The sequence below is a fragment of the Entelurus aequoreus genome, linkage group LG28 (assembly GCF_033978785.1).
Source record: "Entelurus aequoreus isolate RoL-2023_Sb linkage group LG28, RoL_Eaeq_v1.1, whole genome shotgun sequence".
Taxonomy (NCBI): domain Eukaryota; kingdom Metazoa; phylum Chordata; class Actinopteri; order Syngnathiformes; family Syngnathidae; genus Entelurus; species Entelurus aequoreus.
In genome coordinates, this window is record NC_084758.1 from 13681123 (window position 1) to 13753211 (window position 72089).

The 72089-nt window shown below is 40.0% G+C and overlaps 1 protein-coding gene and 1 long non-coding RNA gene across 3 annotated transcripts in view; one reads left to right on the top strand and one right to left on the bottom strand.

The window, feature by feature from the left end:
• Window positions 1-21114: 21114 nt before the first annotated feature.
• On the top strand, window positions 21115-33086 carry LOC133645021 (uncharacterized). The gene is made up of 4 exons (XR_009824871.1): window positions 21115-21234; window positions 21488-21569; window positions 27990-28121; window positions 33034-33086. It is a non-coding gene; the product is annotated as an uncharacterized LOC133645021 (long non-coding RNA).
• Window positions 33087-67121: 34035 nt separating this feature from the next.
• The window catches only part of tlx2 (T cell leukemia homeobox 2), a 71641-nt gene continuing 66673 nt past the window's right edge, over window positions 67122-72089 (bottom strand). Inside the window, exons 4-5 of one of the 2 annotated variants that reach the window (XM_062039806.1) lie at window positions 67827-68007; window positions 67122-67646 (exon numbers count right to left, since the gene is read on the bottom strand). In XM_062039806.1, the coding sequence (XP_061895790.1) occupies window positions 67635-67646; window positions 67827-68007 (193 nt within the window). In that variant the 3' untranslated portion in view covers window positions 67122-67634. Of the gene's footprint in view, window positions 67647-67790; window positions 68008-72089 lie in introns of those variants that run through there. The other variant, XM_062039805.1, reaches the window with a different exon arrangement.

Sequence of the window (72089 nt, forward strand, 5' to 3'; positions counted from 1 at the left end):
ATGTGTACATATTGCATAGGGCCCTGACATCTAAAAAGTACAACTCTGTTCATTGTTATGTTCATGTATTTGTTATGTTTTTCATGTGTACGCACACATCAACACACATACAGTATGAGATGAGATCAATGAGATAAGGTAAGAACAGAATAGAAACTGCTGTGGAACTAGTTACAATGCAATATGCCATGGAAATACAATGTTATAAATAAATGATAAATGGGTTATACTTGTATAGCGCTTTTCTACCTTCAAGGTACTCAAAGCGCTTTGACAGTATTTCCACATTCACCCATTCACACACACATTCACACACTGATGGCGGGAGCTGCCATGCAAGGCGCTAACCAGCAGCCATCAGAGGCAAAGGGTGAAGTGTCTTGCCCAAGGACACAACGGACGTGACTAGGAAGGTAGAAGGTGGGGATTGAACCCCAGTAACCAGCAACACTCCGATTGCTGGCACAGCCACTCTACCAACTTCGCCAAGTCGTTAACACTTTTGTACAAATAAGTACAGTTGCACTTGTTTTTGAAAATGTGTTTATTCTGTAAAGGAATGAGTTAAATGTTTAAAATTGTTTAAACTATTAAAATGACTGGTTAATAGTGCTATTATGAAGTGCAATGTCAGTACAATTTTCTTTCCTGCTATTTCAAATGCACTTGTTTTAATAAATAAATACAGCGGTTTAAAAGCATACACAATCTGTGTAAAAATATTAGTCTGTGGTCAAAAGGACTTGAAAGGACTCGAAACTCAAAATGCAGGACTTGTGACTTGACTTGAGACTTTCCAGTCTTGACTTTGGACTTGACTCGGGACTTGCCTGTCTTGACTCGGGACTTGACTCGAGACTTGAGGGCAAAGACTTGAGACTTACTTGTGACTTGCAAAGCAATGACTTGGTCCCACCTCTGGAAGTAATCAACTTAAAGGCCTACTGAAAGCCACTACTACCGACCACGCAGTCTGATAGTTTATATATTAATGATGAAATCTTAACATTGCAACACATGCCAATACGGCCGGGTTAACTTATAAAGTGACATTTTAAAATTCCCGGGAAATATCCGGCTGAAACATCGCGGTATGATGACGTATGCGCGTGACGAAGTCCGAGTAACGGAAGTTATGGTACCCCGTAGAATCCTATACAAAAAGCTCTGTTTTCATTTCATAATTCCACAGTATTCTGGACATCTTTTGCAATTTTTTTAATGAACAATGAAGGCTGCAAAGAAGACAGTTGTAGGTGGGATCAGTGTATTAGCAGCGGACTACAGCAACACAACCAGGAGGACTTTGTTGGAGCGCTAGCCGCGCTACCCGCGCTACCCGCGCTAGCCGCCGACTTCACCTTGACTTCCTACGTCTCCGGGCCGCCAAACGCATCGGGTGAAGTCCTTCGTCCTTCTGCAGATCGCTGGAACGCAGGTGAGCACAGGTGTTGATGAGCAAATGAGGGCTGGCTGGCGTAGGTGGAGAGCTAATGTTTTTAGCATAGCTCTGTGCAGTCCGGTTGCTAAGTTAGCTTCAATGGCGTCGTTAGCACAGCATTGTTAACCTTCGCCAGCCTGGAAAGCATTAACCGTTGAAAGATATATATATATCTTCATATATCCATATTTTGTGTTACTTATTAATTTTCATAGTCATATTACATATAGCTAATGTTCCATATTGTACTCTTTGCTTTTCTTTTCATCCCATGACAAAGTGCTCGCACTTGGGCCGGCCTTGAAGTAGAAGGCAGAGAGGAGGAATTCCTCCTTCCTGTGCTTCCCAGGCCGACTCAAGATAAGAGACAATGAGCATGTGTTTGAGGTGAGACAAGTGAGGGCGGGGGGAGATACTGAAGAGGAGAGGGCTTTCCGGGAAGTTTTCAGATCAACTTGGGCTACGCATTTGTATGTGTTGTTCGAGGCTGGTCTCTATTCTCAAATATTTGACAATAAATTATAAAATACCTATTCTATGCTTGGTGGTACCTTTTGAGTTCAGTTGATATGTCATTAAGGAACTTGGGACTGACCAGCGTTTTACATCCCACTTGGAGGAACATCTGGTCAAACGCAACAATTTGGGGGCTTCGTCCGAGATGACACGCTGACAATTGGACCTTCTCTTGCAATCTTCTGGACAGACTCACATGGCCAAAACATAATTCAAGGTAAGCAGAACCTTTCTTTTTAGATAAAATCTGCATTAGGAGTCTGCCCAGAAGTCTGTAAGTTAAACACTGCTTCGTACCCCAGACACAGAATGGTGATTTTGATAGATTGATTGCATTTTTGCCGAGCCTGCCATTGCATTAAAATTGTAAATAAGTGGTCAACTCACGTCATTGTGTCTCGATTACCGTGACGGGCAGTTTCATTGACGAGTGAACTAATAGTTGGGTGTGGCTCACCCTGGGTAGTTGGTCGCCGCCTAAAAGAGTAACGGGTTGGATGCCCATCATATGGTACAGTAAATACTCCCCGGTTGTGAGATCCCTGTTGACATTTTTATGTGCACACAAACTAAGGATGGGTTGGAGGCCATTTGTAAAATACGATAAATACTCCCCGGTTGCGAGATCCCTACGGCATTAACGTGTGCGTTAAAATTAAGAATCGTACGGGAGGAGGCCCTTCTGTACCATATGATAAATTCCACGGCTGGAGGCCATTTGTAATAAATACAATAAAGATTCCCCGGTTGCGAGGTCCGGGCGACACTTTAGTGTGCGCTAAAATTAAGGAAAAATAGACACAATGGCCAAGGAGTGTGACAGAAAAGAATGTGATGGCGGCTGGGGAAAATGTGATGAATCATTACTGTTTAATAATCAATTGAATGCACTGTTGTCGACAATGGAATTAGCAGGTAGAGTTTAAAAAGAAAAAAAAAAAAAAAGAAAAGAGAACGTTCCTTGAAAGGGTTAAGAGGGAGTTTACAATACTCGAAAAGTTGTGAACTCAAACGTCTGGTAAAATAAAAAATAAAATAAAAAAGTAACTGGAAGTTTTATGGTAAAGTGAAACGCAGAGAGAGTGCTTACGTGTGTGTGTGCGTAGGGCTGTAGGCACTTGCTTGTGTGTGCGTGAGTGCTTACACGTGCATGTGTGTGTGTGCGCTGGTGAAAATGGTCAAGAAAAAAAAAAAAAAGAGCAGGGTTGGTGCTGGAGAATTTAAGAGTTTAGCGTATGATAAAAGTAAACGGGGATTACGTGGAAAAACGAAATGCAGCAAAAGAAACGATGATTAATGACAGAATGAACTGATTGGTTTTTTGTCTGCCACGCATGCGCAAGACAATTCAAACGACCCGCCCAGACTTTGACTAGGACACCGCCCCCTACTCCAGTGACAAGAGAAGGAGGTATTAACACGCCCCCTCTAAGATTAATCCTGCCTCCGAAAATTAACCCCTTGTACACGTCTGACCATTTTCTCCGGCAGACATTTTTGACACATGACATTAACACTTTGGACATACTCCAATATAAGTTTCTTGCCGATGCATACATGCAAGCCATTGTTGACCTTGCTTTCCCACCTGTACCTCCGGGAGGGAACCTTTGGCCAAACACTTTGGACAAAGTTAACCCTGATATACACGGTGCCAAAAACAATATATGGCAGGACATTTTATTCATCCCATGCAAAATAGGGCTAATGACAGAGCAACAAGGAAACGACTACTTAAATTACAGATCGCTGAAGATAAAAGGTTAAAAGAACCAAAAGGTCAAAGATCAGCTAAGGTATATTCGGCAGTGGGTGACCTTGCTTTTGAGTTCCAACAGGTGAAGGAAAGAATCCTCAACAGACGTGCGACCAGACGGTTGGACTCGGGTGGTGGACAACACGGTGCTTCAAAACCAGTCCGGGGTGGAAACTGTTTCGGCTGTGACCAGCCTGGTCACTGGAGTCGTGACTGTCCGAACATTTCCGAACAGGAAATGTTCCGTAGTGCCAACAAACGAACACAAAAGCGTGGCAAAGGACGCCCACCGCAGGAGCCCCAGCAGGAGATACAGACTGGCCCCCTGCTGGACATGAGTGTCAACGGACAATGTTATGAGTTCGTGATTGACACTGGCGCCACCCATTCGATTCTGAATGCAGAGGTACCAAAGAAACTGTGTGCTTCCTCTTTAAAGGTTGAAGGCTTCGCTGGGGTCACAAGAAGGTTACCTGTCACCAAACCACTTCCGGTTCAGATTGCGGGACACACACTAAAGCACCCCTTCGTGTTTGACCTGCACACACCCTGCCAGATTGCTGGACCTCCTTTACAGACTGTACCCTGACATTCAAATCGCACAGAAGGAACATTCCTGGTGTTACCTGACGGCTCAACCACCAAGCTGCGACACCACTACCAAGGCTCCTACCACAGCCTGAAACAACAGGAATGGCTGACATCCAACTGCTCTAACAGTGAAAACCCTGACTGGCTGAGATGCTTCCGTGTGTTCTGCCACCCGACTCGCCATATGTTATGATCACCAGTTAGACACTCATACCAGGAGACCTTTAACTCCTCTGTATATTTATTTTTGTTGGAACTCAAGGTGTGGTTGCTCATGTTGACCTATCTTTGAAACAACTAGCATGGTATAAGATGGACACAATTGTGTCCCACATTGTTCCCTTGCTCTCTGTCTCGCCTACAAAACCAAAGAACTTAGGTCCAATGATAAGACACGGCGTAGCTGCCAAACATTACACCGACACCCAAATACCACATTTTCAATTGTTTAGGTTTAGCACATAGTTGTGTTAAACACATAACTATGGGCTGCACTTTAGACACCTGTAGGCTACGAGGAGCTAGCAGCTACACAACAGCTGAGCTAAAACGACACATTACACATTTAAGAATATCAAATAATTATAGTTGCTCATTACATACACAAAGTTGCCATGGCAGAAGTCTGATAGAAAGTATTCAGTAACAAACGTGTCCGCATCATTCGACTTTCTACAACATGAGCTTGACTTAATCAATTATTGGGGCCACCAGGTGTGGTAAAATTTCAAAATACTATTGCTAAAGCATCCACCATAAGGGTAGTATTTTTCTTGTATTTGTGACAATATAAATATGAGCATATGTTGTTACTTTCACCATATTGAATAAGTTACATAAAAGTTAGGGTTTAGTTGAGTTTGAGTTATTTGTGATATTGCTAAGGGGTCCCCTACCCTAACAACACCCCCAGTGGACCACAGAGGCTAAAGAGACTATCATTGACCTCAAACATGACTTGTCCTCCGCTACTTGGCTATTAGTTGACCTTTTTCTTAGATGTTTCTGAAAGTGATAGTATGACTAACACAGTCCTTTTTTCAGAAACAGAAGGGGGTGAGTGAGGGTGGATACAGACTCCTTGGAACAAAATCGACAATCATCCGACTCTGACACATTCCATAGTTTTAACATTTTTCCCGTGGGTAAGAAGTTATAACTAATTTTAATTTGAAAATAACGATTTTACACATCGATAGTACTTTAGTAAATCACATTTAGAATATGGAGGAGGTGAGGGTGAACCAGGTATAGTCTTTGATTTCACTGATATGATCAATACGGTACAAGGGAAAAGGTACGTACTGACTTGTGTTGACAATTACAGTGGTTGGCCGGAAGCAACAACAGCCTCAAAAGAGGATGCAACCAGTAATTAAATGACTTGTGAATGACCTAGTACCCCGACATGGTTTCCCCAAAAAGGATTAGGTCAGACAACGGCAACCATTTAAAAAAAAAAAAAAAAAAACCTCACTTAGCCTTGGTCGAAAAGGCTTTCGGACTAGAACACAGGTTTGGGGTACCATCCTGAGTCCCAAGGTAAGGTTGAAAGGATGGACCAGAACATTAAAAACTAATTGGCTAAAATCTGTGCACAGACCAAATTTAATTGGATTGACATGTTGCAATTAGCGTTAATGATCATTCGAAGGTCCGTGAATAAAACTGTTTTACCGCCCTTTGAGTTTTTTCACCCTATGAGCTGCATACAGGTCAGCCCAGGACCAGCAGCCGCCATGGAAGGAGGACTCAGCGTAAAACCAAAATGGTATTTTACACAAAAAATGCAGAATTTGTGTGCCAGTTCTTCTGTACAGATACGAGGATGACAGCCCGCCACTCCAGATTCCCTTCCGGCCGCTGAGAGGGTCAAGATCTAGGTCATCAAACGCAAGTGGACGGAGCCCAGGTGGACTGGTCCCTTCAAGGTCGTGGAACGGACGTCTCACGCCCTTCGACTAGCTGGTAAAGGGGACACCTGGTACCACCTCTCCCTCTGCACTCCTGCTGAAGAACCTGACAGATCACCAGCGGATGTCATTGCTGACATAGCCACATCATCTGCCCCACTCGACCCCCTAGCAGTGCCTTTTGAGCCTGAGGCAGCTGAAGAAGAACGGGAGCATAAAACGACTCATTTTTAGTGTGTGTGTTAACGAAGTAACACACATAAGGGGTGACCATGCTAGTAACCTCTCCCCCTCTAGGTCATAGAAGAGCGAGGCTTTAATTACACACACATAATCCTACAGCCCAGAAGACGACGCTGAGAGAGAGATTTTCTACCTATATTACTCTTTTTAACTTCTATATTGTATATCCTTATTTGAGACCAGCCTTTATACTCGAAGTTATCCAATTTCTCTTGCTTGTTTTCAGCATAACTATCTGTGTCGTTATATTAAGTGAAAAGTTTGATGTTTATCCCCGTTTCGTTACCTGAATTACTCTGATTTTGATAGACGAAAAGCAGGATGTTACGCCCAGAAGTATTTCCTGACGGATTGGTGTTTAGGCTTGTTCTACTGTTCTTGTGCCTCAGTCCTTCCTTCCCGACGACAGTGACTGACAAGTGTCTTAGAACATACGGCGGACTTGAAATAGACTGGGTTAGGGGGGATAGCAAGACTTATTTTTTGACCTGTGCAGTGTGATTAATTACGGGGGACACAATAGCTATTACCGTGGTAATAACCTCTATATTTGTGACGACTCAACCCTGAACCATTGGTGTCGGATGCAGACAACATACGCTGGTAAGTGGTGCCCATCGTCCCTTTTATATTGTTTTGGGGGTTGACCTGACTGATACAGACTCTAAAGGAATTATTAAAATTAATGTCCTTGAGAGGGCGTTAACTACCTCTACACCCTCTGTAGCACCTAAAGTACCACCCCACCTTGGTGGTGTTTCAAAGGCTCTCACATCTGTGCGTGCTAATGACATCACCACCGAAGGCCTGGTAACTTTGACCTTAGGAGCGGGTACAGGTAAACCTGTGGCTCAGGTGGATGCCAAAACCTGGGTGACTGTGTTGCTTGTTCCGCTGGACGTCCCTTTCCCCACACTTACCCCGCCCCTTTTAAGTTGACTGACATAAATGGCTCAAACTGTCTTATTTCCTTGTTCTCTGAACCCACGCCACCAGGGTGCGATTTGTTGGCTAGTGTGTACCCTCCTGTTGACAATTCCACCCGACTTCTTCCATTTGTGGCCCAAAAGCTGAATTACACGTGTTTTCAATTCAAAGGACCCTCTTCGTCCCCCAACAAATTGGGTGACATTAACCCTTCCTGGTGCACCACACTGATAGATGGCTCAAGGATAGGCCCTTGGGCACGAGCTGACTTATTCTGGTATTGTGGGGAGCACAGATTGTACATTAGAATCCCAACCTTATCCGTAGGGCTTTGTGCTATGGTTAGACTGGTGACCCCACTCACCCTAGTGGGTACCAAATTAACTCCCCTTGTAACTCCTGTCTCAGCGGCCTCTCTAACTTCTCGCCGACGCCACCATGTTTTATCTCGGAGGAGTGTAAAGGGCTCCTTTGATCTGATGAGGAACCCTGATGGTGTTTACTTTGATGCAATAGGCCAACCAAGAGGGGTTCCCTCACAGCACAAATTGTGGTGTGAATCCTGTGCAGGTTTCGAGAACCTTCCTATCATTGGTGCTATTTTCCCTGTGACTGCTACTAAAAATGTAGAACGCATTAACTATGTTTTTTATAATCAGTGAAGACTGACCAACCTGACTCGTGACGCCGTTGAGGGACTTGCTGAACAACTTGCCCCGACCTCCCTCATGGCCATCCAGAACCGCATAGCCCTTGACCGCATCCTAGCCAAGGAAGAAGGTGTGTGTGTGCAATGTTTGGTGACCAATGCTGTACCTTCATTCCTAACAATGCTGCCCCCGATGGCTCGGTCCAGAGCGCCTTAGAAGGCCTCAGAGCCTAAGAACTTACTGAAGTTTCCGGTGTCTCTGACCCCTTTAAAGATTGGCTTCATAACACCTTTGGCAGGTGGTCTGACCTAATTAAGTCGGCCCTGGTCTCCATTGGAGTTTTCTTGGCCGTCATAACCTCATGCGGATGCTTTATTGCCCCTTGTGCTAGGTCTCTATGCACCCGCATCATTGTTAGAGCTGTCAAAGGTCAACCCCACCCTGGTTCTGGGCTTGCTATGTCACTGAAGGGGGTCAAGCATAGTGGTGACTTTCAGGGACCGTTAGTTTCCTTCCCTGACAATGACGACATTGACGTTGACTCCCTCCTTCTCTCTCCCATGTAACTATGGTTTGATTGTTTATCGATAGCTTGCTCGAAAACCAAAACAGCACCTACTTTAATGTAGGGAGTGCTTTAGAGGTGTTGCTCTCGTAGGAGAGATCTTTTGGATAAGATCTGAAGGGGGAATTGAAAGATATATATATATATTCATATATCCATATTTTGTGTTGCTTATTAATTTTCATAGTCATATTACATATAGCTAATGTTCCATATTGTACTCTTTGCTTTTCTTTTCATCCCATGACAAAGTGCTCGCACTTGGGCCGGCCTTGAAGTAGAAGGCAGAGAGGAGGAATTCCTCCTTCCTGTGCTTCCCAGGCCGACTCAAGATAAGAGACAATGAGCATGTGTTTGAGGTGAGACAAGTGAGGGCGGGGGGAGATACTGAAGAGGAGAGGGCTTTCCGGGAAGTTGCCAGATCAACTTGGGCTACGCATTTGGATGTGTTGTTCGAGGCTGGTCTCTATTCTCAAATATTTGACAATAAAATTAGAAAATACCTATTCTGTGATTGGTGTATATTCGAGATCAGTTTATGTGTCATCTAAGTAACTTGGGACTGACCAGCGTTTTACATCCCACTTGGAGGAACATCTGGTCAAACGCAACACAGCCTACCTGTATTGCTGTCACAGAGACGTGGCTCACTGCACATTCCTCAACAGACTGTGTCCAAATACAGGGATACACTTTCCACAGTCGTCCCCGAGCCTTGTGTTACAGTAGCAATGATTTCAAATTAGCTGATATTAGAGATTTACAACATGGCGGAGTAGGTTTATGTTGTAGATAATTCGGACTGTGAGATTCTGCAGGTGCCCGATTTAAATCTGGAGTGTTTGGTGTGCCTGTTTACCAAAGAAAACATTTTGATGGCAGTCATTTATCGTCCGCCATCTTACCCAAATTTACTTTTTAAATCCAATCTGGTGAGGTTACTTGATTGGGTCACTCCACTCAGTAACACAATTGTTATAATGGGAGATTTTAATGAAGACATTCTCAAACATTCATCAATTTCTAAATTAATGGGCCAAAATGGATTTTCGCAGCATGTAACACAAGCGACTACAGAGAATGGGACATTAATTGACCACGTTTATGTCAAAACAACGCAGTATGCTGTGGATTGTGCAGTGCTGTCCACTTATTTCAGTGACCACGAAGCCATCCTGTGTGCTTTTCGTGGTCAAGATGAAGGTGATGCGTTTAATTTGGAGTTGTTGTTTGCAGAGCAGTTTGCTGAAGAAGAGGGTCCCTAAGCATCGTCTCAACCCCCAAGATGGATTAGCTTGCTGGAATAAGACATTTTTAACATGCATGTGAAAAAGTGCAATATATTTATCTGTACAGTAATCTATTTATTATATATATATTTATTATATATATATTATATAGTATTTTTATATATTTATTTATTTATATATGCACCTTATTGCTTTTTTTTCTTATATATATATTTATTATAGAGTATTTTTATATATTTATTTATTTATATATGCACCTTAGTGCTTTTTTTTATCCTGCACTCCTGATAGGCGTCCTCCTCCCTTAGCCAGGCTTGCACCTGACCGCAGCGTTTAGATTGGTGTTTGCATGTTTTGCTTCTTCTGGTGTCATCGCTGATTTTTTCATGTTCTGTTCATGCTGTTTCATGCAGTACCTCTGCTTTTCTCATGCTGCATGCCTTACAAAGTATGTTTGTTTTGTTTATTCATAGCCACAGTTAGCGACTTTTGTTTGTCTATAGTTGAGGCTAAGTGTTAATTTTTTTGTCTCCGCCTTGTGCGCGCCTTTTCTTTGCACCCTTACCTTCACGCCATCTCCCGTCACTTTCCTTTGCATGCCGGAATAACATACCTCAACCCCAGTCCTCGCTATGTCCCTGGTTTTTCTTTTGGTCCTTCTGGTGTCGTCTATTTTTTTCCTGCTCTCTTCATGCTGTTTCATGCAATACCTCTGCTCTTCTCATGCTGCATGCCTTACAAAGTGTTTTTTTTTTTTGGTTTATTCATAGCCACAGTTTGCGACTTTGGTTTCATGTCTATAGTTGACGCTAAGTGTTAGTTTTATTTGTCTCCGCCTTGTGCGCGCCTTTTCTTTGCACCCTTACCTTCACGCCATCTCCCGCCACTTTTCTTTGCATGCCGGAACAAAGTACTTTTTGATTGATTAATTGATTGAGACTTTTATTAGTCTGTTGCACAGTGAAGTACATATTCTGTACAATTCACCACTAAATGGTAACACCCCAATAAGTACGTGCTTTGTTCCGTGTTCAACGTTTGCATGCCTGGGGGACAATGGATCAGCGTTCACGTCGCGTCCCCTGTCAGTACCCACGTTCACCTGGGGAAACCAATGATCCCACCTGTACATCTTTATATTCTCTCAGGGACTGTTTGCACGTCTTGTTTGTATGGGGTTTAAATGTACAGATACCAGGATACAGAGAAGGTAGGTAATGTGCAGGTAATGATATGACTGGGTGATGGCAGGAAGCACCAGCGTAGCGTGACATACACGGGGCATGTGCAGGAGCCAGCTGTGAAGCAGATGTCAGGTGAGTGGATATCTCAGCTGGAGCCAGTTATCCAGTTATCTAATCACCTGTGTCTTTATTAGCAGCGTTGGTGACCACAGAAGCTGAGAAGCAAGGAAAGACTTTGTGAGGAAAAAAGAATAAGAAATACTTTCTGAAGGAGAAAAGACATTGTGAGAAATAAACGATTGTAAACCTGGAAAAGCCGGCTGGCTGTCAGTCTGTCGGTCCTGAAACAACCCCACGCCACAAGACGTGTCACATACTACCATTACAACTACTACAATAATAACTGCCCCTGCTACTACTACTACTATTTCTACTACACATATTAATAATAACTTAATACTACAATAGCTGCTGTTACTACCACTACTACTACTAATAATAATACACAATAGCTGCTGCTGCTGCTACTACTAATACTACTACAATTACTATCACTACCAATGCTACAATTGCTGATTTTAATACTACAATTACTACTATTAAAATTGCAAATGTTACTAACAATACTTATTAGACTACAATAGCTGCTGCTGCTACTACTAATATTACATCTACGACTACTACTACTTATACCTTTGCGGTTGTTAATTATACTACAATTGCTACTACTAATGCTGCTGTTACTATTACTAAAAATACTACAAAAACTGCTGCTACTTCTATTACAATTACTGCTTATAATACTAAAATTAGTACACCTAGTCACAATGCTACACTTACTACTACAAATGCTACTGTTACTAATACTACAAATAATGCAATTACTACTACACATGCTGCTGTTACTTATATTAAAATACAATACCTGCTACTGCTACTAATACTACTATTACAATACGTGTTAATAATAATACTACAATTACTACGCCTACCAGTCACAATGCTACACTTACTACTACTACAAATGCTACTGTTACTAATACTACAATTACTACTACTACAAATGCTGTTACTAATACAATTACTACTACTACAAATGCTGTTACTAATATTACAAATACATTTACTTTTGCTACTACTACTATTACAATTACTGCCAATAGTAATTACTACGACTACTAACAGCCATACTACAACTACTAATCATAATACTACAGTTACTACTACTACTACTAGTAATTATACAATTACTACTACTAATAGTAATACTATAACTACTACTAATACTACAATTGTTACTAACACCTAAACTACTAGTTTTACTACTGGTATTACAGCTATAACTACTACCAGTACCAATATCGTAGAGAAACTAAACAAAAACCCTCTATGTAGGTCTCACTCAGGACTACCACTGGAAAAAAGTATTGGGACACCTAGGACTAGCACCTGCCAAAATGCGGACCCGACCAATGCTGCTTGCAGCTTTAATTTTGATTATTGTTTCTCAGCTGATTGTAAATGTTGCAGTTTATAAATAAAGGTTTATAAAAAATAAATAAAAAGTAGCCTCTGCGCATAGCATAGATCCAACAAATCTATGACTAAATTAATCGCCAACTATTTTTATAATCGATTAGTTGTTGCAGCCCTAATATATATATATATATATATATATATATATATATATATATATTGTGATGTGCGGTCACAAACCAACCTCCCAGAGACAGTTCTGTTTAAAGTTCAAACGCCGCAGCTTTGTTTTATTCAGTCGGTTTTCTGAATAAAGGTTAACTTAACGTTCTCCCGATTGGGGCTTCCATTGAAACAAACAAATTGTCACTTTTTCCACGTCTTGATCATGTCTCCTAAATTGCCTGGAACATATAGCAGAGAAAAAACTGATCAGTGCAAAGTTCAATAAACCACAGCATTCAATGAATCAAACATCTTACACATTTAGCAGACTAATTTACAAACTATATTTCAGTGGAGCAACACACTTACCGCCCGATGGAAGCAGACCTTTCCCAGCCACACAATGAGTCAAACACTGAGGTGCTATTTAACTCAAACACAGTGATTGCCAACCTGACACAGCTGCCTTGGGGCAGGTGGCCACACACCAGCCTGATTGAGGATACAATTAGGGATGTACTTCCCTTCAATGACCACACTTAAAGAGTGGCGGAGTTTGACCCCCTGGTGCATGCTTTCACTGTGATGGCTGGCCCTCTGCCCAGTCTCACCTGTTCGGAGGTATTGTGATGCTCCACATATCCCCCCCTAAGCTCCTTGTTGGTACGAGGAGCTTCCTGTTCCTCATCTTCGTAGCGGCGGGACATCGCGTCGGCGGATATCCTTTCCAGGGCGGTGCTCGACGGTGAATTTATAATTTTGCAGTTCCAGGAACCAGCGTGTCACCCGAGCGTTGCTGTCCTTATTGGTGGCCATCCATTTGAGGGGGGCGTGGTCGGTCACCAGAGTGAAGCGTCTTCCCCATAGGTAATACCTGAGATGGTGGATGGCCCACTTCACAGCAAGACACTCCTTCTCCACGATAGAGTAATTTTTCTCGTGCTTTAGCAGTTTTCGGCTAATGAAGGTTACGGGGTGTTCATCGGCGCCAACCAATTGGGCTAGGACTGCCCCGATCCCCGTGCCAGAGGCATCTGTGTGGAGGACGAATGGCTTCGTGAAGTCAGGTGCAACAAGGATGGGTTCCGCACACAGAGCCTGCTTTAACTTCTCGAAGGCCCCTTCTGTTGTTTCGGTGGTCCAAGATACTCGGTGGGTTGACCGTTGGCGAGTGAGGTCATTGAGGGGGGCTGCTATTGTGGCAAAGTCTTTGATAAACTTCTGGTAGTAGCCGATCAGACCTAAGAAGGACTGCACCTGTCTTTTAGTGATGGGGCGGGGCCAATTCCGTATCTTCTCCACCTTCTGGGCTTGGGTCGCACACACCCGCGGCCTATTGTATACCCGAGGTAGTCGGTTTCGGTCCATCCTACCCGGCACTTCTTGGCGTTCGCTGTTAGACCAGCCTGACGAAGGGCCCTGAGGACAGCCTCCAGGTGTTCCAGATGGTGGGCCCAGGTGGCGCTGTGGACCACGATGTGATCAAGGTAGGCGGCTGCATAGGCTTGGTGAGGACGAAGGATTCGGTCCATCATGCGCTGGAAGGTCGCAGGGGCCCCGTGGATGCCGAAGGGGAGGACAGTGTACTGGAACAAGCCATCTGGAGTTGAGAAGGCCGTCTTGGGTTTGGCTCTCTGGGTCAGGGGTACCTGCCAATAACCTTTTGTCAAGTCCATGGTGCTGACGAAGCGGGCAGGTCCAAGGCGGTCAATCAGCTCATCGGCTCTAGGCATGGGATATGCATCGAAGGTGGATATTTCGTTTAATTTTCGGAAGTCATTGCAAAACCTCAAGGAGCCATCTGGTTTAGGGACGATGACGATTGGACTGGACCAAGGGCTGTAGGATTTTTCACTGACACCTTGGTCAAGCATCTTTTTTACCTCTTATTTTATCGCTTCCCTCCGTGCTTCTGGGACCCTGTATGGTCGTTGCCTGACCACCTTCCCAGGCGGGGTCTCTATGTCATGTTCTATGACATGGGTGCGCCCGAGCTTCTCTGCAAAAATGTCCCGGTAGCGGCCCAAGAGCTCTTGGACTTGTGTTGGGCCAAGGTCCACCCCTACATTGACGGCGGGTTTCTGGGAAGAGAGGTTCGTTAGAAGGGCAGGGCTAGGCAAAGGTGCAGCAGTGTGCCATCTTTTCAAAACATTTACATGGTACAGCTGCAAACCTTTCCTCCGGCCGGGTTGCTGCACACGGTAGTTTACGGCCCCCACTCACTCAACGATCTCGTACGGGCCGTGCCATTTAGCCAAGAATTTGCACTCAGCTGTCGGGACCAACACTAAGACAAGGTCACCCACCTTAAACTCACGGAGATGGGCGCCCTTGTTGTATGTTCGTGCCTGGGCAGCTTGAGCCTTCTCCATATGATCCCGGACCAGTGGCCATACCCTTTCGGCTCTCTCCTGTAGGTGTTCCACATGGTCTAACGTTCCGGTGGGGGGAGGGCTGACTTTCCCAGGTTTGCTTGGCGAGGTCTAGCAGACCCCGTGGATACCGCCCGTAGAGCAGATCAAAAGGGGAAAAACCTGTAGAGGCTTGTGGCACTTCACAAATAGCAAACAGTACATAAGGAATTAACCGGTCCCAGTCTTTCCCGTCAACTTCAACCAGTTTCCTTAACATTGTCTTCAAGGTTGAATTAAAGCGTTCCACTAGTCCGTTAGTTTGTGGGTGATAGACGGAGGTTCTGATCTGTTTTATCTTAAGCCATTTATACAACGCGGTCATTACACGGGCCATAAAACAGGTACCCTGGTCTGTCAAAACCTCGTCTGCTATTCCAACCCGGCTAAAAAGCATGAGTAGCTCATGGGCAACATTCTTGGCGGTAGAAACACGCAAGGGAATGGCCTCGGGGTATCGGGTTGCATAATCGACAATGACAAGGATATAGCGGTGTCCACGAGACGATTTTGGCAATGGCCCCACAATGTCCATAGCTATCAGTGAAAATGGCATCTCAATAATAGGAAGGGGTATGAGGGGATTCCGGAGAAAGGGCCGCGGTGCCGCTTTTTGACATTCCGGACATGTGCGACAAAAGTCCTCGACGGCTCATTTCACCCCAGGCCAATAAAAACGTGCGACCACTCAGTCGTAAGTCTTCTGGGCTCCCAGATGAGCCCCTAATTGGTGGGAGTGAGCGAGGTACAACACCCGGGTGACGTAACTTTTTGGCACTAATAGTTGTTCGACAACTCCCCCCCCCCCCCCCCCTTAGTTTTTTCACTTCGGTACAACAGACCCGCTTTTACCAAAAAATGAGGATAAGACACCCCACTCACCCCAGAGACCAGTTGACCGTCTATGGTGGCGATGCTTTGGCGGGCCATTTCCAGGTTCGGGTCAGCCCATTGGGCTGTGGCGTACTCTCCTTGAGGTGGATTCCCCCTCGACCGGCATGAGCAGGAACTCAGAGAAGGGGTCTTCACTGGCTGGAGGGGTCTCTCCCCCACTGGCGTCTCTTTCAGATGCTCCACTTCCTGGTGAGGTTCCTCTTGGTGCTCGGAAGGTGGGGAATGCGGTCCGCGGGGTCGAGGCTGCGGGGCGCCGGTCCCGGCGTCTTGTTTGTCGGGGAGGATGTGGGCGGCGGCGGCCTGGGTTCCAATACCGCTGGAAGAGGACACAATCTGTGCCTATCAGCAGAGGGACAGGTAGGTTGGGGACCACCCCAGCAGCCACAACGGCATTTCCACAGGGGGTCTGGACCCGGATATGGGTCAAACCAACCTCCCAGAGACAGTTCCGGGTAATGGCGGACATCGCCATGGACGCAGGTGACCGGGACGGTGTCTGAGCCGACAGGACCAGCATGGTCAGCCCTCACCAAGGTGACGACGCTGCCAGAATCAATCAGGGCATTGGCGTCGGTACCTCCCACCCGCACCGGCAGGGAGGCATGGGGTCGGCCGGTGTCCCCGGTGTGCAAGCAAGGTCGGTGAGCACCCGAGCTGGCGGAAGAGGGCATTGAGACGTCTCGGTCCCGCTCCGGACAGGCCCAGGAGATGTGGCCTTCTCGCCCGCAGACATAGCACCTTCTGGGGGGCCGGGCCAACCTTTCCGGTGGGTTACTATCCCTTAGGGCATTACGTGGAGGAGATTGCCAGCGCTCACGACTCATCCTTTCAGCAGGGGTGGGGCGGCTTGGCTCAGCTCTGGTGGTTCGGAGCATCTCGTTGCTAACTTGGTAGTTCTCCAACAGAGCTACCAGAGAATCCAGGGAGGTGGGGCTCACCTGCGCAGCATACTTTCTGGCATCAGGCGGAAAAGCTTGAATACACCGATCAATCACCAATCTTTGGATCCAGGGTGTCTCCCCGCCACTAGTCAGCCATCCCTGGGTAAGACGTAGCAGCTCTGCGAGCTGGGCCCTGGGCGGCTGGCTGGCACAGTAGGCCCAGGCGTGGTATCGCTGAGCTCTAGCTGGTAGGCTGTACCCATGGCTTGCTAATATGGCGGCCTTGAGCTTGGGGTAGTCTCGTGCATCCTCTGTTGGCAGGTCGCGGCAGGCGTGCTGGGCCTCCCCAATGAGGAACGGGGCAATTATTCCTGCCCACTCACCAGGTGGCCATCGCTCCCTGGTAGCAGTGCGCTCAAAGAGCTCCAAATAGGCTTCAACGTCGTCATCGGGGCTTTGTTTGGTGAGGACTCCCCCCGGGGCTCGAACCACTGCTTCGTCTTTGTCGACCTTCTTGAGCAGTTCCTTCATCGCATTCTGCAACTCGGCCTGGCTTTGCAGGATTGCCCTTATTGCTTGCTCCATAATGTGGTTGGGGAGGGTCTTCTATACCTGCATTCTCCACCAATTTGTGATGTGCGGTCACAAACCAACCTCCCAGAGACAGTTCTGTTTAAAGTTCAAACGCTGCAGCGTTGTTTTATTCAGTCGGTTTTCTGAATAAAGGTTAACTTAATGTTCTCCCGATTGGGGCTTCCATTGAAACAAACAAATTGTCACTTTTTCCATGTCTTGATCATGTCTCCTGGAACATATAGCAGAGAAAACTATGATCAGTGCAAAGTTCAATAAACCACAGCATTCAATGAATCAAATATCTTACACATTTAGCAGACTAATTTACAAACTATATTTCAGTGGCGCAACACACTTACCGGCCAATGGAAGCAGACCTTTCCCAGCCACACAATGAGTCAAACACTGAGGTGCTATTTAACTCAAACACAGTGATTGCCAACCTGACACAGCTGCCTTGGGGCAGGTGGCCACACATCAGCCTGATTGAGGATAAAATTAGGGATGTACTTCCCTTCAATGACCACACCTAAAGAGTGGCGTAGTTTGACCCCCTGGTGCATGCTTTCACTGTGATGGCTGGCCCTCTGCCCAGTCTCACCTGTTCGGAGGTATTGTGATGCTCCACAATATATGTATATATATATATATATATGTGTGTACAGTATATATAATTAACAATTATTTTTTTTTTTACATAAGCCCCAAAATTGTTTTTTTATTTTACATTAAAAACTGGCAGCTGAGTAACCAGATTTTTACAGTAAAAGCAGTGGGTTTTTACAGCATATAAAAAATCGAATAAATGGAATGGAATGGAGAAACAATACCACTGTTTTAGCTGTAAAATTCAAGCAACAGAGCTGCCAGTTTTTGTTTTTTACCCTAAAATCTTGTTTCAATATATATATATATATATATATATATATATATATATATATATATATATATATATATATATATATATATATATATATATATATATATATATATATATATATATATATATGTATATGTATATATATATATATATATATATGTATATGTATATGTATATATATATATATATATGTATATGTATATATATATATATATATATATATATATATATATATATATATATATATATATATATATATATATATATATATATATATATTTATGTTTTAGTGTCTTACTGTAAATGGAAAAAACAGTACCAAACTTGATTTTACTCAGTCGGCGGATTTTAACCGTGAAATCTATTGTCAATTTGATTGATCATTTGTTTTGAAATCATAAGTTAAGCAGATATTTAAGTACAGTATTTATCTTTAATTTAACAAAAAATATTTTTGGAATACATGATAATATAATATTTTGACATTTCAAAGATATACAATTGCATGTGGTACATAATTTTTAATGTCAAAAGGGAAAGAACAAATATATTTAGTAAGAAAATATTAATCATTTTATTCATGCATCATTTTTTCAGGCTTTCGCGGGCCACATAAAATAATGTGGCGGCGCAGATTTGGCCCCCGTGCGTTGAGTTTGACACCTGTGCTCTAGAAGCTCATTAAATGTCTTTATATAAATGTGTTTATCATGATTACAATTAGAAAAAAGCGGGACAAATATTTTCGGCAAAATAACACTTCACAAACAGTAAATTAAACAATATTAATACACAAATCAACATTTCGTAATGGAGATAAAAAAGAAAATATTTAAAAAGTTTTATCCAGAAAATTTCTGTAATACAATGAATAAAGATGACGTATGTATATCGGATGTAGGTCAATATTATATGTAAAGGTAAGCATAAAGTATGAAATAATGTGATATTGTTTACAATTAGGGGGAGTATGATTTCATGGATGTACTGTATATGCATAAGCAAATGTAGAGATGGGAGGTTTTTTTTTGTATTGTAGTTTCCCCTTTTATTTTTTTTCTCTTATTACATTTATTATAGGCATTGTTTATCTACTTTGTAATGTTTACATGTTCTTTGTGGGAGAAAAAACAATGTTGGAGGACAAGGCATATTTTTGTGAAACAGGTGCAAAAGTAATAATGAGTTAAGAAAAATAACGAAATAAATTATTTAGTTATTGTATATATATATATATATATATATATATATATATATATATATATATATATATATATATATATATATATATATATATATATATATATATATATATAGCTGGACGAAGTGGCTGGGGAGAGGGAAGTCTGGGCTTCCCTGCTTAGGCTGCTGCCCCCGCGACCCGACCTCGGATAAGCGGAAGAGGATGGATGGATGGATGGATATATATATATATATATATATATATATATATATATATATATATATATATATATATATATATATATATATATATATATATATAACTTTTTATGAAAAATATCAAACAATACAACTATTCAATTTGAATACATACAATTGTTTGGGCAAAATCAAAATCCACTTAATTTTTATAGCACTCTTACCAAACTGTTTACAAGTGCAGTACCTAAATTTAAAAAGTTATTCAATTAAAAGTATTTAAAATATTATTAGATAAAATGATCAAACAAAAACACCATAATAAGTCAAAACTAATCAATAAAATAGAATAAAACAATAGAAGACAGAAAGAACCAGATGACTCAAGCTGATTTAAAAGAAAATAAAAGTATGTTTTGAGACGAGACTTACAACTTAAAATAAACTATATAGTACAAAATCTCTCTGGAGTGGGAGGATAAAGGAGTTGATATCAACGGAGACAAATTTAATCATCTGAGATTTGCAGATGACATTGTTGTCTTGGGAGAGCAAATCAGTGAAGTGGAAGATATGCTTAAAGACCTTGCAAATGCCAGCAAATGTTGTGGATTGAAAATGAATATGAAAAAAACAAAAGTTATGGCAAATTCCATGGTACCTCATGGACCTGTGACTGTTAATGGAAATGAAATTGATGAAGTTAATGAATATATCTATCTGGGGCAGAGATTTAGCCTGAAAGAAAAGAGTCAAGAACAGGAGATAGGGAGGAGAATCAGATTGGGCTGGTGCCAATATGGAAAACTGAGCAACATCATGAGAGGAGAAATACCGTTAAGCCTAAAAAGAAAGGTCTTTAATCAATGCGTGTTACCAACCATGACATATGGAGCTGAAACCTGGGCATTGTCAAATAAAATGGAAAAGAAAATAGCAGCAGCACAACACAACATGGAAAGAAATATGCTCGGAATCACATATAAAGACAGAAAAACAAATGAATGGGTGAGAAAACAAACGCAAGTCCAAGACATTATGAGAACTATCAAATTCAGTAAGTGGAAGTGGGCTGGACATATCAGTAGAACAGATAATAGATGGACTTCCCTAATGACATCATGGAGACCCATGGATGGGAGCAGAAATAGAGGAAGACCAAGAGTGAGATGGCGAGATGAGATAGACAAATATTGGGGAACAGTGCAGTGGCAGGGAGCAGCTAGAGATCGTTCACTATGGCAGAAACATGCTGAGGCTTTCGTCCAGCAGTGGACTGACAATGGCTGATGATGATGATGATAGTACAAAATCACAAAACATCGATACTGTCATGCTAGTATCACTTTAACACTGATATTAATATTGGTACTGGTAGCGCGCACTACCCGGATGTGACGTCACTCCGTTTGAAACCCAAATCCCGGGCAACAAAACCAAACCGACGTTAACACTTGTTAAGCGACACCGTTGTCACGTCTCAAGAGTTTTACGTCGTCGAATGTTTCAAGTCGGGCTGCTTCCACGGACAACAAGTAAGAAACTAAGCTTCCTAACAGCTAACAGCTATCTTGTACCATAGCTATGGCTTATACTGTAATGACAATATTTGTGCTAAATGTACATGAGCTATGCTTCCGGGTTGTTTTCCTCAAACAATTGTATTTACAACATCAAAATAGAAGAACTGTTTAATTAAGTAACAATAATACAAAAAGGAAATAAAAAAGGAGTTGGTTATGAACGGAAAGGTCCAGTAGTGACGTGTCCTAACGACTGAACCAAAAGGATTGGAGAGGAGGCGGGACCAAAGGAATGGAACGTTTCCTGTGGATGAACACTAGAGGGAGCTGTCGTGTTGTGGCTTGAGGTAAGACCGCTTTAACGCTAAATCAAAGCAAATCAGAAGACTGAAAGGACATATTTTAACAAGCTGGCAATGTAACATTATATAGCATAGTTAGAAAAAAGTACTTCTTTAATACAACTATCCATTTGCTAGTTTTTTTATTACCTGCTATATAGTGCATTCCTAAAATACTAATTTCAGCTTTTATTTTAAGCATGGCCCCCATCTAGCACCAGGTGGGTTGTTTGGACTAAATAAAAGAGGCATTTGGTGAGTGATATTAAAAGTCCAGCCCAGGGGGCACTTGCAGTCTTTTAGAGGAGTCTTCTGTGGTTGTTAAAAATTATTGATAATAAAATGAAGGTGTTAGAGCCCAGAAATTAAGCTAGTTGGAAAAATGCACGCTTCATTTTTTTGTATGCTGGGATGGGCTTAAGGGCAGGTGTGAATAAAATGTAATGTATAACGGAATAAACAGTGCAGTGTCATGTTTTTTTTTTAAATACATAAAACAAACACCTGTGTGAAGATGGCCCCCCTTATCATTGCAAATATTAACATAACACTGCCATTTGTTTGTGCTGTAGAAATGTATTTATTTGATCTTTTTGTATGTCGTTTGAAGAGATGACACGTTAATTACATAAAAACTACAAAACCCAAAACCAGTGAAGTTGGCATGTTGTGTAAATGGTAAATAAAAACAGAATACAATGATTTGCAAATCCTTTTCAACCGATATTCATTTGAATAGACTGCAAAGACAAGATACTTAATGTTCCAACTGAGAAACTTAATTTTGTTTTGCAAATAACCATTAACTTAGAATTTAAAGGCCTACTGAAATGATTTTTTTTTATTTAAACGGGAATAGCGGATCCATTCTATGTGTCATACTTGATCATTTCGCGATATTGCCATATTTTTGCTGAAAGGATTTAGTAGAGAAAATCGACGATAAAGTTCGCAACTTTTGCTCGCTGATAAAAAAAGCCTTGCCTGTACCGGAAGTATCGTGACGTCACAGGAGCTAGTATTCCTCACAATTCCCCATTGTTTACAATGGAGCGAGAGAGATTCGGACCAAGAAAGTGACGATTACCCCATTAATTTGAGCGAGGATGAAAGATTCGTAGATGAGGAACGTTACAGTGAAGGACTTGAGAGGCAGTGATGGACGTATCTTTTTTCGCTCTGACCGTAACTTAGGTACAAGCTGGCTCATTGGATTCCACACTCTCTCCTTTTTCTATTGTAGATCACAGATTTGTATTTCAAACCACCTCAGATACTATATACTCTTAAAAATGAGAGTCGAGCACGCGAAATGGACATTTAAGGTGACTTTTATCTCCAAGACAATACATCGGTGACACACTTAGCTACTGAGCTAACGTGCTAGCATCGTTCTCAAATGAAGATAGAAACAAAATAAATAAACCCCTGACTGGAAGGATAGACAGAAGAGCAAAAATACTATTAAACCATGTACATGTAACTACACGGTTCAAAATTCTCAGCCTGGTAAGGCTTAACAATGCTGTTGCTAACGACACTAAGGCTAATTTAGCAACTTAGCAGCCGGAACTCACAGAACTATGATAAAACATTAGCGCTCCACCTACGCCAGCCAGCCCTCATCTTGTTGATGACTACAACAGTAAAGAAACACAAGACATATATATACTCTAATAGCCACAACACAACCAGGCTTATATTTAATATGCCACAAATTAATCCTGCATAAAAACACCTGCGTGTTTGTTATGCTAGCTCCTAGCTCCTAGCTCCTCTGCTAGCTCCTAGCTCCATAGAACACGCCAATACAATTCAAACACCTGATCAACACACACAATCACTCAGCCCAAAAGACCGTTTACCTAACCCAAGGTTCATAAAGTTTATATATTTTTTAAAAGTTACGTACGTGACGCGCACATACGGTCAAGTTATCGAATGTTTAGCAGCCAAGGCTGCATACTCACGGTACCTGATATTCAGCTGGGAATGACTACAACAGTAAATAAACACAAGACATATATATACTCTATTAGCCACAACACAACCAGGCTTATATTTAATATGCCACAAATTAATCCTGCATAATAACACCTGCGTGTTTGTTTTGCTAGCTCCTAGCTCCTCTGCTAGCTCCTAGCTCCATAGAACACGCCAATACAATTCAAACACCTGATCAACACACACAATCACTCAGCCCAAAAGACCGTTCACCTAACCCAAGGTTCATAAAGCTTATATATTTTTAAAAAGTTACGTACGTGACGCGCATGTACGGTACGGTACGTGTTATGCTAGCTCCTAGCTCCTCTGCTAGCTCCTAGCTCCATAGAACACGCCAATACAATTCAAACACCTGATCAACACACACAATCACTCAGCCCAAAAGACCGTTCACCTAACCCAAGGTTCATAAAGCTTATATATTTTTAAAAAGTTACGTACGTGACGCGCACGTACGGTACGGTACGTGTTATGCTAGCTCCTAGCTCCTCTGCTAGCTCCTAGCTCCATAGAACACGCCAATACAATTCAAACACCTGATCAACACACACAATCACTCAGCCCAAAAGACCGTTCACCTAACCCAAGGTTCATAAAGCTTATATATTTTAAAAAAGTTACGTACATACGCAAAAAAAAGCCAAAGCTGCATACTCACAGTAGCACGTCTGCGTCTTTGTCATCCAAATCAAAGTAATCCTGGTAAGAGTCTGTGTTGTCCCAGTTCTCTACAGGCGTCTGTGTATCCAAGTCAAAAGTCCTCCTGGTTAGAGTCTCTGTTATCCGAGTTCTTCCATCTTGACTGCATCTTTCGGGAATGTAAACAAAGAAGCGCCGGCTGTGTACTGTTGTGGCTGACTACGTTCGAAAAATACGTCCATTTCGCACCGACAACTTTCTTCTTTGCTTGCTCGGCTTCCTTCTCCATAATGCAATGAACATGATTGAAACAGATTCACGAACACAGATGTCCAGAATACTGTGGAATTATGAAATGAAAACAGCTTTTTCGTATTGGCTTCAATGTGGAAGGCACACCCGTGTTCGCCGGTCTACGTCACGCGCATACGTCATCCTCAGAGGCGTTTCGAACCGGAAGTTTAGCGGCAAATTTAAAATGTCACTTTATAAGTTAACCCGGCCGTATTGGCATGTGTTATAATGTTAAGATTTCATCATTGATATATAAACTATCAGACTGCGTGGTCGGTAGTAGTGGGTTTCAGTAGGCCTTTAAAGTGACTTTTATATCCAAGACAATACATCGGTGACACACTTAGCTACTGAGCTAACGTGCTAGCATCGTTCTCAAATGAAGATAGAAACAAAATAAATAAACCCCTGACTGGAAGGATGGACAGAAGAGCAAAAATACTATTAAACCATGTACATGTAACTACACGGTTCAAAATTCTCAGCCTGGTAAGGCTTAACAATGCTGTTGCTAACGACACTAAGGCTAATTTAGCAACTTAGCAACCGGAACTCACAGAACTATGTACTCTCTCCTTTATCTATTGTGTATCACGGATTTGTATTTTAACAATGCTGTTGCTAACGACACTGGACTCTCTTGAAAATGAGAGTCGAGCACGCAAAATGGACATTTAAAGTGACTTTTATCTCCAAGACAATACATCGGTGACACACTTAGCTACTGAGCTAACGTGCTAGCATCGTTCTCAAATGAAGATAGAAACAAAATAAATAAACCCCTGACTGGAAGGATAGACAGAAGAGCAAAAATACTATTAAACCATGTACATGTAACTACACGGTTCAAAATTCTCAGCCTGGTAAGGCTTAACAATGCTGTTGCTAACGACACTAAGGCTAATTTAGCAACTTAGCAACCGGAACTCACAGAACTATGTACTCTCTCCTTTTTCTGTTGTGTATCACGGATTTGTATTTTAAACCACCTCGGATACTATATCCTCTTGAAAATGAGAGTCGAGCACGCGAAATGGACATTTAAAGTGACTTTTATCTCCAAGACAATACATCGGTGACACACTTAGCTACTGAGCTAACGTGCTAGCATCGTTCTCAAATGAAGATAGAAACAAAATAAATAAACCCCTGACTGGAAGGATAGACAGAAGAGCAAAAATACTATTAAACCATGTACATGTAACTACACGGTTCAAAATTCTCAGCCTGGTAAGGCTTAACAATGCTGTTGCTAATGACGCTAAGGCTAATTTAGCAACTTAGCAGCCGGAACTCACAGAACTATGATAAAACATTAGCGCTCCACCTACGCCAGCCAGCCCTCATCTTCCCATCAACAGCCGTGCTCACCTGCGTTCCAGCGATCAACGGCGCGACGAAGGACTTCATCCGTGGGTTTGGCGGCAAGCATCAGCTAGGCGTCTTCTATCAGGGTAAGTAGTCCTTGTTGTGTTGCTGTAAGTATTGTACTTAGCCGCTAAGACACCGATCGATCCCACCTACAACGTTCTTCTTTGCAGCCTCCATTGTTCATTAAACAAATTGCAAAAGATTCACCAACACAGATGTCCAGAATACTGTGGAATTTTGTCGAAGAAAACAGAGCTTTGTGTATTGTGTCCAATAGGGCCCAAACACTTCCGTGCATTTTATGACGTCACGCGCATAAATCATATCCAAAGGAGATTTTCAACCGGAAGTGTGGCAGGAATTTTAAAATTGCACTTTATAAGTTAACCCGGCCGTATTGGCATGTGTTTCAATGTTAAGATTTCATCATTGATATATAAACTATCAGACTGCATGGTCGGTAGTAGTGGCTTTCAGTAGGCCTTTAATGGCAGCAACACATTGCAAAACAGTTGTCACAGGGGCATTTTTACCACTGTGTTACATGGCCTTTCCTTTTAACAACACTCAGTAAACGTTTAGGAACTGAGGAGACACATTTTTGAAGCTTTTCAGGTGGAATACTTTCCCATTCTTGCTTGATGTACAGCTTAAGTTGTTCAACAGTCCGGGGGTCTCCGTTGTGGTATTTTAGGCTTCATATTGTGCCACACATTTTCAATGGGAGACAGGTCTGGACTACAGGCAGGCCAGTCTAGTACCCGCACTCTTTTACTATGAAGCCACGCTGTTGTAACACGTGGCTTGGCCTTGTCTTGCTGTAATAAGCAGGGGCGTCCATGATAACGTTGCCTGGATGGCAACATATGTTGCTCCGAAACCTGTATGTACCTTTCAGCATTAATGGTGCCTTCACAGATGTGTAAGTTACCCATGCCTTGGGCACTAATACACCCCTATACCATCACAGATGCTGGCTTTGAAACTTTGCGCCTAGAACAACCCGGATGGTTCTTTTCCGCTTTGGTTCGGAAGACACGACGTCCACAGTTTCCAACATTAATTTGAAATGTGGACTCGTCAGAACACAGAACACTTTTCCACTTTGCATCAATCCATCTTAGATGAGCTTGGGCCCAGCAAAGCCAGCTGCGTTTCTGGGTGTTGTTGATAAATGGCTTTGGCTTTGCATAATAGAGTTTTAACTTGCACTTACAGATGTAGCAACCAACTGTCGTTACTGACAGTGATTTTCTGAAGTGTTCCTGAGTCCATGTGGTGATATCCTTTACACACTGATGTCGGTTTTTGATGCAGTACCGCCTGAGGGATCGAAGGTCCGTAATGTCATCGCTTACGTGCAGTGATTTCTCCAGATTCTCTGAACCTTTTGATGATATTACAGACCGTAGATGGTGAAATACCTAAATTCCTTGCAATAGCTCGTTGAGAAATGTTGTTCTTAAACTGTTGGACAATTTGCTCACGCATTTGTTCACAAAGTGGTGACCCTGGCCCCATCCCTGTTTGTGAATGACTGAGCATTTCATGGAAGCTGCTTTTATACCCAATCATGGCACCCACCTGTTCCCAATTAGCCTGTTCACCTGTGGGATGTTGCAAATAAGTGTTTGATGAGCATTCCTCAACTTTCTCAGTCTTTTTTGCCACTTGTGCCAGCTTTTTTGAAACATGTTGCAGGCATCAAATTCCAAATGAGCTAATATTTGCAAAAAAATAAAGTTTTCCGGTTCTAACGTTAAATATCTTGTCTTTGCAGTCCATTCAATTGAATATACGTTGAAAAGGATTTTCAAATCATTGTATTGTGTTTTTATTTACCATTTACACAACGTGCCAACTTCACTGGTTTTGGGTTTTGTACATAAAAACTATAATAGACCCCCGAAAAAATAGTAGCACAAATAAATGGCAGTGTTATTTTGATCATTGCAGTGATAAGGGGGCCCACTTCACGCAGGTGTTTGTTTTATTCACAAAAAAACACAACTTTCACATTAACTTGTCATGTCGTCTACTTTTTTTCTATCTCCTTGCTAAGAGCAAACGTCATCTTGACCTCTCCTTTGTTTTACTTGCTGCCGTACCGTGAAGGCTTGACGCTGGCTTGCGAAACGCCAGCTGAACAACTCGCCTCCCGAGCCCGACTTGACTCGTCTTCACGCGTGGCCGAAGATCTTAAGGAGGCACGTCTGCACGTCGTCGGCTCACTCCGCGCCACAGAATGTACGTGCGTTACAACATGTTGCACGTGGACAGTGGAGGTGGATGACTGGTGGCTTCTATTATGCTTGCATATATTCTCATTGATGTTGAATTTCTGTACGATATCAGAAAACAGGATCGGATTATGGCAGGATTATATACAAACATGTCTGTAATACGGCAGTAAAACGGCTGATCAAACAAAACAGAAGTCATCAACATGGGCCCACTAGCCGAGTAAGCTCGCTCTACAATCACCTAAACAGACTCAATAACTACACAGTGACGTTTCGGTGAATTCACTGAAGAGTTTGTGAGACACAAACAATACAAAAAGAATGCCATTAATAATACTAACACAGACACTCGTAAACGTGTTAGCATATTAGCTAATACTAACGACGCCAGCTTTATTACATTACGATAGCACGTACAAATATGCGTGAAAACCTAATACTAACAACGCCAGCTTTATTACATTACGATAGCACGTACAAATATGCGTGAAAACGCTCCTACAGACATCACACATGGGACGATTTAGTAAGTAAGAATTGTTTTAGTTATATTGTTGAACTTACAAACGTCGCTTCAAGTAGGGCTGGGCGATATGGCTTTTTATTAATATCTCAATATTTTTAGGCCATAGGGATGATACTCGAAACCGGTTTTCCCGGTTGTTCGATAAGAAAAGAACCGAGTTCTCGGACTCGAATCCCTTTTTGAGAACCGGTACCCGTTATCGAGACCACTATAGTAAAGAAAAAGAGTTGGTTCTTTATTCGAATCCCTCGGAACGAATCCCGCCCCGACCAGAAATGCCCCGTGAGACATTAAAAGAAATGACGTCACGTAGCTCAGTCTGTGACGACCGGGTCGCATGGTGCGGGTGTTCGTTCTCCCAGGGATGCAGATCGGGCTTTGGACACAGCTTGCAGGTAAAGAATTGATTTATTAAAGCTTAAATCAGACAGGAACCAATAAACACGTGCTCATAGCACTTAAAGTACAAAACTAAAAGTCTAGCGTGGGAGCTAGCAAGCCAAAATAGCCTAGTGTGAAAACTAGTCGCTAAAGAGCAGGAAACCAAAGTCGTCAACTGTTGTGTGAACACAAACTACGATGCAAGACAGACTGAATGGAAAGGCAGGCTTATATAATGGACAGTAATGAAAAACAGGTGCGCGTCGGGAACACCCGCGACAGGTGAAAGTAATCAGTTACTATGGTAACCAAACTCAGAGATGCATAAACAGGAACTAGAAAGAGATCAAGACTAACAGAAAAACACAAGTGACTAGAAAACGTAAACAGAAATATGATCCGGGCAGCGGATCATAACACAGTCATTAGGCGCAGATAGCGAAAGCAGGAAAAAAATGGACGGGAAAAAGCGCTCCAAGGTGTAATAAAGTTCAAAACAAAAGGTATAATCCAATGAATAACTTTACTGAGAGATTTGAGCAGACTACAAACAATGACGAACACTTTTACGACCAAGCGGAAACATAGCAACCAGGCTAGCAACGCACCTCCTTTACTGCAGCTGTCGCAACATTCTTAAAGCACATACATATATATACAACATATCTCCCTTTTTTAACTTTTGTTTTTCTTTCCTTGTAAACAAAACAAAATCACACTGTATTTGTGTTGTATGTCTAATTATAAATAATGCAGACGAGGCGTGTTGGCTGAGTTCTTGACGTTTACTTTCACAGCGTGCTCATAACTTCATTCTTGGGTGACGACATGTAACAACACTTTTCGGGGCTACCGTGCATGCTCGTCACTCCCGTTGCATGCTGGGTAATGTAGTTGTTATATTCCCTAGCTCAGGGGTCGGCAACCCGCGGCTCCGGAGCCGCATGCGGCTCTTTGACCACTCTGATGCGGCTCAGCTGCATACTTGCCGACCCCCGATTTTACCAGGAGACTTGTGGATCTCAGTGCCTCTCTAAGAAAACTTCAAGGGCAATTATAATCCTATTTTCACTCTAATTACTAAATAAAGGGCGTGCCCTAAATGCACTGCAGTAATTGTCCTCTACAGCATTTACAAACAGCGTGCCAGCCCGGCCACATGTTGTATGTAGCTTTTACTTGCACACATAGGAGACAGCAAAGCATACTTACTCATCAGCCACACAGCTTACACTGACGGTAGTGTAACACAACACAACCAATACCCAGAATCCCATGCAGCCCTAACTCTTCCGGTCTAGATTATACACCCCTGCTACCACCAAACCCCCCCACACATCAACCCTCCCCCCTCCGTGCGTCGGTTGAGCGGAAGAGTTAGGGCTGCATGGGATTCTGGGTATTTGTTGTGTTGTGTTTATGTTGTGTTACAGTGCAGATGTTCTCCAGAAATGTGTTTGTCATTCTTTTTTGGTGTGGGTTCAAAGTGTGGCGCATATTTGTAACGTAACAGTGTTAAAGTTGTTTTTGTACGGCTACCGTCAGTGTAAGCTGTGTGGCTGTTGAAGTAGTACGCCTTGCTGTCACTTACGTGAGCAAGCTGAAGCTGCATTCTACATGTGGTCGAACAGGTACACTGTTTGGGCAGACTGTAGAGGGTGCCAAAAGCAGTGCCATCACGACCTGATATTCGGGAGTCTCCCGGAATTAATGAGTGGATTGGCAAGTATGACGCTATCAAGCGCCATTCATTCAAAACTCGCGGGCCGCACTAACATCAAATTTCCATTTTAAGGTGCGTGCCGGTGCGTGTGTCTGAGACCCCTGGTTAACATAGCACAAAGCAATTTAAGCTTTGTATGCGGTGTTTTTCATTTTAAATTTAATTTTGTTTTTTGTGGCTCCCATTATATTCTTTAATTTGTGAAACTTGCCAAAATGACTCTTTGAGTGGTAAAGGTTGCCGACCCCTGCCCTAGCTCATAACATCTTTCCCCCTATAAAGAAATAATGTTAACTCAATAAAGTGTATTTCTTTTTTTAGCTTTAACTTTTCATTTTTTAGCTTTGTAACCACATTTACAAACAACTTTTCTCATCATAGAAGTTTCTTTCAATAAAGAAATAAAGTGCAAAAATGTCAAAGCATCATAACAAACAGTTATGTCAAATAGCAGCAGAACTGCACTTTTTGGAGAGCTGTATTATTTTCAGTTTTGTGCCCAAGGGACTGATTTTATTTAACACTATATTATTATTTATACACCTATAGTGATCACAGAGACAGGTTGTTTCTGTGTTACTGTATATATTTGTTTTTCTGAAAAATCCCAGTTAATATACTTTGGGTAACAACAGTCAATATTTATTTATTTTATTTTATTTTTTTAGGGGGGTAACGGTCAATATTTATGTATTTATTATATTAAATTGTTTTCTTATATAATAAAAGTGAGCTTTTGTTAAACCAATTATTGTGTTTTTTTTTCCATATACAACAACCTATCTGGACTTGATAAGAGAATCGATAAGGAATCGGTTCGATAAAAAGATTCGATAATAGGCTCGAACTCGATAATTTCTTATCAAACATCATCCCTATTGGCCATGTCACGATATACGATATATTATCTCGATATTTTGCCTTAGCCTTGAATGAACACTTGATGCATATAATCACAGCAGTAAGATGATTCTATGTGTCTACATTACAACATTCTTCTTCATACTGCATTAATATATGCTCATTTTAAACTTTCATGCAGAGAGGGGAATCACAACTACCGTATTTTTCGGACTATAAGTCGCAGTTTTTTTCTTAGTTTGGTCGGGGGTGCGACTTATACTCAGGAGCGACTTATGTGTGAAATTATTAACACATTACCGTAAAATATCAAATAATATTATTTAGCTCATTCACGTAAGAGACTAGACCAGTGGTTCTTAACCTTGTAGGAGGTACCAAACCCCACCAGTTTCATATGCTTATTCACCGAACCCTTCTTTAGTGAAAAATAAAATGTTTTTTTTCTTAATTGAATCGTAATTTATAAATATTAATCATGGAATTATGTTATTATATTAAAGAAATACTAATAAAGATATATTTTACAGACAGAAAGTTACAGGAATCCCATGTTTACATCTCATTGTGCAACATGTGAATGTTTAAGTGGGAACTAAATGCGATATCTGAAATGGCTACAAATTATTTCCAAAGCAGGACCCCCACCCAGACATAAAATACTAGTACACAGCTCCTGAAAAAACAATATGTTTTGTTATTGTCATTGTAAGTAGGCCACAACACTTATATTATAAAATAATCTCATGGATCATTTGATTATAAGAATAAAACATTTAACTTGTTATTTAGTCAGGTTTGGGACAGGTGTGCTGCTGGTGTGGCCACAGTGAATGTGCACGTCTGACGTCGCTCACATGTGCTCCCCTGAATGCTCAAGGAGTTTTTGTGTTTGCCCACGCATATGGAAAATTAGAGGGAACATTGTTTGGGGGTATCCATAATACGCCGATAGGGAAAAGTTGTTATTTACACGATGAGTCGGGTGTGTCTTGACCTCCGCGGTGGAGGCTCTCCCGAACCCCTGAGGCCGACTCACCGAACCCCTAGGGTTCGATCAAACCCAGGTTAAGAACCACTGGACTAGACGTATAAGATTTCATGGAATTTAGCGATTAGGAGTGACAGACGAAGGGAATAAGCGGTAGAAAATGGATGGATGGATGTTCTATATGTTATAGTTATTTGAATGTCTCTTACCATAATATGTTACGTTAACATACCAGGCATGTTCTCAGTTGGTTATTTATGCGTCATATAACGTACACTTATTCAGCCTGTTGTTCACTATTCTTTATTTATTTTAAATTGCGTTTAAAATGTCTATTTTTGGTGTTTTGGGTTTTATCAAATACATTTCCCCAAAGAATGCGACTTATACTCCAGTGCGACTTACATATGTTTTTTCCCTTCTTTATTATGCAGTTTCGGCCGGTGCGACGTATACTCCGGAGCGACTTATACTCCGAAAAATACGGTAAGTCAATTTACCCAAAGTGTATTTGTTAAACAGTTATTAAGCAGTGGCACAAACATTCATGTCATTTCCAAAACAGAAAGTGTAAGATTGTCAGAGACATTTTAAAACAAGCTATGAGTGCACTTTTTTGCATGATGTCACTAAGATGACATATCAAAACAACACTAAATTAAAGTGCAGAACGCCACTACAATAGTTTAAAACAAATAAAGTGCACTTTTGTGCATGATGTCACACAAGATATTTCAATAAGTGTCAAATAAAAATGAGCTGCATAATAGGAAATCAAACAGTGTATGTCCTTCGCTATGTGATAGGGTCCTTCGGACGTTATCTCCTTCTGTTGTTGACTATTTTTTTCATACGGTGTTGATCTGGAAATAGTTGCTTCGGCATTTTGTTGGTGTGGCACCGAACGGAGATGTTGACATGCAGGGTTTCAAGCACTCCTTATTCTCTAGCGGGTGACTTTTCAAATGATGCTACACATTAGCAGTGGTGCTACTTTTTGTAGCAACGCTTTTGCCGCATAATTGTTCAACATCTTCCCGCTTGAAGCCAAACCACCGGCAGACATGGACCCCGTGCTGTTTTTCTTGGGAATTAATTCTTCCTTCCTTTGTTACCAGATTCACACCTTCTCTCTCTTGTATTACCACCCGCACCGCACCGTTAGCATCACAGCTAATGTTACCATGTCGCTACCTGTCTGCTCCGCGGGAGCGTGTGACGTTGCACACGTGACGTATGTAAGAAGGTGCGCTTGTTTTAAGTCTGTGAGAAGGAGAGACAAGAAAGAGTGGGAAACGCATGCAGTGTAATGCTCGCAGCTAAAAGCAACTGCGTGAGAACGTATACTCGAATATCACGATATAGTCATTTTCTATATCGCACAGAGACAAACCCGCGATATATCCAGTATATCGATATATCCCCCAGCCCTAACTTCAAGTAATGAATGAAGGAATCCCTTCGAGCAGAAACGCTATGGACAATTTTACTTCAAGTTCAAGACATGAAAATACAAAGTACATTTTCAACCCACAACACCCGCAGTGAGCAAACTCGTCGAAAAAAATGGCGGCATAGCAAACACATTAACACACCTTTTCAGTGTGTTTGTTAGGTTTAATGAAAACTATTGAACACAAAACATTGCGGCTGTTAGCGAAGAAAAATCCATAAACTAGCCACACCGTTTTATAAGCCGCGAGAGTCATAGCGAAGGAAAAAAGTAGCAGCTTATAGTCCAGAATTTACGGTAATGTAAGAAAAAATATATATTTTGTTACTAATGATAACACAGATTTGTGTTTATATTTACAATATGTACGATTTTTGTTTGCCTTTTTTAAATCTATACGCGCGTCTAGGGATGTAACGAAATTAAAATGTAACAACACAATTATTGTGACCAAAATGATCACGGTTCCATTATTATTGAATGTATATTGTTGAATGTACTCAAAAACTACACACGCTAAAATATTTTGACCAACTTATTTCTTTTAATAGCTGTTAGAAAAGCCACTAGTTTGCGTGTTTTGTGTAATAATAGTGATTTAATTTTTGTACTTTATCGCTTTTATTGGCGAAGCTCTTACTGTTTTAAATATTGTTTTTTAAAATGCAGAGTGGGTAACAGATAAAATCTGTTATTCTTATTTAATATTTCTGGCTGGGCGCTGTGGCGTCCTACTCTGTTCAGCGGTCCTTGAACACACAGAGTATGGAACGATCACTCTGCTTCTAAGAGAGCACAGCTTGTAAATGTAATGTACACATTTGAACATCTTGCACAGACACTAATGTGTTTGTATACGTATGGATTGGGGTAAGTTGTTTCTTAAAGGTGGAAAGATGTTAATGTCTCTTGTTTTCATGTTAGCGTTTAAGCTAATGAGCTGGCGCCAGTCAGACCATGAGTTTATCGTAATGCATTTGAATTTAAAACGATAATACCAACCAATCTTGAGTATTTTTTTGGACAAATACAACTAAAAGGCGATGAAAACGTCCTTCTAAAGTTCGTGCGGTGACCCTCATCCTGTTCAGGTGACTGTGAATTCTGATAGATTGACAAAAACTGAACGCACTCTCAGCAGTGCAAAGCTGCACTTCAATGGTCCGTTGCTTCATTAAAAAAGCGTGGCGCTGCTGGCGTGTAACAACCTGCACCGTACGCAGCTAAAATTCGTCGGAACGTTTAATACGTGACACATCTGACAGCTAGGAATGGTGTCGGCGTGACGGTGGCCGGCAGGTGGACGCTGGTTGAATAAACACCTTGCGTGGATCGTTGCAGAAAGCAGCAAATGTTTCACTCAAACCAGCACCTGGTCTTGTGTTTGATACTGGATTAGTGGCGGACAAACAGTTTATTTTTTGTTTGGATTTGTTCTCCAAATAACTTTTCAAGTACAAAACCCAAAACCAGTGAAGTTGTCATGTTGTGTAAATGGTAAATAAAAACAGAATACAATGATTTGCAAATCCTTGCCAACTTATATTCAATTGAATAGACTGCAAAGACAAGATACTTAACGTTTGAACTGGAAAACTTTATTTTTTGCAAATATTAGCTCATTTGGAATTTGATGCCTGCAACATGTTTCAGAAAAGCTGGCACAAGTGGTAAAAAAGACTGAGAAAGTTGAGGAATGCTCATCAAACATTTATTTGGAACAACCCACAGGTAAACAGCCTAATTGGGAACAGGTGGGTGCCATGATTGGGTATAAAAGCAGCGTCCATGAAATGCTCAGTCATTCACAAACAAGGATGGGGCGACGGTCACCACTTTGTGAACAAATGCATGAGCAAATTGTCCAACAGTTTAAGAACAATATTTCTCAACAAGCTATTGCAAGGAATTTAGGTATTTCACCATCTACGGTCTGTAATATCATCAAAAGGTTCAGAGAATCTGGAGAAATCACTGCACGTAAGCGATGATATTACGGACCTTCGATCCCTCAGGCGGTACTGCATCAAAAACCGACATCAGTGTGTAAAGGATATCACCACATGGACTCAGGAACACTTCAGAAAATCACTGTCAGTAACGACAGTTGGTCGCTACATCTGTAAGTGCAAGTTAAAACTCTATTATGCAAAGCAAAATCCATTTATCAACAACACCCAGAAACGCCGCCGGCTTTGCTGGGCCCGAGCTCATCTAAGATGGACTGATGCAAAGTGGAAAAGTGTTCTGTGGTCTGACGAGTCCACATTTCAAATTGTTTTTGGAAACTGTGGACGTCGTGTCCTCCGGAACAAAGAGGAAAATAACCATCCGGATTGTTATAGGTGCAAAGTTCAAAAGCCAGCATCTGTGGTGGTATGGGGGTGTATTAGTGCCCAGGGCATGGGTAACTTACACATCTGTGAAGGCACCATTAATGCTGAAAGGTACATACAGGTTTTGGAGCAACATATGTTGCCATCCAAGCAACATTATCATGGACGCCCCTGCTTATTTCAGCAAGACAATGCCAAGCCATGTGAGACAACAGCGTGGCTTCATAGTAAAAGAGTGCGGGTACTAACTGGCCTGCTTGTAGTCTAGACCTGTCTCCCATTGAAAATGAGTGGCACATTATGAAGCCTAAAATACCACAACGGAGACCCCCGGCCTGTTGAACAACTTAAGCTGTACATCAAGCAAGAATGGGAAAGAATTCCACCTGAAAAGCTTCAAAAATGTGTCTCCTCAGTTCCCAAACGTTTACTGGGTGTTGTTAAAAGGAAAGGCCATGTAACACAGTGGTAAAAATGCCCCTGTGACAACTTTTTTTGCAATGTGTTGCTGCCATTAAATTCTAAGTTAATGATTATTTGCAAAAAAAAATAAAGTTTCTCAGTTGGAACATTAAGTGTTAGGATCCGCTGCCCGGATCACAGTTTGTTTACTTTTTAGTGTCACGTGTGTTTTCAGCACCTTGTTTTTGTTTCTGTTGCCATGCAGATTGTGCTCACCTGCCTCTGGTTAGCGTTCGGGACGCGCACCTGTTGCCCGAGCGCTAATCAGAGGGCTATTTAGTCTTTGCCCGGGCCTTGGCTTGCTAATTTGCTTTTACGCAACAGCTAACGACCACTTTGATTCCTGCTAGCTTTCATGCTATGTTATTTTTGCTTGCTAGCTCCCACGCTAGTCCCTTTGTTTGTTGTCTTCCGTGCTATGAGCACAGTTTTGTTTTTCCTGTCTGATTTATTTGCCTAAATAAATAATTGTCCTACCTGCACGCTGTGTCCGAAGCCGTCTGCATTCCTGGGAGAACGATCGCGCACCACGATGCGACCAGGTCGTTACAATTAAGTATCTTGTCTTTGCAGTCTATTCAATTGAATATGAGTTGGAAAGGGATTTGCAAATCATTGTATTCTGTTTTTATTTACCATTTACACAAAGTGCCAACTTCAGTGGTTTTGGGTTTTGTATATCCATGTTATCATTTAAGATAGCTAGCAATTAGGGTTCTAGTCGCCACAGAGTGATTAGCAGAACAGATAGCAAGTAGCATGCTAGTTGCTAGCCTGTGATTAGCGCCCTATTTGCCACCTATTTGACTGTCTTATTGCACAGTAGCAAGGTGGCAAGGATGGGTACCAAATCCCGCCAGTCCTACCGATCTCTGATTGCCGACTTCAGCACTTTGTGATCACTCCAGCAGCACTGAGAGCAGACTCAGCCAAACTAACCCGAGGTAATGTTGCAATCTAAAATGCCAACGAAGAAATTGACTTTAAAAAATGCACTAACCTAAGTTAAGTAAGGCTCCACTTTTCCAAAAATGTGCTAGCATACATTGGCTTTGCTATTGACATGCTACTGATTAGCATTCGCGATTTTACATGGCGATTTGAACACCTCCAAATTTGTGAATCAAAACAACTAAGATGCACTGGTGTGTATAGGTACAATACTTACAGTAGTAACACCTTTTAGGGCGCAACAAAAGAATAAACACTGCCTTCACACCACTGCCATCTAACGTCTTGGACTTAACAACTGTAGCTGACGTTCAGAAATGTATAATAAAACAAGATATAAAAACTGGACTGCACTTATCATAATTGGGTCATTTTAAAATGTTGCAAAAGAAATTATGAAAAACAATATTTATCAAAAGTACATAAATTGGCACCGTTAAGTACTGGCACCAGTTACTGGGAATTGGTACCGTATCGTTTAAATGTAAACAGTACCCATCCCTAAAGGTACTTTTCGGACCATTTTAGTTTAAAACACCATTTTATACAGGATACATAAGTAGGGGGTCCCCACTCCGTCTCTCCGTCAGTTTAGCCCAGGGGTTCGCAACCCAAAATGTTGAAAGAGCCATAATGGACCAAAAATACAAAAAAAAAAATCTTTCTGGAGCGGCAAACAATTAAAAGTCTTATATAAGTGTTATAATGAAGGCAACACATGATGGAAGTGTCTATATTAGCTATATTAGCCTACTATCAAAATGACTTTAAAAGTCTTATATAAGTGTTACAATGAAGGCAACACATGATATAAGTGTCTATACTAGCTATAATAGCCTACAATCAAAGTGACTTTAAAAGTCTTATATAAGTATTATAATAAAGACAACACATAATGTAAGTGTCAATATAAGTTATATTAGCCTACTATCAAAATGGATCTTGGGCGCAGTTGGGTGTTCCAACAGGACAATGACCCCAAACACACATCAAAAGTGGTAAAGGAATGGCTAAATCAGGCTAGAATGAAGGTTTTAGAATGGCCTTCCCAAAGTCCTGACTTAAACGTGTGGACAATGCTGAAGAAACAAGTCCATGTCAGAAAACCAACACATTTAGCTGAACTGCACCAATTTTGTCAAGAGGAGTGGTCAAAAATTCAAGCAGAAGCTTGTGGATGGCTACCATAAGCGCCTTATTGCAGTGAAACTTGCCAAGGGACATGTAAGCATGCTGTATGTATACTTTTGACCCAGCACATTTGCTCACATGTTCAGTCGTACTTGCCAACCCTCCCGTTTTTAGCGGGAGAATCCCGATATTCAGCGCCTCTCCCGACAACCTCCCGACAGAGATTTTCTCCCGACAAACTCCCGGTATTCAGCCGGAGCTGGAAGCCACGCCCCCCAAAAAAAAAGGTCTGCCGCAGCTGCGATTGGACCTGACCAGCCTCCGGGTACAAGTACTGGAGTACCAATTGCTTGCCAGGGAAGATCTTCCCCAGGAAGCAAGGATTGACCGGTTTTGGGCCATGCTAGGGAGAGATGGAAGATTCCACACTCTCGTGCATTTGATGAAAGCACTTTTGTGCCACACATGCATCATCAGAGAGGGTGTTCAGCATGGTTAGAAAAATAGTGACAGAGAATAGAAAGAGGATGGACAATTCAACCCTTAACAAAGCATTGTACTTTCAAGTACAACAATGAGTAGATGAGTGTTGTGTGTGTGTGTGTGTGTGTGTGTGTGTGTGTGTGTGTGTGTGTGTGTGTGTGTGTGTGTGTGTGTGTGTGTGTGTGTGTGTGTGAGTGTATAAGTGTAAATAAATGAACACTAAAATTCAAGTATTTCTTTTATTTATATAATAAAATCAATATATATATATATATATATATATATATATATATATATATATATATATATATATATATATATATATATATATATATATATATATATATATATATATATATATACATATATATATATGTGTAACGGTGTAGAAACAGACGTTCATTATGCTTGATTAAATTATGAATGAAGTGTTGCAACAGCGCCTGTTGCTGGCGAGAAGTGGTATGTACTTTACCTGCGGGAAGTGCTCAGAACTGTGACGCCTTCCAACTGATAATCTCGTGACCCAAGTGGACTCACAGTCTCACAATTTGCACTGTTTTGCAGGACACTGTAATAAAAGAAATTCATAATCCACCTGGTGCCAGTGATATGTTGAAGCGACAGCAGTGTGGAGCTGCATTTTGCCACATACAGTTGTGGACCATCACACATATATGTATATATATATATATATATATATATATATATAGCTAGAATTCACTGAAAGTCAAGTATTTATGTGTATATATATATATATATATATATATATATATATATATATATATATATATATATATATATATATATATATATATATATATATATATATATATATATATATATATATATGAAATACTTGAGTTGGTGAATTGTAGCTGTAAATATACTCTCCTCTTAACCACGCCCCCCACCCCCACCTCCCGATATTGGAGGTCTCAAGGTTGGCAAGTATGTGTTCAGTAGACCCATAATAAATTCATAAAAGAACCAAACTTCATGAATGTTTTTTGTGACCAACAAGTATGTGCTCCAATCACTCTATCACAAAAAAATAAGAGTTGTAGAAATGATTGGAAACTCAAGACAGCCATGACATTATGTTCTTTACAAGTGTATGTACACTTTTGATCGCTACTAGTGTTATAATGAAGACAACACATGATGTAAGTGTCTATATTAGTTGTATTAGCCTACTATCGAAGGCCGACGCAAATCTTTGGTTGACAGAAATGTTGTATTTTAATTTTTATTCTACACATTTTTGCAAAATGGAAATCATTAGTTAAATGGAGGTTTCTCACAGGATGAGATAAGTTCTGGAAATTACTCGCTTAGAATGGCCAAAGGTACAGATGTGTGTGTCCAAGTTTAAGGAAACGGCAGGCTGTCTTCTTTTATTACATTTATTACAATCTTTGTAAGCTCGGTAACGTTTGCTGTGGTCTGGAACAACATGGCACACAAACAACTATCTGAAATGCAGCCAACATTACATCATCATCATCGGCGGTCACTCGAACGAGTATGACAATCCTCCTGGTAGGGGTGTGTCCCTTTTAGTGGGGATGCCTGTGCGTGACTTTGTTTTACGTGGGGAGACTGGTGCACAGACAGTCACCACACGATCCTTGACAGAATCGGGTCATGGTACAGTGGCATGGAGTCCAAGACGACTGGGGACCCTTTTCTGCTGCAGCCTTCTTCCGCCATCACAGCCGTTGTGGTAGTTCTTACATCTACCGTCTTTCGCCTGCTCCGCCGTTGAGGTCTTCACCATATCCTTGGCTAGGGGGCAGTCAGGTACAAGGCCTTTGGCAAGGGCCACCTGGGGTAACAGTAGTAAAGTCGTTAACCTCCTAGTGGCCCAAGACCCCATAGAGGAGCCTCTACTGCCGGATGCACTTTAACATCATGCCCAGGGTTAGGGTTACATTACATACAGATAATGTGTCATGAGACACGCAAATATAAATTAAATACACAGACGACATGAGTAAAGGAAATTAAAAATATACCTACAAACGAGGCATAATGATGCAATATGTACATACAGCTAGCCTATTTAGCATGTTAGCATTGATTAGCTTGCTGTATGCACTGACCAAATGTGCCTGATTAACACTCCAACAAAGTCAATAATATCAACAAAGCTCACTTTTGTGCATTCACGCACAGTATAAAACATTTGGTGGACAAAATGAGACAAAGGAGTGACATAAAACACGTCTTTCTGTGGCAACGCCGGAGAAAGTTGTACATGTAAACAAACTACAAAACCCGTTTCCATATGAGTTGGGAAATTGTGTTAGATGTAAATATAAACGGAATACAATGATTTGCAAATCATTTTCAACCCATATTCAGTTGAATATGCTACAAAGACAACATATTTGATGTTCAAACTGTATACAAACATTTTTTTTTTTGCAAATAATCATTAACTTTAGAATTTGATGCCAGCAACACGTGACAAAGAAGTTGGGAAAGGTGGCAATAAATACTGATAAAGTTGAGGAATGCTCATCAAACACTTATTTGGAACATCACACAGGTGAACAGGCAAATTGGGAACAGGTGGGTGCCATGATTGGGTATAAAAGTAGATTCCATGAAATGCTCACTCATTCACAAACAAGGATGGGGCGAGGTACACCCCTTTGTCCACAACTGCGTGAGCAAATAGTCAAACAGTTTAAGATCAACGTTTCTCAAAGTGCAATTGCAAGAAATTTAGGGATTTCAACATCTACGGTCCATAATATCATCAAAAGGTTTACAGAATCTGGAGAAATCACTTCACGTAAGCGGCATGGCCGGAAACCAACATTGAATGACCGTGACCTTCGATCCCTCAGACGGCACTGTATCAAATCGTACCGACATCAATCTCTAATGGATATCACCACATGGGCTCAGGAACACTTAAGAAAACCACTGTCACTAAATACAGTTTGTCGCTACATCTGTAAGTGCAAGTTAAAGCTCTACTATGCAAAGCGAAAGCCATTTATCAACAACATCCAGAAACGCAGCCGGCTTCTCTGGGCCCGAGATCATCTAAGATGGACTCATGCAAAGTGGAAAAGTGTTCTGTGGTCTGACGAGTCCACATTTCAAATTGTTTTTGGAAATATTCGTGTCATCCGGACCAAAGGGGAAGTGAACCATCCAGACTGTTATCGACACAAAGTTCAAAAGCCAGCATCTGTGATGGTGTGGGGGTGCATTAGTGCCCAAGGCATGGGTAACTTATACATCTGTGAAGGCACCATTAATGCTGAAAGGTACATACAGGTTTTGGAACAACATATGCTGCCATCCAAGCGCCGTCTTTTTCATGGACGCCCCTGCTTATTTCAGCAAGACAATGCCAAGCCACATTCAGCACGTGTTACAACAGCGTGGCTTCGTAAAAAAAGAGTGCGGGTACTTTCCTGGCCCGCCTGCAGTCCAGACCTGTCTCCCATCAAAAATGTGTGGCGCATTATGAAGCGTAAAATACGACAGCGGAGACCCCGGACTGTTGAACGACTGAAGCTCTACATAAAACAAGAATGGGAAATAATTCCACTTTCAAAGCTTCAACAATTAGTTTCCTCAGTTCCCAATCGTTTATTGAGTGTTGTTAAAAGAAAAGGTGATGTAACACAGTGGTGAACATGCCCTTTCCCAACTACTTTGGCACGTGTTGCAGCCATAAAATTCTAAGTTAATTATTATTTGCAAAAAAAAATAAAGTTTATGAGTTTTAACATCAAATATCTTGTCTTTGTAGTGCATTCAATTGAATATGGGTTGAAAAGGATTTGCAAATCATTGTATTCCATTTATATTTACATCTAACACTATTTCCCAACTCATATGGAAACGGGGTTTGCACGACGATTTCAATGATTGCTGAAATTAGTAGGACAAAACGGTGCTTGCCAAATACTCTCATCAGTGAAGCATGTATAAGATGAACAGTGGGATTTCTAACAATTAGGGAGGTTTGTGTCGTGTTTTTCCATTTTCACACATCTCTGAAAGAGGTCCAGGGAGCCACAAGGGTGGCGCTAAAGAGCCACATGCGGCTCGCTGACCCCCGGTTTAGGGGGTCCTTGGCCTGGTAAACGGTGCCATGGGAGACGGTGACAAATTCATGGGACATTTGCCATTATTGCCTTATCAGTGCCGGAGCAGGAAGCGGCTCATAAGTCAGAGAACATGATGCTGCACGCCTCAAATAAAATGGTTTAGTCAAAGATTCCAAAGTGGATGAGATGGCTAAAGGACTGAGACGTGTGTAATAGATGATATTAATGCCTACTGTATTTATTCAGGACAAGAATCAGTGTTTATAGTCGGGATGTCTGCAGCCTCTCTCTGTGCTGAGCTAAGTGAACCGTGGACGCTTCAATGGCCGCCTGATTGTGAGTTAAACGTCTCCAAAGAATGGAGACAAGTGACGGGCGCAGACTAAGCGTGACGGCGAGCAAACGCACGCACACACAGTGTGGCGAATAGTTTCCCCTGCAAAGCGTCTGATAGGAAGTGCGATACCAGGTCTGTTTGTAGCAGAGGAGCGGAGCGCCGCGAAGAGGGAGAGGCATAAAACCACCTCTAAGCACCTGCAGTAAAACACAAAGCGCGCTTGTGAAAACAGCCGAGGCAGGAATTTTTCCAAAATGAGCCAAGTCACGTCTTCAAGGCCCCGCGAGACAGGGAGATGAAAGCAGCGGCGAGTGGGGGTGAAACGGGGGGCCGAGGAGGAGGAGGCGCCGTCACCTGGAGAGGCGGCCGCCATTGACAGGATCCCGGCCAAGCATGACGCCCCGAAATAATGACGGGAACAGTTGTCGGGGGTGGATGCGTGTTGTGGACAGCTGCGAGACGTGAGCTGACAGATGCTCTTGATGTCTCTACAGTTCATGACGTTTATTTGGACCTTTAAAATCCCCAATAACACGAAGCAAATACGCTGTGATATACATGCCAGGCCAGTAGTTGGCGATGTCGCCTTCTAAAGAACACACACTTACACATACCGTACATTTGACTGAAAACTGTATCGCCATATAAGTGTTTTGTATCGGTCGATATCCATAATTATTAGAGCTGTCCGATATCCGATATTCCGATATTGTCCAACTCTTAATTACCGATTCCGATATCAACCGACACTGATGTATACAGTCGTGGAATTAACACATTATTATGCCTAATTTTGTTGTGATGCCCCGCTGGATGCATTAAACAATGCACTGCAAAAAGTCAGTGTTCAAAAACAAGAAAAAAAAATACAAAAGTTAGGGACATTTTATTTGAACTAAGCAAAATTATCTGCCAATAGAACAATAAAATTTAGCTTGTCAAGACTTTCCAAAACAAGTAAAATTAGCTAACCTCAATGAACCCAAAAATACCTTAAAATAAGTACATTCTCACTAATAACAAGTGCACTTTTCTTGGTAGAAAAAACAAATATGAGACCTTTTTTTCTCAATATGTTGAAAAATATTCTTAAATTAAAGAAAATGCTAGTGCCATAATGACATGCGCTCGGCATTACATTTCTTGCATTTTGCCATTGATAATAGGACATCATCGCGCCATGTGTGTTCTCTTTCAGTCAATTAGTGCACAAGGAATATATATAAATATATATATATATATATATGTGTGTTTCCCACACATTCATTTATTTGTGGCAGCCTGCCACGAAAGAATTACGTCCGCCACAAATAAAACATTTTTTTGTTTTTTGTTTTTTGTTTTTTGTCCTGTCCAGCTTCTCAGGCAAATCATATAGTTGATGTAGATGTAGGCGGCCGGGGTGTCGTCGAAAGCTACAACGCCCGCCGCCGCTGTCCTCACCTTGACTTCCTCCGTCTCCGGGCCGCTGACAGCACCGATCATCGTGGTGAAGTCCTTCGTCGCGCCGTCGATCGCTGGAACGCAGGTGAGCACGGGTCGTGATGAGCAGATGAGAGCTGGCGTAGGTGGAGAGCTAATGTTTTTAGCATAGCTCTGTCGAGGTCCCGTAGCTAAGTTAGCTTCAATGGCGTCGTTAGAAACAGCATTGCTAGGCTTCGCCAGGCGGTACAGCATTAACCATGTGGTTACAAGTCCAGAGTTTGATAGTATTGTTGATCTTCTGTCTATCCTTCCAGTCAGGGGCTTATTTCTTTTATTTCTATCTGCATTTAAGCACGATGTTATCACGTTAGCTCCGTAGCTAAAGTGCTTCGCCGATGTATTGTCGTGGAGATAAAAGTCACTGTGAATGTCCATTTCGCAAAAGTCACTGTGAATGTCCATTTCGCGTTCTCGACTCTCATTTTCAAGAGGATATAGTATCCGAGGTGGTTTAAAATACAAATCCGTGATCCACAATAGAAAAAGGAGAGAGTGTGGAATCCAATGAGCCCTTGTACCTAAGTTACGGTCAGAGCGAAAAAAGATACGTCCTGCACTGCACTCTAATCCTTCACTCTCACGTTCCTCATCCACAAATCTTTCATCCTGGCTCAAATTAATGGGGTAATCGTCGCTTTCTCGGTCCGAATCGCTCTCACTGCTAGTGTAAACAATGTGCAAATGTGAGGAGCCCTTCAACCTGTGACGTCACGCTACTTCCGGTACAGGCAAGGCTTTTTTTATCAGCGACCAAAACTTTATCATCGATGTTCTCTACTAAATCCTTTCAGCAAACATATGGCAATATCGCGAAATGATCAAGTATGACACATAGAATGGATCTGCTATCCCCGTTTAAATAAGAACATTTCATTTCAGTAGGCCTTTAAGGCAAGTGGTAGAAAATTAATTATTCATCTACTTGCTCATTTACTGTTAATATCTGCTTACTTTCTCTTTTAACATGTTCTATCTACACTTCTGTTAAAATGTAATATTAATGTATTCTTCTGTTGTTTGGATGCTTTACATTAGTTTTGGATGATACCACAAATTTGGGTATCAATACGATACCATGTAGTTACAGGATCATACATTGGTCATATTCAAAGTCCTCATGTGTTCAAAGACGTATTTCCTGAGTTTATAAACATAATATAAATTTTTAAAAAAACAAAAGAAGATGTTGTGATGCCAAAAAATATCGACGTAATCATAGTAGTATCTAGACTAGATACGCTCCTGTACTTTGGTATCATTACAGTGGATGTTAGGTGTAGATCCACCCATGGCGTTTGTTTACATTTGGACGCCGGTGAGCTACGGTGTGTCTGTATCGTCCTGCAGGGATGATACTTGTAAGAAACTTACTTTATTTGTCGCCATGGAGGTGAGGATTAGTGATTTATAAGTAGCTACAACACTGCCGACGGCGGCTGAACTTTAGCCACTAGCTAGCTAGCCATGTCTTAAAGCACCTCTTCCAGTGTTGTAACTTCACCTTTATCGTTAGTTTTTACGCCAAAATGCGTCCGTTATCCCTTTTCTGTCTACACACTGTGTCTGCTTGTAAGTACTCTGTGTGTGCGCTACCTAACATGCTCGTCTGCTCGTGAACTTGAAGTAGCAGGTGGTGAGAATGCTCCGTTTTTCCGAGTAGGAAATCCGACCAGCGGGGCCGTTCCTGTTGAAACTTCCGACGAGGAACTTGGAAATTCCGACTTCTCAGTTTGGAGAAGTAGTTGATAGAGTCGTCTTGATTGCGATCATTGGATCGGATTGCGGTTGATATTTGTCTTTCTCAACTCATTTGATAAGATGTCATTCACCTACCGAAGGAGCATCCACTGTGGCAAATTGTTGCAAGGTTTTAACCACAAACTTAGTCACTGCTCGGTGACATCGGCCCGGTTGCAATGTTCCCTCTAATTTTTCATTTGTCTGAGTAAACACAAAAACCTTCAGAGCACACCAGCATCATACCTGTCCCAAATCATAACAATTTAAATCTCGTATCATAACGATCAAATGACAGCAGACTTTTCCTTTAGATTATTTTCTAATTTAAGTGCCCACTTACAATGAAAATAACAAACAAATCTTGTTTATCATGATCTATGTACTAGTATGTCTGAGTGGGGGTCCTACTTTGGAAAGAATATTTGCCTCTTTCAGAGATCACATTTAATTCCCCCTTAAAACATTCACATTTTGCACCATGACATGTAAACATGGGATAAAGGGTACATTCCTGTAACTTTCTGTCTGTAAAATGGATTTTTTAATGAGCATTTCTGCCATCTAGTAACAGCCACTTTTTCTCTCTCAATGTGGACCCCGAGTCAAAATATTTGCCCAGTTCTGTTATAGGCAGTGTTAGTACCTTTTGTATTTACGTCTGGGATCAAAAACGCGACATTCATTTATAGTTATTGCATTCTGCGTGTTCAAATGTTTCAAAATATTGCTCGTATGTCCTCTTGATGAAGTAGCGACCTTGGAATTATCAAAAGTAGCGCTCTTGCAATCTTTTCTTCTCACTACGCGCAATGTGTAATGACGTCATCCTCACCCGGGAGAACCGTTAAGCATGCGGCTGTCAGCAACCCGCGGCTCTCAAGCCGCATGCGGCTCTTAAGTGCTGCCTTAGTGGCAGAGGTGGGACCAAGTCATTGCTTTGCAAGTCACAAGTAAGTCTCAAGTCTTTGCCCTCAAGTCTCGAGTCAAGTCCCGAGTCAAGACGGGCAAGTCCAAAGTCAAGACTGGAAAGTCTCAAGTCAAGTCCCAAGTCCTGCATTTTGAGTTTCGAGTCCTTTCAAGTCCTTTTAACCACAGACTAATATATTTACACAGATTGTGTATGCTTTTAAAACGCTGTATTTATTTATTAAAACAAGTGCATTTGAAATTGCTGGAAAAAAAATAGTGCTGACATTGCACTTCATATTAGCACTATTAACCAGTTATTTTAAACATTTAACTCATTCCTTTACAGAATAAACCCATTTGAAAAAACAAGTGCAACTGTACTTATTTGTACAAAAGTGATAACATTGTATTTCCATGGCATATTGCATTGTAACTAGTCCCACAGCAGTTTCTATCCTGTTCTTACCTTATCTCATTGATCTCATCTCATACTGTATGTGTGTTTGTGTGCGTACACATGAAAAACATAACATATACATGAACAAAACAATGAACAGAGTTGTACTTTTTAGATGTCAGGGCCCTATGCAATATGTACACATATTTTTAATATAGTATACATTTTAACTGACCTTTATTTTACTATGTTTGTCTTTTTGTAGGTGGCTAAAATATGCGGTCCTGCTGACCGCCGTCTAACGTTACGTTACTGTGTGTGATACAATGACTAACGTAACGTTAAGTGTAGGTACCTCATGCAACCCTGCTTAAAAAAATCACTTGAGAAAAAGTATGAATAAGGTAGCGAACTGCAGTGGACGCAACATATTGCCGTGTTGGCAATGACGTTATAACCATAGACATCTTATAACTAGACGCATCATTGGCAATTTGGCCGCCATGTTGAAGTGGTGATGAAGAGCCGGCGAACAGCCTAAACTGACAGTTGACAGGTAGCAAACAAAGATGCCGGGCTGGTGTTCAGCGTTTTCCTACTCAAATGAGCGGACTGTTGAAAATAGGAATCGGGGGATTACTTTTCACAAGTAAGATTTAACATTAACATACTATTGTTTGTATTTTATGAAAATAATATTACCACAGAGTTGAGAAGGAGCAAAGATCTTCAATATTTGTATGTGAAAATCACAAATAAATCTTCTGAGGGAGGATGACCCCCCTACAGGGGTTTGGTTTACAAACTTTCAGCCCCACCTAAAACAAAATTCACCAGCCGCCACTGATTATGATGCATTCTCATTTTAGGCAAAATATAAGACAATACTTTCTTAACAGTATAATTGTAACCAGGAATAAGTCTTCAAGTAACAATATTCAAATACTAACATTGTTGGGTAATACAGAATTTGGTTTTATTCTGAATCCAGTGAAACATATTGGTGGTTTTAGCTGATATAAAGACTTTCAGGTGTTTATTTATGTTTAAGTATTTGGCAGACGCTTTTATCCAAAGCGACATACATAAAAAATACATATATAAAAATCACTGTAAACATGATCATTTAAGGGAAGAATGTAATAGAAAATATCAATACAAAGTGTCAAGACAGAATAAACTCTCTGCTGCTGCAGCAACAGAGATACAGTCTATAAGATATATAGATATCTAATGTATTCATACATTGTTTATGTAGGATATACGCATGTACCTGTCATGTCTGTGTTAATCATGTTTTTGTTTTGCTTGGGTTTTGGGCTCTTTTTAGTTCCTGGTTGCACTTCCTCGTTTGGTTTGGTTTCCATGGTCACCCATTAGTTTTCACCTGTCATGTCACGCACCTGTTCACTTGTCTTGTCACGCACCTGTTTTCACTGATCACGTCACTATTTAAATCTGTCTGTTTCTGTTGTTCGTCCTGGCGTCCTCGCACTTTTCGATCCCTCCACTTCATGTCATGTCACAGTTCTTTGCCAAATAAGTTTTGTTCATTTATGCCACAGTTAGTGTTTTTGTTTTATTGTTCATAGTTTCTGCCATTGTGCAAGTTTTGTGTTTCTACCCAAGTTTTGTATTTCCGCCCTCGTGCAAGTCTTTTGTTTTGTATAGTCAAGTTTTCTACCTCCACTGTGAGCGCCTTTTGTTTATTCCTTTTTTATTGTTAAACAAACATGTATTTAAATTCACGCCTCGCACGGGCCAATTTTCCTTTGCCTTCCGGAGAAGCAAAACCCAAGAACCCAGTTTTGACAGTACCGTAATTTCCGGACTATAAGCCGCTACTTTTTCCCCTCGTTCTGGTCCCTGCGGCTTATACAAGAGTGCGGCTTATTTACGGCCTGTTGTTCTCCGACACCGACGAAGAGGATTTTGGTGGTTTTAGTACGCAGGAGGAAGACGATGACACAATGATTGTATATGACTTTTCATATACCGGTAGGCTGGTTATTTTGATAACGTACAGGCGAGCACTTTGTATTACTTTGCAGCATTGTATTATTTGTACTCTGCACGAATGCTGTTCGCCATGTCAAAGATGTGAAAGTTTGATTGAATGATTGAAAGATTTATTGTTAATAAATGGGACGCTTTGCGTTCCCAAACAGTCATCTCTGTCCCGACAATCCCCTCCGTGGTAGCAGGAACCCCTATATACTACGGTAATTACAAATCAAAACCCTGCGGCTTATATATGGAGCAATCTGTATTTTCCCTTAAATTTAGCTGGTGCGGCTTATAGTCAGGTGCGGCTTATAGTGCGGAAATTACGGTATATATAACCTAATCATATTGTTTCTTCAATTTAAAAATAGCTGACCGTTTTTTCCCCCTTCTCTGGGATTATATTCCCAGTTTTGATCTCGGACGTCTGGTCACTTATAGCGTATAAGAATATTATATTACTGTTAAGCAAATTATGAATAATAAAACACACCAAAACATGTGTCCGTTATCATAGCTACACGTATGACAAAAAAGCGCGTGAAAATCAGTGGTATTCAGTGAGGTAAGATGAATTAAATGTGCTGACAGTTCATTGCTCCTGCCAAATGAATTGCACTGAGTGGAGCGTATCACCACTCCAAGATGGCAGCCCTGCGTCTCGTCTGCGCCAGAAGGCAGTAGCGCTCCATGTTGCGTACCCTTATAAGATGTCTATGGTTATAACGTTAGCAGTGAGTTTGCAGCCTCACTGATTTAACTACACAGAAAATAAAAGTCACGTTACTTAGCCAATAAACGTTATCTTACATTCAAAACTTACCCTTCTTTGTGCAACTTCAAATGTCGAACGAAGTTGGAAGTTGTTGCGTCTCCGTCTGTAACATTCGAACAGCGTGAGTTGCATACGGTAATTCGTTTTTTGTTGACCAAGTCGTAGTTTTTATACCCGAACAAAACCAACTTTGGCATAATTGTTTCTCACTGGCGCGTTGTTTGACAACTCTTGTTCATTGGTTGTCCTGCAATTTGATTGGATCAATGCTGTGTGATGAAAACAATGTAGATCTAATTTGATTGGCTGTTGTACTGAGAGCACACACCCTGACACGCAGCACACACGCTGATAGACAGACACATACAAAATGAAAGATACGGAGCACTCCCAAATAACTTTTTAAGCTTTGGGTTTTGGGGAAAGTAGCAAGTCATGTCAAGTCAAAAGGCTCAAGTCCAAGGGAAGTCACAAGTCATTGATGTTAAAGTCTAAGTCGAGTTGCAAGTCTCTTTACATTTTGTCAAGTCGAGTCTAAAGTCATCAAATTCATGACTCGAGTCTGACTCGAGTCCAAGTCATGTGACTCGAGTCCACACCTCTGCTTAGTGGCTCCCTGGAGCATTTTTTAAAAAAGGATTGAAAATGGAAAAAGATGGGGGAACCTTTTTATTTTTGTTTTAGTATGTTTTTTGTTATGGAACAAACATGACACAAACCTTCCCAATTGTTATAAAGCCCACTGTTTAATATGTTTGTGTGTATGCTTCACTGATGACAGTAACATCGTTTTGTCCTACTAATTTCGGCGGTTCTTGCAATCACCATAGTGTGGACTGTGACGCAACAGTTTGTTTACATGTAAAATCTTCCACTCCTTCTTTGTCTCATTTTGTCCACCAAACATTTTATGCTGTGCATGAACGCACAAAGGTGCACTTTGTTGATGTTATTGACTTGTTGGAGTGCTAATCAGGCATATTTGGTCAGTACATGACTGCAAGCTAATCAATGCTAACATGCTGTTTAGGCTAGCTGTATGTACATATTGCATCATTATGCCTCATTTGTAGGTATATTTGAGCTCATTTAATATCCTTTACTTTTATCTAGAGATGTCCGATAATGGCTTTTTTGTCGATATCCGATATTCCGATATTGTCCAACTCTTAATTACCGATTAAGATATATAAAGTCGTGGAATTAACAGTATTATGCCTAATTTTGTTGTGATGCCCCGCTGGATGCATTAAACAATGTAACAAGGTTTTCCAAAATACATCAACTCAAGTTATGGAAAAAAGTGCCAACATGGCACTGCCATATTTACTATTGAAGTCACAAAGTGCATTATTTTTTTTTAACATGCCTCAAAACAGCAGCTTGGAATTTGGGACATGCTCTCCCTGAGAGAGATGAGGAGGTTGAGGTGGGTGGGGTAGCGGGTTAGCGGGGGGTGTATATTGTAGCGTCCCGGAAGAGTTAGTGCTGCAAGGGGTTCTGGGTATTTGTTCTGTTGTGTTTATGTTGTGTTACGGTGCGGATGTTCTCCCGAAATGTGTTCGTCATTTTTGTTTGGTGTGGGTTCACAGTGTGGCGCATATTTGTAACAGTGTTAAAGTTGTTTGTACGGCCACCCTCAGTGTGACCTGTATGGCTGTTGACCAAGTATGATTTGCATTCACTTATGTGTGTGTAAAAGCCGCATATATTATGTGACTGGGCCGGCACGCTGTTTGTATGGAGGAAAAGCGTACGTGATGACAGGTTGTAGAGGACGCTAAAGGCAGTGCCTTTAAGGCACGCCCCCAATATTGTTGTCCGGGTGGAAATCAGGAGAAATTCGGGAGAATGGTTGCCCCGGGAGATTTTCGGGAGGGGCACTGAAATTCGGGAGTTTCCCGGGAAAATCGGGAGGGTTGGCAAGTATGCCAGGAGGTGCATGCGTTATCGAAAAAGGGTTGAATGAGAGTTCCCGCTAGAATCCTCATGGTGCTTTTTGTTGACCAGAGAGGAGATTCTGTAGAGAAATCTTGTTCGTTGGTTGACCTTTTTGATTACCTTGGTTGCCATTTTATCACAGGAAAGATTAGCCTCTAGAATGGAACCTAGGTAGGTGACCTCATCTTTCCTGGTGATAACAATGTCACCCACTTTAATAGTGAAGTCACTGACTTTCTTAAGGTTGATTTAATACCCAAACAGGGTGGATTCTGTTTTAAAAAACATAGTTTTGTTTGACAAAAAAGGGCAGAAAACAAACAAACAAAAAAACAACATAAAAAAACCTAAAACATTTTGAAATGAGGAATAGATGTGAAGTTGATATAGACTCCAGAGATTTAAGCGTTAAATATAAAATGTATGTGTGCCCTGGCACACCATTATCATCATTTCATGACCCAAGCAAAACACTTTTTACACTTTTATACTGAAATAAATACACCTACAACTTATTAAATAAAAACATAGAAAAAACTACCAGCAGCGGTAAAGTTTAGATCCATGAAGGAAAGAAGCAAGTGAATGAATGTTTATAACTGAATACATTTACATATACATACAATTTTTATTTTTTTTTATTTTAATTTTTGTAATTTTTTTTATGAATTAAGTAACGTTTATGACAACCTTTTTCCAAAACACTATACAGAATGTGAGATATAACAGGACAATGCATACGTTTATCATTTGTTTTCAAAAAGGCTTGCAAAAAGGTGGGACCCAAAAAATGTACTGTGGGACCCCATTTTTATGACTTGATGGGGTCCCTGGGACCCCATTTTGAAAATTCCTAGCACCAACACTGCTGTCAACAGAGGAGAAAAAATGCTTTATTTAAATAAATATATTATTTATAAAGCAAGTTCGAGTATCATTGGCAAATTTTCACCTCGTCCCGGCCTGCGTGCTGCTCGCCTTGGCATGCATATATGTGTCCTCTTTTTGGGGTTTCACAATATGGCCAGCCTAACATATTGCATCATTATGCCTGATTTGTAGGTATATTTCAGCTCATTTAATATCCTTTACTTTTATCCTCTTTGTATATAATTTAGTTTTGCATGTCTCATGACACATTATCTGCATTTAATACTGGCTGCATTTCAGATAGTTGTTTGTGTGCCATGTTGTTCCAGACCACAGCAAACATTACCTTGCTTGCCAAAGATTGTAATAAATCTATTAAAAGAAGACAGCCTGCCGATTCCTTTAACTTGGACACATCTGTGTGTGTGTGCATAAGCAAATTGTCGGTTAGCGCCGTGCATGGCAGCTCCCGCCATCAGTGTGTGAATGTGTGTGTGTGAATGGGTGAATGTGGAAATAGTGTCAAAGCGCTCTGAGTTCCTTAGAAAGGTAGAAAAGCGCTATACAAGTACAACTCATTTACCATTTACCATTTTGTCCGTAATATAGCTAATATAGACACTTACATCATGTGTTGTCTTTAGAGATGTCCGATAATATCGGACTGATGAAATTATCGGCCGATAAATGCTTTAAAATGTAATATCAGAAATTATCGGTATCGGTTTCAAAAAGTAATTTTTATATATTTATTTGTTATTTTTTTGTTTTTGTCCTGTCCAGCTTCTCAGGCAAATCATATAGTTGATGTAGATGCCCATATCGGCTGTTCAGATTGAGCCCAATTTATAATTCCCTGTTATACAGTATGCCAGGCAGTCTTGCACTAAAGGAGGACTATGTTATTGTGTACTTTATTACTTCAGTATACTCTGGACTGAAGCTGTGTGCCTTCATTGTTTTTGTAGCTGTTGTTTTGAGGCATGTTTAAAAAAATAATGCACTTTGTGACTTCAATAATAAATATGGCAGTGCCATGTTGGCACTTTTTTTTCCATTACTTGAGTTGATTTATTTTGGAAAACCTTGTTACATTGTTTAATGCATCCAGTGGGGCATCACAACAAAATTAGGCATAATAATGTGTTAATTCCACGACTGTATATATTAGGGGTGTAACAGTACACAAAAAGTTCGGTTCGGTACGTACCTCGGTTTAGAGGTCACGGTTCGGTTCATTTTCGGTACAGTAAGAAAACAACAAAATATAAATGTTTTGGTTAGTTATTTACCAAATTTGTAAACAATGGCTTTATCCTTTTAACATTGGGAACACTATAATAATTCTGCCCACGTTAATCAACACTAAACTGCCTCAAGTTGTTGCTCAGATTAAATAAAATGACAAAACTTTTCTTCTACATAAAAAGTGCAACATTAAACAGTTTCAAGTCAACTCACCATGCTTAATTTATTACAGCATTTGGGAAGCCTGTAGTTGATTTTTATTATGTAAATGTTATATTTTTATCAACATGTGATAGCAGGGACCCTGCCATTCAAAACTAGGCTGCTGCATTACTAATGATTAATGTAACTATAGCTGAAAAAATGGTACAATAGCAATAGGAGAGACTATTCATCCCTGAACACCATGGATTTCATGTAGGCTTAATGATGCAGTTACATTATTATATCAACTATCAGAGACAGAAACTCTTCATTTAACATAATGTCCTTTTTTGCTGCTTCCACACAGCTCAATCAACACAGAAAAAAGGTCAAGTGAAATAACAGACAGACAGGGCTTTGCTGTCCTAACACACACACACACACCGCAAAATGAGCTAACGTTACGCTAAAAGTGAATTAGCCTTCACCTCAAGCCAGGACTGCGAGCGAGCTGCGCTGCCTTTTATATTTCTAGAAGGTCAACGGGCTCATAGTGATGTTACTAGTAGTTGACTGGGAGGTGTTTATTATAATATGGGGAGAGTCCGCTGCCTGATGCTTACCTGCTAAACGCTAAGCACTGACTACATGCGCTCTGAATACGCACTGCTGATTGGCTGGTACCGCTATGTGTGTAATCAATCAGATGGTTGTGTGGGTGGGACAATGCTGGGTGCTGTGTAGAGGACTGACAGAGACAGAGGCAGAAGGAAGCGGAGGCGGCTACTTAATATGTTCGTGTGGAAACTCGTTCGGTACACCTCCGAACCGAACCGAACCCCCCGTACCGAAACGGTTCAATACAAATACACGTACCGTTACACCTAGGGATGATGCTCGAACCCGGTTTTACCGGTTGTTCGATAAGAAAAGAACCGAGTCCTCTGACTCGAATCCCTTTTTGAGAACCGGTACCCATTATCGAGATCACTATAGTAAAGAAAAAGAGTTGGTTCTTTATTCGAATCCCTGGGAACGAATCCCAAATGGGCAATGTTATGCCCATTTGATTGTAGACTCTTACTGACACCTTGTGGCGATATGAAAATACTACGCGTCATTAGTCTGGCCACTTCCAGGTTGGCGAGTCAGTTCAGTTTGTGAGACAATTGAGAAGTAGACAAGTTGTGTTAGCTCTTACAAGCCTTGGAAGATATAAGTCTGTAAGTAAACTGTTTAACTTGTTTATGTAACTCACTATTAAGGTTCAATATTAAGACTTAAAAAGTTGCAAGAATATCTTTGAATTTAAAAAGAGTTACAAAAAGAGACAACTGGAATTATATCAAACTGATTTTTGATTTTGATTGGACGTGTCATTTTGAAAATGCTTAAACGAAAATTTTAAGTATTTTAGAGTTCGGGTGTTGGTGGAGGGAACAGTGATAAAGTCATCTAAATAATTTGTGTTAAAAAGGGGGCAGATAAGTATAAGAATAGTATTCTTTCATCTGCTCCTTTCTGATCATGTAAATGTATAAGAAACAAAAAAACAATGAAAGTGTCAACTGTATATGGCTTGTATATATGCATTTTCATGAAAGGAATAAAAAGAAATGATGATGAATGAAGGTGGAAAGTGGTACATTTGATAGTAAGATGTTTATTGAAAAACGATTTTTGTGCACTGTTTCAATGGATGATTTGAGGACTTGAAATGGCTGCCAGTCGTGTATTTCCACCATCAAAATAGTTTCAACACTCAGAAGTATTTGTTTGATGATAGTACTGTATATTTGTGTGAAGCTAATATTTATATATTGTGTATTAAATTTGAGTATGTTAAATGAATCACATAGCTTACACATTTGTCATTGTGTGTATTTCAGTTTAAAAAATAAATAAATAATAGTCCAGTGCAAGACAAAAGTAAAGATAGGAAAAGACAAAGCAAGATCAACAACAATAAAGAGCCTAAATGGATTCATCTGCTTTGGAACTTTATTAGACGTCTTGGATTGTTTGTTAGCTGTCTGCCTGTGTGTGTAGTTAGTATGTTCCAATAGCAGCAGAAGTGCACTTTTTGGAGAGCTGTATTATTTTCAGTTATGTGCCCAAGGGACTGATTTTATTTAACACTATATTATTATTTATACACCTATAGTGATCACAGAGACAGGTTGTTTTTGTGTTACTGTATATATTTGTTTTTCTGAAAAATCCCACTTAATATACTTTGGGTAACAACAGTCAATATATATATATATTTTTTTTTTAGGGGGGTAACAGTCATCATTTATTTATTTATTTTATCAAATTTTTTTCTTATAAAATAAAAGTGAGCTTTTGTTAAACCAAATATTGTGTTTTTTTCCATATACAACAACCTATCTGGATTCGATAAGAGAATCGATAAGGAATCGGTTCGATAAGAGGATTCGATAATAGGCTCAAACTCGATAATTTCTTATCAAACATCATCCCTGGTTACACCCCTAGTATATATCGGTATCGGTTGATATCGGAATCGGTAATTAAGAGTTGGACCATATCGGATATCGGCAAAAAAGCCATTATCGAACATCTCTAGTTGTCTTCATTATAACATATATAAGATTTTCATTTTTTGCGGCTCCAGACAGATTGTTTTTTTGTATTTTTGGTCCAATATGGCTCTTTTGATTGCCGACCCCTGCGTTAAGGGAATCGTTTGGGAAAAAATTGACAAGCGATTCCAAGGAATTTACAAACCGGGAACCGGTTTTCGATTCCCGTCCCTACTCATTTGTGATCGGCTGAAGATCCGCCGATCTTTACCACGGTTGTGTATAACAAGCACAAGACTGCTCCAAATGAGCGCCCGTGGTGATGTAGTTGTGATGTGGCTACAGCGAGGAAGGCTCATTTACGAGCAAAGAAGCTGAATGAGGTGTTTACTGCACCTTCTAGATCGCTAATCTTTGTTATGACTTGGCTGGAAAAACATCTCCAACAGATAACGGGTGTTTACGGCTGCCCGATGTCTTGTTTTTGTCGTCGTCACCTTGACAACGACGCCGGGGCGCTAATTATGACAAACACCGCGGTAGTTTACAGTCCGCCCAGAGAATATGTTCTCAGCTCGGGCCGCCAAAGATGTTTCTCATTGTCGGTCGCCATGGCAACAGCAGTGAACAACCCCGCCGCAAACCCTTCGCCGGCCGCGGAGGACCGTCTGGAGGCTTCCAGCCGCGCGTCAACACGCCGTAAAACGATCCCTGTGTCACGTCGAGGTGAAGCGAGGGCACCAGGAAGTGGAAACGCAGGACATGGAGACGAAAACAGGGAACACGGAGTAAAGCAATTATGATCGCGCTGGAGTTCAGTGAGATAAATGAGGAGGACTTCATCCCAGCAAGAGAAAAAAAACACCCTCAGGAACTAATTAACCTCAGCAACTCTGGCACGGGGAAGATTACCATGCTTCTTTGCAGCTTGGAATTGTGGCGACGCTTCCTGCAGATGTCAGAATTTTGTTAGAAATGTTCCCAGCGCTTCGTAACAAAATGTAAAGAAGTTTACTGTCGGTGCAAAAAGTCAGCAATGAAAACGTTACATTAGCTTGCTGCTAAATCTCCCGCTAACAAGTTTTTTTTAATTGACGTTCGTTAGCGAGCAGATTTACGCAAAAATAAAAACATTTAACTAGAGATGTCCGATAAATGCTTTAAAATGTAATATCGGAAATTATCGGTATCGTTTTTTTTATTATGGGTATCGTTTTTATTTTATTTTTATTTTTTTTCTAATTTTTTAATTTTTATTAAATCCACAGAAAAAACACAAGATACACTTACAATTAGTACACCAACCCAAAAAACCTCCCTCCCCCATTCACACTCATTCACACAAAAGGGTTGTTTCTTTCTGTTATTAATATTCTGGTTCCTACATTATATATCAATATATATCAATACAGTCTGCAAGGGATACAGTCGTAAGCACACATGATTGTGCGTGCTGCTGGTCCACTAATAGTACTAACCTTTAACAGTTAATTTTACTCATTTTCATTAATTACTAGTTTCTATGTAACTGTTTTTATATTGTTTTACTTTCTTTTTTATTCAAGAAAATGTTTTTAATTTATTTATCTTATTTTATTTTTTGATTTTTAAAAAAAAAGGACCTTATCTTCACCATACCTGGTTGTCCAAATTAGGCTAATAATGTGTTAATTCCATGACTGTATATATCAGTATCAGTTGATATTGGTATCGGTTGACATCGGTATCGGTAATTAAGGGTTTGGTCAATATCGGAATATCGGATATCGGCAAAAAGCCATTATCGGACATCCCTACATTTAACAGATTTCTATAAAAAAGATGTTCATCCAGTACGTTACTTCAAGTTGCTCGTTACTAGTAGGGTTGTCCCAATACCATATTTTGGTACCGGTACCAACAGGTATTTTGATTAGGGGTGTAACGGTACGTGTATTTGTATTGTACCGTTTCGGTACGGGGGTTCCAGTTCGGTTCGGAGGTGTACCGAACGAGTTTCCACACGAACATATTAAGTAGCGTAACGCACGTTGTGTAAACAATGCACACCGAGGCACAACACACAGCATGCTAGCAGCTAACGGGCTACGATAAACTGACCATACGTCCTCTTTTCACCGGACATGTCCTCTTTTGCGGAGCTGTCAGGGCGGAGTTTCTTAAATGCCTCAAATGTCCGGTATTTTGAGTTAGGGTTGCGTGTATTTTCAATGTATGTTCAGGGTTAAGAAGGGGTTGAAAACAAAACAAATTGTGTGCGCAGCAGCATTCTTGAGGGAGGGGCAGAGACAGAGAGAACGAGAGAGTTATGATAAACGCGCATGCGTCGCCAGGCTATGCTTTTTATCCATAGATTTATCAGATTTAATTTTTTATTATCTATAGCAGGGGTGTCAAAAGTGGCCATGTGCGGCCCACAGCTAATGTTTTAAAGGCCCACGGCACATTCTAAAAATACTATTAAAATAAACAAAAACATAACAAAAGTGAATTAAAAAAGCTTAAAGGTTAAATGTAATTCAGAAAAAGTTGCAATGTTGACTAATAAAACAAAGCTGTTTTTTTTTTCTTTCAAACTGTCATTGCTCAAAACATAATATTGAATCAAAATCAATGTTATTATGAATTATTGACCTAACCAAGGTTCCCATTACTTCACATCAAATATTCCACTAAGAAAAATATTTTTGGTGGAAGGTTTTGCAAATTTGGTAGATAAATAACGAAAAAATGTATATTTTGTTGTTTTCTTACTGTACCGAAAATGAACCGAACCGTGACCTCTAAACCGAGGTACGTACCGAACCGAAATTTTTGTGTACCGTTACACCCCTAATTTTGATACTTTTCAAAATAAAGGGAAGCAGAAAAAAGTGTCATTATTGGCTTTATTTTAACATAAAATGTTATGATGCATTAAACACATGTTTCTTATTGCAATCAAATAATAATTGTGTCCTTAAATAAAATAGTGAACATACTAGACAACTTGTCTTTTATTAGTAAGTAAACAAACAAAGGCTCCTAATTTAGTCTGCTGACATATGCAGTAACATATTGTATCATTTGTCTACCTATTATGATGGATTATTAATCTACTTGTTCATTTACCGTATTTTCCGGACTACACTTAAATTAAGGTATTTTTCTCAAAACTCGACAGAGCGCCTTATAACCCTGTGTGCCTAATGTACGGAATAATTCTGGTTTTGCTTACCGACCTCAAAGCTATTTTATTTGGTACATGGTGTAATGATAAGTGTGACCAGTAGATGACAGTCAAACATAAGAGATACGTGTAGACTTCAATATGATTGGGGGACGGTGTGGTGCAGTTGGGATAGTGGCTGTGCCAGCAACCTGAGAGTTCCTGGTTCAATCCCCACCTTCTACCACCTAGTCACGTCCGTTATGTCCTTGAGCAAGACACTTCACCCTTGCTCCTGATGGGTCCTGGTTAGCACCTTGCATGGCAGCTCCCGCCATCAGTGTGTGAATGTGTGTGTGAATGGGTGAATGTGGAAATAGTGTCAAAGCGCTTTGAGTTCCTTAAAAAGATAGAAAGCGCTATACAAATATAACCCATAATGGCAAAATAACTCCAGTAAACAACATCAACACTTTGTATGTTCCATTGAAAATATAGAACATTACACACGGCGCTCAAAATCTATCAAAATGTTTTAGTACGACTTTGGTAAGCTATGAAGCCGCACCGCTTGGTGGATTGTACTGTGCTTCAACATAGGAGTATTATTATGGTGTGTGTATAAGGTAAGACATATTATCTGGCGTTTTGTTTCGCAATATTATGCAAAAGCAACTTTTCTTACCTTCTGGTACCTGCTGATCTGTATTTGGGATCTGCATAAATCCTGAAAAATTGCGTGCGTCCGCCTTTGTAGTCCGTGCCGACACCATAGTCGATAAGCTTCTTCTTTTTCTCTATCTTCTTGTTTGATTGATTGATTGAAACTTTTATTAGTAGATTGCACAGTGAAGTACATATTCCGTACAAAATGGTAACACCCGAATAAGGGGTCCACTTAAATTGATTCATGATACAGATATATACTATTTTCATAATACAGTCATCACACAAGATAATCATCAGAGTATATATATTGAATTATTTACATTATTTACAATCCGGGGTGTGGGATATGGAGGGAGGGAGTGGGGGGGGAATGTTTGGTTGGTATTAGGGCTGCAACTAACGATTAATTTGATAATCGATTAATCTGTCGATTATTACTTCGATTAATCGATTAATAATCGGATAAAAGAGACAAACTACATTTCTATCCTTTCCAGTATTTTATTGAAAAAAAACAGCATACTGGCACCATGTTGTGGACATTGGGGGTGCAGCATACACCAACAATAACACAGAAATTTAATTAATCAGAACTGAATCAGATATTGTACACGTTTCTGTTGTGAATAATAAAGGATTAATTTTAGGCTGCCTCTGAATAATAGCATGAAATATTCCAGCACCTTCATAACGTTTAGTTATACTAAAGCGTCACTCAAATCTAAATATATTTATATAGCTTTATCAGCCCGGCTACATTGATCCATTATGAAACCAACCTGAGATATTTCTGTCCGTTACGTTTATTTCGAAATTGGTAACCGTGCGTTTTCTCTCTCAAAACGGAGTCAAATGTGCCGGAGACACATTATCAGCCCCGCGTTGCAACAAAGGCATAACTTTAACGTTACTCACAAAAAAGCTGAACTCATGAATGCTTGTTGCCACTATGGACTTAAAAAGTTACGTACTGTGAGTTCTTCCCTTCATCCATGGCTCCAACATTTTTCTTCTTCAGGTGCTCCAGAAGCAATGTTGCACTTCCGTGCCATTTTGCAGGAAACGGTCTTCTTTGAAGTCTTTAAAGTGAAGTGTTCCCACACTTTTGACGACTTAGGTCGTACACTTTTCTCCATTGAAGCAATAACCTCAAGATGTTTCTCCGCTAAACTATCGGTAGTGTTTTCCTGCGCCATTTTTCGAATTTTTCCAGCAAAGGAGACGCCGTCGTCACGTGAGCTGCACATGACACATCATTGGCTAGCTTACGCCACCTCATGAGACATAGCCTCACCGCCGCCCTGGCGCTGTTTTGTACTGTTTTTGTACTTATTTTGATTATTGTTTCTCAGCTGTTTGTAAATGTTGCAGATTATAAATAAAGGTTTATAAAACAAAAAAAACCAACAAAAAAATAACCAAAAAAAAAAAAAAAAAAAGCCTCCGCGCATGCGCATAGCATAGTTCCAACGAATCGATGACTAAATTAATCGTCAACTATTTTGGTAATCGATTTTAATCGATTTAATCGATTAGTTGTTGCAGCCCTAGTTGGTATCAACACTTCGGTCATCAACAATTGCATCATCAGAGAAATGGACATTGGAACAGTGTAGGACTGACTTGGTAGGATATGTACAGCAAGTAGTGGACACAGAGAGAGAGATCAGAAAGTATAAGAAAAAGTGTCTACATTTGGTTATTTACATTTGATTATTTACAATCCAAAGAGGTATGATGAGGACGGGAGGGTGTTAGTTTAGGGTTGAAGTTGCCTGGAAGTGTTGTTTTAGTGCGGTTTTGAAGGAGGATAGAGATGCATTCCATATTGATGTGGCATAAAAAGAGAATGAGTTAAGACCTTTGTTAGATCGGAATCTGTTATGGGACATTCATCCTCCGCTGTTGCCATTTCTAATATAAAGTAGTGTAAAGTTCTTACTTATATTTGTCAGTAAACTCGCCATGAAAGCGCTAAAACATACCGGTGTAGTGAGTTTACATTATCACCCAAGGAACTTTAGTTATTAGAGAGTTCCGGTTGGACGGTTTTTCACGGGACTTGTGGTTTCCGGATGAGGAGATGCTGCTCCGTTATTGATTGAAGTAAAGTCTGAATGTCATTAAAACAGTTAGATCCATCTTTTGACACTTCTTCCACTCCCGTCCTTGCACGCTACACCGCTACAACAAAGATGACGGGGAGAAGACGCTGCCGAAGGTAAGCCACGTAAATAAGACCGCTCACAAAACGGCGCATCCTGAAGCAACTGTCAGAAAGCGACTTGAATGTGGAGCTCAGCAAACTACAAGGATCTGGCGAGAGTCAGGTTACCAAAAAGGTAGAATAATTTTATTTTTCCTATTTAAAAAGTAAAAAAAAAAAGTGTAGTTTTTTTTTCCTTTATCAATTTCCATTTATTAAAAGAAAATTAAACTTAATTATTTGAAAAATAATTGAAGAAAGAAGAAGAAGGAGGAAGATGTATGTATGTATGGATAGATGGATGGATGGTTAAAAAAAAAATTAAATGTATTATTTTTTTCTTTAACAATTTCCATTCATTAAAAGAAAATGTTATTTAATTATTGAAAAAATTCAAATTAAATATAAATAAAAAATCAAAACGTCAGATGTTGATATATTGCTCTGCGACACCAGAAAATAATGTTTTGTTTTTTGATTGTTTTTATTTATTTAGAAAATAAATACAAATTCCATTCATGAAAATAAAATAAAAGTCAGAATCAGAATAGTTTTATTGCCATTGTTTGAGAACGAGTTCACAAACTAGGAATTTTTCTTGGAAGTAATATTTAAGTTGAATATAGTTTTGGTCTTTGACACCAAAAAAGTAGAACATTTTGTTTATCCAAATTTTTTTTATTTTTAAAAAGTAAAAAAAAGAACCTTTTTTTTTTTAAATGTAATTATTCAAAAAAATTTAATTATACATTTAAAATCAAAACTTCAGATGTATTGCTCTTCGACACCAAAAAAGAACGCTTTGTTTTTCAATTTTCTTTTTTTGTATTTTAAAATTAAATAAAAATTCCATCCATGAAAATAAAAAGTAACATTTGTTAAGTTAAATATAAATTGAATATCAAAACGTTATTAGATAAAGTTTTTGCTGTCTGACACCAAAAAAGTGTAACACTTTGTTTTTCCATTTTTTTTAATTCAAAATGTAAAAAAAAAACTTTTCTTGTTTTTTTGTTTTTCAAATGCCATTCCTGAAAATAAAACAAAATTGTTATTTTTTGAAATTTAAAAATTGAAAATCTAAGAATTTTAGATGAAGTTTTTGCTCTTTAAAAACCAACAAAGTAACACTTTGTTTTTCCAATTCCATTTTCTGTATTTAAAAAGTAATGAATTTCCATTCATTGAAAGAACATTTGATTTAATTATTTAAATAATTTTTAATTAAATATCTATTGAAAATCAAAACGTCAGATGTCGATATTGCTCTTTGACACCAAGAAAAGAACACTTTGGTTTTCTTTGTTTTTTTTATTAAATTCAAATTTCATTAATTAAAATAAAACCAAAGTAATATTTGTTAAGTATATACATTGAATATCAAAACGTTTTACGATTTTTTTTTTTTTCATATTTTAAAAGTTAAAAAAACACCTTTTTTTAAAAAAAAAAAATTCAAATGCCATTAATGACAATAAAATAAATATTTGTTGAGTTGGATATAAATTGAAAACCAAACCGTTTTTCAGATGACGTTTTTGCTCTTTGAAACTAAAAAGTAGAACACTTAGTTTTTCCAATTTTCTTTTTAATATTTAAAAGCAAAAATGCAATTTTCTTTTTTATATTTAAAAATGGAAAAAAAGTATTTTCTTTTATATATTTAAAAAGTTTTAAAAAAAATGTTTTTTTAGTTTTTCAAGTGCCATTCATAAAAATAAAATTCATATTTGTTAATATTTGTTAGATTTGCAAATTTTCTTTTTTTGTATTTAAAAAGTAAAAAAAATATAATTTTATTTTTTACATTTAAAAAGGAAAAACTAAAGTATTTTCTTTTTTATATTTAAAAACGGGAAAAAAGGGTTTTCTTTATATATTTAAAGAGGAAAAAAAATGTTTTTTTGTTTTTCAAATGCCATTCATGAAAATAATTAATATTAGTTGAGTTCGATATGAACTGAAAATCAAACAGATTAAGTTTTTGCTCTCTGACACCAAAAAGTAGACCACTTAGTTTTTCCTATTTTATTTTTTGTAGTTAAAAAGTAAAAAAAAAAAAGAATTGTATTTTTTATATTTAAAAATTGAATTTATATATATATATATATACACTACCGTTCAAAAGTTTGGGGTCACCAAAACAATTTTGTGGAATAGCCTTCATTTCTAAGAACAAGAATAGACTGTCGAGTTTCAGATGAAAGTTCTCTTTTTCTGGCCATTTTGAGCGTTTAATTGACCCCACAAATGTGATGCTCCAGAAACTCAATCTGTTCAAAGGAAGGTCAGTTTTGTAGCTTCTGTAACAAGCTAAACTGTTTTCAGATGTGTGAACATGATTGCACAAGGGTTTTCTAATCATCAACTAGCCTTCTGAGCCAATGAGCAAACACATTGTACTATTAGAACACTGGAGTGATAGTTGCTGGAAATGGGCCTCTATACACCTATGTAGATATTGCACCAAAACCCAGACATTTGCAGCTAGAATAGTCATTTACCACATTAGCAATGTATAGAGTGTATTTCTTTAAAGTTAAGACTAGTTTAAAGTTATCTTCATTGAAAAGTACAGTGCTTTTCCTTCAAAAATAAGGCCATTTTAATGTGACCCCAAACTTTTGAACGGTAGTATATATATATATATATATATTTATATATATATATATATATATATATATATATATATATATATATATATGTATATATGTATATATACATTTATATATATATATATATGTATATATATATATATATATATATATATATATATATATGTATATATACATTTATATATATATATATATATGTATATATGCATATATATGTGTATATATATATATATATATACATTTATATATGTATGAATGTACAGTATATATATATATATATATATATATATATATATATATATATATATATATATATATATATATATATATATATATATATATATATATATATATATATATATTTATTTAAAAAGTAAAAAAAAAAACGTTTGTTTTTTTTCAAATGCCATTATGAAAATAAAATTCATATTTGTTGATATTTGTTAGTTTTTCCAATTTTTTTTTTGTATTTAAAAAGTAGAAACAAAACAAAACGCAATTTTCTTTTGTATAATCAAAAAGGGGAAACATTTATTTTCTTTTTTATATCTAAAAAGTAAAAAAAAACATTTTTTTTTTTTTCAAATGCCATTCATGAAAATAAAATTAATATTTGTTGAATTCGATATAAACTGAAAATCAAACAGATGAAGTTTTTGATTTCCGACACCAAAAAGTAGACCACTTAGTTTTTCCAATTTTAATTTTTTAAATTTAAAAAGTAAAAAAAAAAAAAATTTCCATCGCTAAAAATCAAACGATATTCAAAGAAACAGACGCCATGTTGTTATTGTGAGGATTGATCCCGGGATTGATGTGTGCAAGAAGCGTAAAAGACACAAAGAGGCCTTTGAAAAAGTCACAATATGATTTAATATAAAAGAGCCTTTAAGTGGACCGTCGTGTGGCACGGGCGATGACGTCATGGTCTTTGTGGCACTTCATGCAGTTATACCTTGTACAAAGTCAAAAGGGGAACCGGTTTTTGTGCAGAAAGTCTCTGCGTCCTCTCGAAGGTTCCAGACGTAAAAAGGGAAGGTGGGGGCGGGGGCGAGTCTTGACAGGTGGGCATGTACACGCGTGTCCGTTAGATAATCCTCCCTTCTTTAGACCGTCAGCTGAAGGGAAAGCGGAAAACGTGGTGTCAGGCAGGAAATGGACTCAGCACATATTTACACTCACAGCTCCTTGGTGGGGGGAAAAAAAAAGTGTCCATTCCCCTTTTATCTGGAAGATTGGATAAGCCACAATCGCGCTCACATTCACACCACAGTTGCCAGAGAGGTGACGGAGGTCACCTTATTGTCATCGGCCCAGGGCTGCAGGTTCTGCAGGGCGTAGAGCGAGGAGTTGTGCAGGCACAGAGGGTCCGGCTGGAGGGGCTGACTGAGGGTCTTCTGGAAGGCTTCCTGCTGGAGCTGCAGCATCAGCCGGTTGGCCTGCTGCCTCTCCGCCTCCCGCTCTTCCGCTGTCTGTCGCCTGGAACACACCACAACACACCTTTTCATGCCTTGTCTAAAGCGGTGGTCCCCAACCACCGGTACCGGTCCGTGACGCATTTGTTACCGGGCCGCACAGAAACATGAATTAATTTATAAACTACCGCATTTTTTCCAACTTAACTTTTGCCTGGCCCACTAAACACACCAATAAGCTTGTTTATAGATGTACAAACCCCGTTTCCATATGAGTTGGGAAATTGTGTTACATGTAAATATAAACGGAATACAATGATTTGCAAATCCTTTTCAACCCATATTCAATTGAATGCACTACAAAGAAATTTGATGTTCAAACTCATAAACTTTATTTTTTTTTTGCAAATAATAATTAACTTAGAATTTCATGGCTGCAACACGTGCCAAAGTAGTTGGGAAAGGGCATGTTCACCACTGTGTTACATGGCTTTTCCTTTTAACAACACTCAGTAAACGTTTGGGAACTGAGGAGACACATTTTTGAAGCTTCTCAGGTGGAATTCTTTCCCATTCTTGCTTGATGTACAGCTTAAATTGTTCAACAGTCCGTTGTGGTATTTTAGGCTTCATAATGCGCCACACATTTTCAATGGGAGACAGGTCTGGACTACAGGCAGGCCAGTCTAGTACCCGCACTCTTTTACTAAGAAGCCACGTTGATGTAACACGTGGCTTGGCATTGTCTTGCTGAAATAAGCAGGGGCGTCCATGGTAACGTTGCTTGGATGGCAACATTTGTTGCTCCAAAACCTGTATGTACCTTTCAGCATTAATGGCGCCTTCACAGATGTGTAAGTTACCCATGTCTTGGGCACTAATACACCCCCATACCATCACAGATGCTGGCTTTTCAACTTTACACTTATAACAATCCGGATGGTTCTTTTCCTCTTTGGTCCGGAGGACACGACGTTCACAGTTTCCAAAAACAATTTGAAATGTGGACTCTTCAGACCACAGAACACTTTTCCACTTTGTATCAGTCCATCTTAGATGAGCTCAGGCCCAGCGAAGCCGACGGCGTTTCTGGGTGTTGTTGATAAACGGTTTTCGCCTTGCATGGGAGAGTTTTAAAGGCCTACTGAAACCCACTACTACCGACCACGCAGTCTGATAGTTTATATATCAATGATGAAATCTTAACATTATAACACATGCCAATACGGCCGGATTAACTTATAAAGTGACATTTTAAATTTGCCGCTAAACTTCCGGTTCGAAACGCCTCTGAGGATGACGTATGCGCGTGACGTAACCCGGGGAACACGGATATGCCTTCCACATTGAAGCCAATACGAAAAAGCTCTGTTTTCATTTCATAATTCCACAGTATTCTGGACATCTGTGTTCGTGAATCTGTTGCAATCATGTTCATTGCATTATGGAGAAGGAAGCTGAGCAAGCAAAGAAGAAAGTTGTCGGTGCGAAATGGACGTATTTTTCGAACGTAGTCAGCAACAACAGTACACAGCCGGCGCTTCTTTGTTTACATTCCCGGAAGATGCAGTCAAGATGGAAGAACTCGGATAACAGAGACTCTAACCAGGAGGACTTTTGACTTCGGTACACAGACGCCTGTAGAGAACTGGGACAACACAGACTCTTACCAGGATTACTTTGATTTGGATGACAAAGACGCAGACGTGCTACTGTGAGTATGCAGCTTTGGCTTCTAAACATTTGATCGCTTGACCGTATGTGCGCAACTTTTTTTTGCGTATGTACGTAACTTTTTTAAAATATATAAGCTTTATGAACCTTGGGTTAGGTGAACGGTCTTTTGGGCTGAGTGATTGTGTGTGTTGATCAGGTGTTTGAATTGTATTGGCGTGTTCTATGGAGCTAGGAGCTAGCATAGGAGCTAGGAGCTAGCATAACAAACACGCAGGTGTTTTTATGCAGGATTAATTTGTGGCATATTAAATATAAGCCTGGTTGTGTTGTGGCTAATAGAGTATATATATGTCTTGTGTTTATTTACTGTTGTAGTCATTCCCAGCTGAATATCAGGTACCGTGAGTATGCAGCCTTGGCTGCCAAACATTTGATAGCTTGACCGTATGTGCGCGTCACGTACGTAACTTTTTAAAAATATATAAGCTTTATGAACCTTGGGTTAGGTGAACGGTCTTTTGGGCTGAGTGATTGTGTGTGTTGATCAGGTGTTTGAATTGTATTGGCGTGTTCTACGGAGCTAGGAGCTAGCAGAGGAGCTAGGAGCTAGCGTAACAAACACGCAGGTGTTTTTATGCAGGATTAATTTGTGGCATATTAAATATAAGCCTGGTTGTGTTGTGGCTAATAGAGTATATATATGTCTTGTGTTTATTTACTGTTGTAGTCATTCCCAGCTGAATATCAGGTACCGTGAGTATGCAGCCTTGGCTGCTAAACATTTGATAGCTTGACCGTATGTGCGCGTCACGTACGTAACTTTTTAAAAATATATAAGCTTTATGAACCTTGGGTTAGGTGAACGGTCTTTTGGGCTGAGTGATTGTGTGTGTTGATCAGGTGTTTGAATTGTATTGGCGTGTTCTATGGAGCTAGCAGAGGAGCTAGGAGCTAGCATAACAAACACGCAGGTGTTTTTATGCAGGATTAATTTGTGGCATATTAAATATAAGCCTGGTTGTGTTGTGGCTAATAGAGTATATATATGTCTTGTGTTTATTTACTGTTGTAGTCATTCCCAGCTGAATATCAGGTCACCCCCGGCTCTCACAGCATCTTCCCTATCTGAATAGCTTCAACTCCCCACTAGTCCTTCACTTGCACTTTACTCATCCACAAATCTTTCATCCTCGCTCAAATTAATGGGGAAATTGTCGCTTTCTCGGTCCGAATCTCTCTCACTTCATGCGGCCATCATTGTAAACAATAGGGAACTTTGCGTATATGTTCAACTGACTACGTCACGCTACTTCCGGTAGGGGCAAGCCTTTTTTTTATCAGATACCAAAAGTTGCAATCTTTATCGTCGTTGTTCTATACTAAATCCTTTCAGCAAAAATATGGCAATATCGCGAAATGATCAAGTATGACACATAGAATAGATCTGCTATCCCCGTTTAAATAAAAAAAATTCATTTCAGTAGGCCTTTAACTTGCACTTACAGATGTAGCGACCAACTGTAGTTACTGACAGTGGGTTTCTGAAGTGTTCCTGAGCCCATGTGGTGATATCCTTTACACACTGATGTCGCTTGTTGATGCGGTACAGCCTGAGGGATCGAAGGTCACAGGCTTAGCTGCTTACGTGCAGTAATTTGTCCAGATTCTCTGAACCCTTTGATGATATTACGGACCGTAGATGGTGAAATCCCTAAATTCCTTGCAATAGCTGGTTGAGAAAGGTTTTTCTTAAACTGTTCAACAATTTGCTCAAGCATTTGTTGACAAAGTGGAAAGTAGAAAAAAAAAATGTTTATCAGTTTGAACATGAAATATGTTGTCTTTGTAGCATATTCAACTGAATATGGGTTGAAAATGATTTGCAAATCATTGTATTCCATTTATATTTACATCTAACACAATTTCCCAACTCATATGGAAACGGGGTTTGTATATATAAACTCCTGATAGGAAGTTAATGGACATATAAAATGTTAATGTGCCAGATTGTAGCCAAAGGCTAATTTCCAGCTGCAGGGTCATTGAATATTGCAGGGGTTCTTAACCTTTTTGACCTCAGGACTAGAGATGACCGATAATGGCTTTTTTACCGATATTCCGATATTGTCCAACTCTTAATTACTGATTCCGATATCAACCGATACTGATATATACAGTCATGGAAATAACACATTATTATGCGATGAGGTGGCGACTTGTCCAGGGTGTACCCAGCCGTCCGCCCGAATGCAGCTGAGATAGGCTCCAGCACCCCCCACGACCCCAAAAGGGACAAGCGGTAGAAAATGGATGGATGGATGGATTATGCCTAATTTTGTTGTGATGCCCCGCTGGAGGCATTAAACAATGTAACTTTACCATGAATTGATTAACGTGAACCCGACTTAAACAAGTTAAAAAACTTATTGGGGTGTTACCATTTAGTGGTCAATTGTACGGAATATGTAC